This window comes from Rosa chinensis, unplaced genomic scaffold (assembly GCF_002994745.2).
Source record: "Rosa chinensis cultivar Old Blush unplaced genomic scaffold, RchiOBHm-V2 RchiOBHmChr0c28, whole genome shotgun sequence".
Taxonomy (NCBI): domain Eukaryota; kingdom Viridiplantae; phylum Streptophyta; class Magnoliopsida; order Rosales; family Rosaceae; genus Rosa; species Rosa chinensis.
Genome location: NW_020126839.1, coordinates 109,888 through 175,596, shown reverse-complemented (window position 1 = coordinate 175,596; position 65,709 = coordinate 109,888). Strand labels below are relative to the sequence as shown.

The 65,709-nt window shown below is 39.0% G+C and overlaps 5 protein-coding genes and 1 long non-coding RNA gene across 6 annotated transcripts in view; 5 read left to right on the top strand and 1 right to left on the bottom strand.

Moving 5' to 3' along the window:
- The first annotated feature begins 16,384 nt into the window (after positions 1 to 16,384).
- Positions 16,385 to 17,698, top strand: LOC112181338 (tRNA dimethylallyltransferase 9). The gene is given in 4 exon segments (XM_024319727.2): positions 16,385 to 16,509; positions 16,830 to 17,028; positions 17,224 to 17,446; positions 17,559 to 17,698. Coding segments are annotated over 4 exon segments (687 nt in total).
- A 1,014-nt stretch (positions 17,699 to 18,712) lies between these two features.
- On the top strand, positions 18,713 to 22,189 carry LOC112181341. Its single transcript, XR_002928799.2, has 3 exons — positions 18,713 to 18,894; positions 20,190 to 20,310; positions 21,770 to 22,189. It is a non-coding gene; the product is annotated as an uncharacterized LOC112181341 (long non-coding RNA).
- A 3,733-nt stretch (positions 22,190 to 25,922) lies between these two features.
- On the top strand, positions 25,923 to 33,492 carry LOC112181337 (synaptonemal complex protein 1). The gene is made up of 19 exons (XM_040512314.1): positions 25,923 to 26,133; positions 27,363 to 27,446; positions 27,548 to 27,658; positions 27,907 to 27,988; positions 28,091 to 28,153; positions 28,544 to 29,381; positions 29,463 to 29,711; positions 29,788 to 29,916; positions 30,022 to 30,069; positions 30,153 to 30,263; positions 30,809 to 30,916; positions 31,001 to 31,111; positions 31,182 to 31,268; positions 31,679 to 31,759; positions 31,848 to 31,958; positions 32,207 to 32,287; positions 32,411 to 32,473; positions 32,860 to 32,962; positions 33,277 to 33,492. Exons 6-18 carry the CDS (start codon positions 28,674 to 28,676, stop codon positions 32,959 to 32,961), a joined length of 1,989 nt encoding a protein of 662 aa, XP_040368248.1. The 5' UTR covers positions 25,923 to 26,133; positions 27,363 to 27,446; positions 27,548 to 27,658; positions 27,907 to 27,988; positions 28,091 to 28,153; positions 28,544 to 28,673; the 3' UTR covers position 32,962; positions 33,277 to 33,492.
- A 12,937-nt stretch (positions 33,493 to 46,429) lies between these two features.
- On the top strand, positions 46,430 to 48,412 carry LOC112181326 (protein PHOSPHATE-INDUCED 1). The gene is made up of 2 exons (XM_024319719.2): positions 46,430 to 47,546; positions 48,224 to 48,412. Exons 1-2 carry the CDS (start codon positions 46,773 to 46,775, stop codon positions 48,410 to 48,412), a joined length of 963 nt encoding a protein of 320 aa, XP_024175487.1. The 5' UTR covers positions 46,430 to 46,772.
- Positions 48,413 to 56,861: 8,449 nt separating this feature from the next.
- Positions 56,862 to 58,165, bottom strand: LOC112181336. The gene is made up of 3 exons (XM_024319725.1): positions 57,817 to 58,165; positions 57,519 to 57,717; positions 56,862 to 57,171 (listed from the first exon to the last, which is right to left on the bottom strand). Exons 1-3 carry the CDS (start codon positions 58,163 to 58,165, stop codon positions 56,862 to 56,864), a joined length of 858 nt encoding a protein of 285 aa, XP_024175493.1.
- Positions 58,166 to 65,633: 7,468 nt separating this feature from the next.
- LOC112181335 (tRNA dimethylallyltransferase 9) overlaps positions 65,634 to 65,709 on the top strand; it is an 810-nt gene continuing 734 nt past the window's right edge. The window contains exon 1 of the mRNA XM_024319724.2: positions 65,634 to 65,709. This exon is cut by the window's right edge and continues 203 nt beyond it. The gene's annotated coding sequence lies outside the window, so the exon portion shown is untranslated.

Genomic DNA, 65,709 nt, shown 5'->3' with positions numbered 1-65,709 from the left:
CTTGATTCCCTTCTCAATAAATATGTGAAAATCGAACCTTCATGGAGAAGAGAATGGTACAACAATTGACCCAATTAACAGTTAGACGCCAAAGGACTGAGCATCCTTTATTGGTAACAAAGTGATTTGCTAATTTGAATCACACTCAATCCGGAGGGAAGTCCACCCCTTCTCGATGCCATTGAAATTGTTTGAATAATGAGTTATTGTTGATCAAATAAACATAGTTTTACAAAGTTGTTCTCGTTGATGTACTTGGTGTCGTTTTTTTAATTATTCTCACTATATACCTATTATTGTTGTAACTTAGGAGCGGAGTCAACTATTCAGAGTGAGATTTTTAGTAAGTTATGTACGGGCTTCAAATTTATCAGTTTTGTAAAATTATGGAGCAAAATACCGTAGAATTCATCAATGAATGGAGTTGTGATACCACTATGCAATTAAGAGTAAATCTACCTGTGTAATAAATGAATTTATACAAGAAGTCAAGTTTGTGGATCTGCCACTGCAATACATGGAAGGTAAACTGCATAAGAGTCCTTGAGAAGTCTGGGATGAACAACAAAGAACAAGAATGCAAAGATTAAATAATCAGTTTAGTCTCACTACATCCAACAGCCCACATGAAACTTTGTGGATATTAGAATCAAACTTCTCCATTAATCTTATCCAATCTGTGTATCAGAGTCTAAAGTGGGATTTGCACGATATATAGTAATCTAGTAATCGAATGTTGCCTTCTATGTGTTGTAGAGAATTGTAATTGTCTATTCATTGATAATAGGAGCCCTTTAAATAGGGAGTTATAAGGTACACAAAAGGTAAGAATCCGAATACAATTGAATACCTAGAACCTCTTCCTATTACAAACTCTAAACCCTAGTTGTAGAGGTACACATTAGTCGACATCCTTCAACACTCCCCCTTGTGCCGCTTAAACTTGGTGATGATGCTTTGATCGTTGCCTCTTTAAAAACCTTGCTAGGTAAAAAAACCCTGTGGGACAAAAATAACCCTAGTCGAAGGACAAAAAGAGCACAACACGTCCTTCACTCTTCGAGACCGAACATGTAGACATCATGCCTCCCCTAATGTCAATATCCCCTCATGATTGCTACAATCATGGGATTCGATAACTTCTCAATTCGATGCTCTTCACATGTTTCTCAAAGGTGGATTTAGGTAACGACTGAGTAAATAAGTCCGCTACATTATCCTCAGATCGGATTTGGTTCACTTCATATTTAAAGTGCTTATTGTCATTTCGATGGAGGGGAGGAGGAGCACGGAAGGTGGTATTTTTCCTTGTGGGGTCCGATCCCACACTTCCATCATTTCTTTCTCTCTGTAGGGATAGAACAAGCCCATATCAATCTTATCTCTCAATATCGAAAGATTGACTTATACCATATAATGGCGTTGCTTTGGCGCGGGCTATATCTAGCCAACAAGTTCATAATAATTGAGGTGTCCGGTCTTGTATTGTGCTAAGTACAATAATGCGCCTATTGTACATAAGTAAGCACTTCTGCTATTAACAAGTCTTCGTCATCATCCCTGGATGAAACGGATCCTTTTAGGGCCAAGACTACAGACGATCATGGGAGTGCATTATTGACTTATGCCTAAGCATCTATTGACACGGTATACAAGTTCTGAATCTAGACAAACCGTGTTCTCCCAAGGTCCTTCCTCTCAAACTCGGATTTCAGGTGTTCAGCGATTTCCCTTAGCTCTCAAGGGTTTCATTATGTTTAACAACATAAACCGCGACAATTGCAAATCCGGAACTTGTCATGGAAACGCTTGGCATAGTTCAATAGTTCATCATATCGCTTCCCAATCAAGTAGTCATTTTAGTGAGCATTTCAACCTCATTGCAAATAAGCTCCGTGGTCTAGAGCCACTTGACTTGGGTAAATGAAGTCCATAAGAACCTTCATTATATTCCGTATCTAGATCCCATAAAGATACGCAGTGACCACATCAGTAAGCTGCATGTTCAGTTATTTGGAAACTACCAAACTGACAAGGTAGTGGAGTGCAATGACATCCATTACGAGAGAATATGTCTTCTCGTAGTCAATTCCAGAGCGTTGTGAGAAACCTTGGGCCATAAGGCGAGATTACCATCTCTTTTTCTCATCACGCTATCTAACGAAGACCTATTAATGTCAATAGGTTTTATGTAAGGAGGTGTTGGTATCTCAGACCCGAAATCCTTCCTCTTCGTTAGTGAATCCAATTCAACTTGGATCACATCTTTCCATTTAGGCCAATTTTCTCTATGTTGGCGTTCTTCAACGGAATAAGGTTTGATGTCATTGGTCTCAATAATTCCACGTCCTCATGTACACTAGTGTAGCTTGTAGAGATCTCTATATTTCAGGAATTGGTTCTAACATAAGGTGTCCCCAACGATGTCTCTTTGACATAACCACAATCCAGAATATTCTCATAAGACGGATTTTGAGTATCAATGATCAATGGATCAAGTTGTGCCGAACTCGCTCTCTTCCTTGGGCAAGAATCCATCGAACCTATGGGTCTCCTACGCTCTCTAGCCGAACCCATGGCCTATGACGCCATTATGCCACCTTGTGGTGTCACCATACCACCATCCATGGTGATGGTGACGTACCCATCTTCTCTGGGTGGCACCATGTCCTCCTATAGGACATCAATCCTTGCAGACATATTTGCAGCAGGTATATGTGATCTCGTCACTTTTAGGGGATCAAGATGAGACATAGTAGGGACAGACCACGACAATTCCTATCGTTCCTGTTGGACATTGACGTTCTAATCTCCCCCTAACGACGGGAAGACTGTCACATCAAGGTGACAATTCGCAAATCCAGCGAAATAGAGATCGCCTGTCAAGGTTTTTACGTAGCGGACTTATAGTTAGAGGCCTATGGCCAACACAAATATATATATATATATATATATTATATATATATATGCATTCATTGCAATGATCATGTTGATGCGCTGTGGCGGAGCAATTGGCATATAAACCGTGCACTCAAATATGCATAAGTACGAGATATTTAACTCAAACCCAGTCACTAGCTGTAATGCAAATAAAAGTTGAGTGGATGCTATGAGTCGTAGACGAATGAGCATAGCTGCATGCGATATTGCATAACCCAAACGGAAATACTGGTATGCATTACCAAAGTCCGGGCTACCATTGTAGTCTTTTAATGGTGGCTTTTCCGCCAGACCAATTGGGTGTGTACATGAGAATATGATACTTGATATCAATACCCAATGATATGCAATAGTCATCGAAAATTTTCGATGTAAACTCTCTAGCATTATCAAGTCAAATTGACTGAATGAGATGATCTAGGTAGTGAGCCTGTAGCCATATGTTATGTGCTAAGAGTGTAGTATAAGCAGCATTATGAGTGGATAATGGCACAACACGTGACCAGCGTGTTTGCGTATCAACCAACACCATAAAACATCTATACGGTCCGCAAGTTGGTTGATCAAATCCATAGAATTCCCTTTGATTCTTTGTGAGAATGGAATTATTTCCTCAATCTCCTTTGCATAGGATGGTCTTAATCCTAAATAACAGGCTTTACAGAACGAAACATGGGCCTTATAATCAACCAATGAAGGTTTTGGTTAAGCCACAATGTCACAATGGACTTGAGAAGTAGGGAGAGGAGTTGAATAAAGGTTTATGGTGTCAATGCCATGTATTTGCCGTAGGGGTAGGCGGCGTCTGCCATGTGTGGCCGGTCTTTGCACAATCATGGCGCCATGAGGCACATGTGTAGCTCCTTAAACCAATTTTGGTTCTTACTTTTCTTCGTTCTGAAAATGGATGTTCGTGTAAAGTCTTTAGTACACGGATTATCATGCCAAAGCCTATATGTGTCAGAATCCATAAGTCGTCTCTCATGACATGGTTGGATTCAATAACTCGAATAGTGGTTGCATACAACCCACTAGAGTGACACAGAAGTTTCTCTAATACTCGTTTATGTCCATAGTCATTAGAGGTGATGCAAAGGAACTTTGTCCATTCTCATAATGTGTTTCCACATGAAAACCATTGGCTCTTATATAATAAAGTTCGAATTAAGGTATGTCCAAGACATTAAGTAAAAGAATTGACACTTTATTAATAGCCAACGATTACATCAAAGTTTCCAAAATCTAATCCAAAATAAAATCAAACTAAGACACATTGTAGTCACTCTATCCGTTTGGTAACTCCAATCAAATATGACCAGGAAAGTAGAGAGAGATGTTGGTGGAGCGAGACTCTCTTAAGTACCAATAATCTCAATGACTTTCCTAGACATCACATTTTATTGGGTCCGCCACATAAGAAAGAGTTAATACAATTGTCATTTATTGACTAAGGCATATTGCCATTACAAAAGTTCTTGGAAAACTAAAAGGACTAATCTAATCAAAGTCTGCTGCATCCTTGTGCACTTCATCTTCACCTCTGAAGTCCTCTATGGTGAGATTGACATCTCCACCATCTTCTTCTTCTTCTGCATGGTACACTTCTTGCTCCTTCAGGTCCCTGTATGCCCTGTATCTTGCAGCTAGTTGTTCGCTTGCCTTGCATTGCTTGAACCAATGATCAATTGATCCACATCGATGACACACATCATTATGGTTGCCTCCCTTTAATTGAGGTGCACGTTGTGCATGTTGCGGGCGTTCCCTAGGAGGGTTGGTGCCACCACCACGACCCATGGTGCCACCATTACGGCTAGAGATACCACGACCCCCTCTCCCACGTGTGGCATTACCACAACGTGTATCCACACCAAACTTGCGGTTTCCTTCCTGGTTAGGGCGGTTATATGGGCCATACGTCCCTCATGTCACCCATTCTTAGGGTACTGCTCCTTGCGCCCTCCTTTGGGTGCATTATAATTCGCCTCATAAACGCTTTTAGTTCTAATGGGCCTTGAATTATAATTCCTCACGAGTATGTTATCATGTTTCTCAGCTACAGATATAACATTAATAAGCTGACGAAACCTCGTGATCCGTCCAGCATTGACTTAAGTATGGTATTGCTTTGATACCACAATGGCTAAAACGGGGAAGGTGGAGAGAGTTTTCTCAATTAGCTCTTGCTCTGTGACAGGTTGTCTATAAAACGTCAACATAGACTGTATGCGAAGAGCTTCTGAATTATATTCAGCAACAGACTTAAAATCAGCAAAGCGCAGATTGTTCCATTGAACCTTCAAGTCAGGGAGGAGGGAATCTTGGACATTGCCAAAGCGCTCTTCTAGCGCTACCCATAGCTCTTTTGCATTCTTGATCGACATATACTCCAATCTGAGTGCCTTGTCCATATGGTGTCGCATCAAGATAACTGCTTGAGCATGCTTTGTAGGTGTTCGCATGAACACAAGATCCGGGTTAGGTGCCTGGATTATGGGTAATATTCCCTTTGAAGTGAGATGGTTCTCAACATCGGTTACCCAACTGTGGTAATCCGAGCCTGTTGAGTCAAGCATGGGAAAGTCGAGTCTAGGTTCATTCGACATCCTGAAAATAAAAAGAGAAGATATATTAGTTTCGGAGTTAAACTTCCACGAAAACTAAAACAATAAGATTTCCGAGCTATGCTACCAAGAAATCAATTTTCAAGAATCTCTTTTGGATTAGACCAAACAATAATGTTTTAATATGGTCACAATTTGATGCTTGCGGACACTCTTAGTTCATACAAACGCTCTTAGTTCATTTAATTATAAACATTCTTAGTTCATACAAACACTCTTAGGTCGTTAAGCGTGAATCCCCACAATTCCGCTTTGTTAAACACTCAAAACCATTTGGCAACATATATTCCAATATTCTGCAGAAAATAAAAGGAATTTAAAAGACAAGAAAGCATGAACTTTAATCGTAAAAACTTACTTGGTAATTTGAAGTTTTGCTTCACGATTCTTTATACACGGGCGTGTTGATGTAGGCGTGTAGCTAAATTAGGATTGCCATAATCTGGTCGGAAATTGGCAGTTGGTGGGCTGCCTTTCTCCCTTCCTTTTTTTTTTTTTTTTTCTCTTTTCGTGGCCCAGGCCTGCTTCCCTTTTTTCTTCTTCTTTCCTTCTTCCTTTCTTTTCTGGGCCCACTCCTTCTCCCTCCTTCTACGCGTCTTCTTCTTCTTCCCTCTGTTTCTGGGTGTTTTTTCTTTCGCTGCAGGGGCTGCAACTAGCGGTGTGGCTAGGCAAGCTGGCTATGGCTGTGAGGCTGCTCGGCTGCAGGTCTGCGAGGCTGATGAGCTGCCTGGTTGCAAGGTTGTGAGGCAACTGTGCAAGGGCAGCATCTAAGGTTGGTTGCTGCGGGGAGCTGCTGTGAGGCTGCGGTGAGGGTTGTAGGGAGTGGGCTGCAGGGGCAGTAGGGCTGCTAGGCAGTAGATGTGCTGCAGGGGCACGGACTACAGGGCAGCAGGCGAGGACTTGTCGTAGGGGTTGTAGGTCATGCGACAGGAAGCTGCAGGCTTGAGCCAGGGAGGCTGCAAGCTGCAATGGTTTGGCTAGCTGCAAGGACAGTAGGGCTGGGCGTAGTGGAGGCTAGGGTTTTCGGTAGGAGGCTGCAAAGCTTGCGGCAGTTTTGGTTTTTAGGGTTTTTTTTTCTTTTAGGCTAAGGTTAGAACTCATGCTGATAACGTGTTGTGGAGAATTGTAATTGTCTATTCATTGATAATAGGAGCCCTTTAAATAGGGAGTTACAAGGTACACAAAAAGTAAGAATCCGAATACAATTGAATACCTAGAACCTCTTCCTATTACAAACTCTAAACCCTAGTTTGTAGAGGCACACATTATGTCGACATCCTTCAACACTATGAGATTTATTCTAGTTATCAAAGCTAGAATAATTAACAATGAAATATATTTAACTAAAGTCAACTGAAAGAATTGACTGAATAATGCATGATCAGAATATACATCAAGAAGCTACAGAGGAAGGAGAGTCCTGTCCCTCACGAGATCACTAAAATAAAATGATATCAAAGTCGAAACCCAAATAACATTCCCGAGGAGTAGCCTAACCTTTATATATTAGTATATGGAAGGAGTAGCCTAACCTTTATATATTAGTATATGTAAAGAAATTTAGCTAACGCTTGTTAAGTCTTTGAACCGCACCGAACCGAACCAAACTGAACCGTCAGTTTCGATTCGGATCTCCCTTTACATGTAACTCCCATCCCGACTGCGATAACAGATCTCTTCATTCTTCAACCTGCAACTTCCATCCAGTTTTGAAACTTCACCAGAACTCAACAAAGCCCAAGCCAAATCTGGGTAGTTTTAGTTTCGAAACGACAGATTGAAGATCAACTCACCCAGCCGTAGCCCACTCCGACAGCCGGCACCGACACAATCAATTCGTCGTTACACTTGGTTGAGGAAAAGTGAGCTGAATTGAAGTTGGGTTCGGTCTTAGCTCCCCTTCCAGCAAGTTGAGGGTTGTGTTGTGAGGATTTGAACGATGGTTGTGTTGTGGGGATTCGAAGGAGGAGCTAAGCTAGGATAGACTAATGGATTCAGATTTAATGTTTTCCTTTATTCATCAGGACTTGTTGATCAAGGTCGGTTCGGTAGCCTTATAAAAGCCTTGTTCAATTAGAATTTAGATGGCGCAGAGATTCTACCCCGAACGCTGCATCAGTAGCACAGCAGAAACCGTAGCCAACATCGAAGAACTCCTTACCCAAATCCTTGTGCGTGTGCCTACTAGACCTCTGGTCCGATTCAAATGTGTCTCCAAGCACTGGCTCTCTCTTATATCCGACCCCAGATTCTGTCACCGCCACACTCCCATCTCCGCCATCTTCTTTGACACATCCAAACACCCCTTTCGTTTCATCCCTCTTGATGATCTTGATCACATGCGTGGAACTAGTAGTACTGACGCAGTCGGATTGATAACTATGTTTACCAGCAATAAACCTAACAAAAGGGTTCTGGAGTCCACAAGAGATAAAAGAGAAAATTCTCTATTTTATTGATTAAAAGTTGAAAGATCCGTTTTGCAGCCGCATAAATAAGAGAAAAGTAACCCTAGGGCGACTAACAATGAAACCCTAAACCCCATGGGTAAAAACGAAAACAACCCAAAAAATAACTAGGAAAACCAAAACGGGAGAAATAGAAAAATGCAGTTTTGAGGCCCTAAACTACCCCGAAAGCCCTAAAAAGGCCACAGATCATAGCAAAGCTATGAGTCTTTTTTCTGGCCCAATTTCCTTTCCGGAAAGGGAAGGCACGTCCCAATCGGACACCGAGCTGTTTCCTGTCTACTAGTCACTTTTCGTTTTCCTCCTTTAGCACGATCCAACTGTTCTTCGAATTGGGCTGCCATCCGTTCTGCATCAGTCTCCTCCACCTCCGAAGAACTTGACCCCGAGTTCTCATCTGGATAAAGAACCTCATCTTCACGAAACTCATGCAGGTCAACCACATTAAAGGTGTTAGAGATACCCATGCAATCAGGAAGGGCAACAACAAAAGCATTGTCGTTGATCTTCCGCAGCACCTTAAAAGGACCATATTTCTAGGCTTCAGCTTGTTATAGGTACCAACAGGAAATCTCTCTTTCCTCAGAAACACCATCACGTCATCACCCTCTTGGAACACTTTTCCTCTGCGATGTTTATCAGCTGCAGCTTTATACTTAGAATTAGTTGCTTCCAGCTTGTCCTTAACTTTGTCTCGAACAGCCTGCATATCTCTAGCCATACCCTCAGCAGTAACACTAACACTAGGAAGCTTCACCAGATCAACCACATGTCGAGGAACAACAGTATAAACTAAGGAGAATGGTGACTTCCCTGTTGCACTATGCACTGCACTGTTATAAGCAAACTCCACCTGTGGCAAAGCATAATCCCACTGTTTAGGTTGATCTTCACAAACACTTCGGACCATGTTACCCAAAGTTCTGTTAGTAACCTCTGTCTGCCCATCAGTTTGAGGATGAGCTGTGCTGCTACGGTTCAAAACTGTTCCAAACATCCTCCACAAGGTAATCCAGAAATGGTTAAGGAACTTTGTGTCTCTGTCAGAAGTAATGGACTTGGGAACTCCATGCAAATGAACCACCTCCCTGAAGAACAGTTTGGCTATATGAGAAGCATCAGCAGTCTTCTTACATGCAATGAAATGCGCCATCTTGGAGAACCTGTCAACTACCATAAATACTGAATCCACACCCCGTTGGGTACGGGGTAATCCCAATACAAAATCCATAGCAAGATCCTACCAAATATCTTCAGGAACATGTAAAGGTAGATAAAGACCTGTGTTTTGGGACTGACCCTTAGAAACCTGGCAGGTGTAACACTTTCTCATGATAGTTCCTGCATCCTTCTTCAACTGTGGCCAGAAATACCTCTCCTCAAGGCTAGCAATAGTTTTGTCTCGGCCCAAGTGCCCACTCAATCCCCCTCCATGAAAATCTCTGATCAGTTTCTCCCTCAATGAAGAACTAGGGATACATAGCCGGTTGCCCTTGAATAAATATCCTTCATTCTCATAAAAATCTGCAACTGTATTATTGTTGCTGCATTTGGCCCAATTCTCCTTGAAATCAACATCTTCCTCATACAACTCCTTCAAGAGATCAAACCCCACAATCTCCTGAGCTAAAGTGACCAGCAAGGAAGCCCTCCTACTCAAAGCATCTGCAACCCGGTTAAGAGTACTAGATTTATGCTGAATCACAAAAGGGAATTTCTACAGAAAACTCACCCACCTTGCATTCATCTTATTCACAGTTTTCTGGCTATTAAGGTACTTCAAGGCCTGATGATCAGTGAACAGTACAAACTCCCTCTGAATCAGGTAGTGCTCCCATTGCCTCAATGCTCGGAACACTGCATAAAATTCTTAGTCATAAATACTCCACTTCTGACGAGCTTCACTCAGCTTTTCACTAAAGAATGCTACTGGTTTCTTTTCTTGTGACAACACAGCACCTACCCCCATGCCACTAGCATCACATTCAACCTGAAATACCTTGTCAAAATTAGGAAGAGCAAGAACTGGTGCAGTACAAAGTTTCTCCTTGATTAAAGCAAAACTCTTCTCTTGTTCCTCTCCCCATTGGAATTTGCCTTTCTTCAAACATTCAGTAATAGGGGCAGTAATGGTACTGAAATTCTTCACAAACCTCCTGTAGAAAGTAGCTAAACCAAGAAAGCTCCGCACCTCAGAAACTGTTTTTGGAGCTGGCCATTCTCTTATTGCTCTCACCTTCTCTTCATCAACCTAAATGCCTTCTTCTCCAACCACAAATCCTAAAAATAACAGTTTGTTGGTACAGAAAGTACACTTCTTCAGGTTAATGTACAGTATATTTTCCTTTAAAGATCCTAAAACCTGTCTCAAATGTACCAGATGTTCTTCTTTGGTCCTGCTATAGATCAATATATCATCAAAATACACCACGACAAAGGAACCAATAGAAGGACGAAGAACCTGGTTCATAAGCCTTAATTATAAAAGTGCTAGGTGCATTAGACAACCCGAATGGCATAACCATCCACTCGAACAAGCCATCCTTGCTCTTAAAAGCTGTCTTCCACTCATCTCCTGGCTTGATTGGAATCTGGTGGTAACCACTTTGAAGGTCTATCTTGGTAAACACTTTGGAACCTTCTAGTTCATCAAGCATGTCCTCCAAACGAGGAATGGGAAACCTGTACTTCACAGTTATCTTATTTATGGCCCTGCTATCAACACACATCCGCCATTGATTACCCTTCTTAGGCACAAGGAGGACTGGAATTGCACAAGGACTCATACTTTCACAAATGAACACTTTTTCAACAAGTCTTCAATCTGCTCCCTCAAAATCTCATTCTCCTTGGGACTCATTCAGTAATGTGGCAGATTTGGCAAACTAGCTCCAGGAACCAAATCAATCTGATGTTGAATGTCCCTCATAGGTGGTAGTTCGTTGGGCAACTCATCTGAAATCAACTCTTCAAACTCTCCCAACATATTCTGCACTTCCTTAGGGATTCCCACATCTTCCTTTTCTGCAGCCAACAACCCCTTTATCACCACTGGGTAGAAAACTTCAGATTCTTTAAAGGCCTCCTCCATCTGAAATTCACTACTAGACAAGGTCAGAAAACTCTCCCCTTTCTTTCCACCAGATTTCTCAAATTGACACACAGGAGCCATAGCAATTTTATGACTATTCCACATAAACATCATCACATTATCTCTGCCTTTATAAATCACATCCACATCATATTGCCAAGGTCGTCCAAATAAAATATGACAAGCATCCATATCAATAATATCACAGAGAACTTCATCTTTATAATGCTTACCAATGGATACCGGTACTTTGCAGGAATCAGTAACTCGAACTTGTGGACCTTTCTTGACCCAACCAAGGGAATAAGGTGCTTCATGAGGTTGCATAGGTAACTGCAAGTATTCCACCAGCTTCTTGGCTACAAATTTTTCACAGCTCCCATTATCCACAATCAAATTGCACACTTTGTTATTGATGGAACAAAATGACCTGAAAATATTGCGTCGCTGCCCATCTTCTTGAGGACATAATAAGACCTGCTGCAACACAATATTAACCTTTTCAGGAGACTCCTCCTCCACAAACTCAGCCCCATCATAATCGTCACCTCTTCCTCCTTCTTCTTCATATTCATCTTCATCATATTCACCTATAAGAGTAGTTTGTCTCCTCTCAGGACACACTTTAGATCTATGCCCAGGTTTGTTGCATCGATAACAGACGTCTGTTGTAGATCTAGCATAAGGATTATTAAGTCTCTGGTTCGGGGTCCTGTTTTGAGCACCACTAGAACTGTTAGAACTGCCAGCCCTTTTAAAAGGAGGATTGGAAGCCCTAAAAGCGTTTTCTGTTTTATGCAGTGTGGTTTTACCCCTGTCAGTTGAGGAGTTAACCAAATATGTGCTCCTTTGGTAGTTATATCTCTGGAAAGAAGAAGCTCGTGAGGGCTTCTCTAACAACTCTGCCTTCAATGCTAGGTTTGAAGCTTCTGCCACAGTCCACATAGTGACTAACCCAATTTTCTCCTGAATGAGAGGCTTCAGCCTACTGATATAGCGAGCCACCTTCTGGCCTTCAGTTTCTCCTAATTCATTACTCTCTAAGTAGGGTAAGAACTCAGCAGTGTACTTAGCCACTGTCCTAGTTCCCTGGACACATTCAATATATAACCTGTACAAAATCTGCTCATAATCATCTGGCAAGAATATCTCCATCATCAACTGCTTCATTCTTCACCATGTTCTAACATCCTGTTTCCTCTGCTTCCTTCGAGTGTTCTGCAATTTATCCCACCAAACTGCAGCAGTACTCTTCAATCTCCAGGCAACATGCTTAACCTGCTTATGTTTAGGCACTTCCATAATCTCAAAGAATCTGTCCACCTGAAGCTGCCAATCCAGATAATCTTCTACACCCAAGTTGCTTGAAAAGAAAGGAATCTCAGCCTTGACTTTGTAATCCTGGTCGGCTTGTCCTTGGTGTTCATGTTGCACAATTTCTTCTTCAGACTCAGACTCTGAAGGATTAACAACAACTTCACCACGTGGAGCCCTAACTCGCTAGCCTCCTTCCCTGCCTTTATTCCGATTGTTGTTGTTGTTCCTCTCACCCAACAATCCACGAATTTCTCCAATCTGATTATTCATGGAATTGATGGCAGCGGTAAACGCTGTCGTAAGAGCTTCAATATCTGATTTCGTAACTTCACCCATTGCTACTAAGGCAAACAAAAGAGACAGGGAAGACCTGCTCTGATACCACCTGACGCAGTCGGATTGATAACTAGGTTTACCAGCAATAAACTTAACAAAAGGGTTCTGGAGTCCACCAGAGATAAAAGAGAAATTCTCTATTTTATTGAAGCTGCTTGCGGCTGCATAAATAAGAGAAAAGTAACCCTAGGGCGACTAACAATGAAACCCTAAAGCCCATGGATAAAAATGAAAACAAAAAATAACTAGGAAAACCAAAACGGGAAAAATAGAAAAATACAGTTTTGAGGCCCTAAACGACCCCGAAAGCCCGAAAAAGGCCACAAGTCATAGCTATGATATGAGTCTTGTTTCTGGCGCAATTCCCTTTCCGGAAAGGTAAGGCACGTCCTAATCGGACACCGAGCTGTTTCGTGTCTACTAGTCACTTTTCGTTTTCCTCCTTTAGTACGATCCAACTGTTTTTCGAATTGGGCTGCCATCCATTCTGCATCAAGTACTAACCATGAAAACCAAAATGGCCTCTTCTTGTGTAGTCTTTTTCGTTCTGAAAATGTAAACCCCCACCCCCACACCACACCCCCCCCCCCCCCCCATATTTTATTCTCAATCCTACAACCAATCAGTTCCACACACTTATTCCTCCTCCAGCTACTCTTGTTACCACCGCTACCGGTGAACAAGTAGAACCCTATATCATCTCTATTGCTTAGGCCTTTGACCCCTCCAAATCACCTCATTACAAGGTGGTCTGTCTTTGGACCATTGATGGATCCAAAAAATGCACCATCTTTCACGTAGTGATATATTCATCCGAGACTCAAAGTTGGAGGTTTCTTGATTCTTTTATTGAGAGGGTATTTAGCATCCCTTATCATGAACGCATGCTAGACTGGAATGGAGTAATTAATTGGTTAGGCATGTATGGTGAGGTAGCATACTTTCACATAGATGAAGAACGGGACAATTTTATTGATAATCCTCCTCACCTTTACGAGAAGGACATTTGCAAGAGGAAATCTAGATACTTTCGGGAGTCTTGTGAGGGGCACCATTTGCATCTTATTGATCTTTTTGATCCCTGTCTTACTAAATTTGAAGTGTTGGAGATGGGAAGAGACTACTCTGGCTGGTTTGTCAAGTACCATGTTGATCTTGATCCCTTGTGCGCTTCTTTCCCGCTCTTTCACTACACCAAAAACGTTAACACACAACACTTTTTGCACAACGAAAAAAAAAAGTGTTGTGTGATGAAGAAAAGTGAATCACACAACACGTTTAGTAAACTTACGTTGTATAAGGTGGTTAAAATTCTGAAGTTTTTGTTTAGAAGGTCATTGCACAATGGTTACAAGAATAATCTGTTGTGTGAATGAAAAAAAAAAAAAACAGAGGCAGATTTCCCTCTTAGCCTAACTCAAATTTGGCTCCAAATTGGTACTCCAAAGGACAACAGAATAGTTATATCTGTTGTATGAGTGTAGCTTGCAAAACATCATGCAACAGTTTTTTACTTTGTGTTGTCCAAGTAATGAAGATATATACTGGGAAAATTTCAATGCATCCAAAATGTCATTCATTCCCCCAAAATGAACAAACTTTGATCGAAATATAGGGTACATATATGTACTCCTACAACGTAATTTCTTATTTGTGTTGTCTGAATGAGAGATACCTATCCCTAGCGCCAAAACTGGTACTATGATTGCACATAGGCGGGAACTATCCCTCCTTGCTCCCTCAGCTCAAATTTAAACTATGTATAATCAGACAACATAACTTCATATATGTGTTGTCTGATTCATGAATACAAATTTTTTTAAAAAAAAAAAACCAAACCCCGCGCAAGATAGCTATTATCTCCCACTAGCACAAAATAACAAAGGACCTTTTCTTCGAGCATCTCTCCTCAAAACATCATCTCCTCTCGCGTTTTACTGTCCCTTTTCCTAGATTGCTCCTCTCCCTATTGTCTCCGCAATCCCTTCCTCCATCTACATCATGATCTTCGCCTACACACATCACCGCCGAGATTAGGGTTCTATTATCTCGATTCAGCCATCACTCAATTCCATTTGTGAAGAAATAGGGTTCTGCGTATTAGGAACTGGGAAGAAGGAGGAGGTTCTTCAATCCGCTGAAGATTAGGGTTCTTCGATCTCTAGGTTTACAACGTCAATTTGGGGATTTGGGGGTTTCACAGCTACTCGATTTGGGGTTTTTACGGCTCTTCGTCCTCTCTTCGATTTGGGATTTCTGGGCTTGTGTTGGTCTTCGAATGAGAAAGGTAATGGAGCCTGGGCTTTCGTCTGGGTGGCAAGGCGACTAGGCTGGTTTTTTTTTTTTTTTTCCTTTTCGCGACATCTAAAACGGCCTAAACCATTCGATCCCCAAATCAATGAGACATTGAGTCCTAATCTGCCTAAACCATTCGATCCCCAAAACTCCTATTCGCTCTCCGGTCTCTCCCTACCAAGCCACCACGCCTCTGCATCACTCGTCCACGCCTTCATGGCAGCTCCCTCGAACCACCGCAGCTCTCCCCAAGCCACTACAGCTCCAGTGCTTTATCTCGGCTGCTTCAGACTCGCTTTGTAATGCGCACCGCCTTCAATCTCTAACTCTGTAAGTCCCTCTATTCCCTTGAATTGGAAGTTTGAATTGGTATTTTGAATATTTGATTAGTGGGTACTTGGGTAATGACCGTAATGAGTACTTCACTCTGTAATGGGTAATGGGTATTTCACTCTGTAAGTCCCTCTTCAGTTCTTCAGTTCTTCGTTCTTCACTTCTTCATATCGGCTAATGCTCTGCAGTTCTGCTTATAAAGATGTGATCTTTATATGAAGGTTGTTTTGATTCGTGCTTCAAAAGAGCAAACGATTTATGACTTGCAATAAGAAATGTCATTGTTTGCTGCAATTCCCTCCTCTCCCGGAATGACTGTTTGCTACAAGTTGATTTACCAGAGAGATGATAGCTTTTGCTTCATAATGTAGATTTGCCTATGCTGTGTTTTTAAAAAAAATGCATGAATGTAAAACATTAGAAAAGAAAAATTATAGTTGCAAGTAAACTTGCGATGGGAAAGAGGCAAAGAGCATATGGTATAATAATAAAAACTTAACACTGAGTATCCTAGAACAACTAAAGTATATGAAATAGTATATGAAGTCGTGGAATAAGAGAGGCTCATTTATTCAAGCACTTGATGAGCAGGCACAGACAAATCTCAAAAAATCTTGAACCTTCCACTTTAACTGTTCTGTATAATTTGACACTTCCACAATTGTTAGTTTTATGTGTGCTGTATTATTTGTGAGTTTTTGGTTGTCATATTCAAATTATCATGTAGTTTCTGTGATTAGTGCCTTGTCTTTCTATTATTCGGCTTCTTCAAAGATAGTGGAGGTGGACCTTTATTTTTACAATCTGCAGTTTTTGTTTCTGTGATTATGACATCTCAATTGAACTGAATCCTGGATAGGAGCAGCTTTTATCGATGCTGCTATTATTTTTGCTTTTATTTTTTAAGCCATTGAGATGATGTTGAGTTTTCTACTACTATGTTTGGAACTTTGGATATATCTGTTCTCCCAATTTAACACATGTATTATTCTTCAGACTACTCCGTTGGACAATTTTATGACGATGCAAGGCAAGCTACAAGGTGTATTCTTGATAATGGGCGTGTTCCCATAGTTACTAGTGGCACTGGATTGTACTTGCGATGGTAGGTGCTACTATTTTCTTGTGTAAATATTTTCTACAAAATTTTCTCTGTCTTATTATTAGTGTATATGTTAATTATGTTAAAGTTAGAATGTTAAGTCACAGAAATGCCACTTAGTTGTTGATAAAATAGCCTTCCTGGTAAACAAATATGTTTTGAAAAGACAACTCTATGTTTGTTGGTGATATTGGCACCATTTAACTCAGTCTCTTTAGGTTGAATTCAGATACACTCTGGAATTTAGAGGGATGCTGTTATTTATGTGTTTTTCTCTTCTTTTCGGTTGTATTCATAACAGTACTTGTTGTTATAAATATCAGGTTAATATATGGAAAACCAGATGTTCCCAAAGCCTCAAAAGAGATCGCATCTGAAGTGTCTTTTGAGTTGGCAGATTTAGAAAGAAATGGACACTGGGATGCAGCTGTGCAGTTGGTGATCAAAGCAGGTGACCCTAAGGCTCAATTTTTGGCTGCTAATGATTGGTACCGATTAAGACGCAGCCTGGAGATCATCAAGGTTGGTCTGTAATGTTTCTGCTTATATATGTGAATAATGGAATATCCCCCTAGCCCCACCCCAAACAAAAAAGATAGGGACTTAAACTATACATTCTTTAAACAGAGAGACACATGACAAACATAAGTGTTTTGTTGATAACTTAAATCATTGTTGTCTCTCTGGTTGAATATTTTTTTTTTCATGAAATGACAGTCTAGTAGATCACCTCCATCTGCCTTCGAAGTACCGTATGATTCTTTCCGCAAAGAATGTGATTCTAGTGTAGTAGACACTAATGACATTAGTTCCTCTGCTAATGTTGTGGAGGAAGTTAAATCAAAGGAATTGGACTATGACTTCATTTGATTTTTCCTCTCAAACCAAAGGGTTGATCTATACAGATCAATTGATTGGCGATGTGAAGATATGGTGTCAGGTAAGTCATACTGGGGTACATTACTATAGATTGATCATCCATCTTTGTGTTCTTGAATCAAATAAGAAAATTTCATTTGTTTTACATAAGCTCATCATTTAGTTTACTGCAGGAACTGATGGTATCTTGTCTGAGGCTAGATGGCTTCTTGATGCGGATCTTATTCCAAATTCCAATTCAGCAACCAGAGCAATTGGTTACAGAAACTTTATTATTATTCAAACAATCATTCTTGATTTTTTTTTTCATTAGAATCTTATGCACTTTGTTATATCATGTTATTATTGTTTGCAATGGATGGTAACACTCGGAATTATTTCAGGCTATGGAGTATTTGTTAGTGTGTAGGGAGCAAGGAGGTAGTTCTTCACCAAGAGAGTTCTACAACTTTTTGACTGAATTTCAAAAGGCATCTAGGTAATGCATTTTTTCTCTACAATTCTGTCTTGAAAGCTCATTTGAATAATATATATATATATATATATATGTGTGTGTGTGTATAAAATAAATAAATCTGTAAAAAAAGCCATAAGCCAACTTTTTGGACATGCTCAATAAATATTGCTAATACCTTTTATAAAAGAAACATCTGATAAAACCATTGGGTTAGGGGGAACAAAGAGACATTTTGCAAATATCTTTTAGGAGTTATCCATTTGAATTTACTTGGTGAAAGATCAAGTAATACAAGAAAGAAAAGTACATGAGTGCACTACTACAAATATGACTTTTAATGACAATATTTAGATGACATTTGCCCAAAAACGTCATTAAATACCCTTTACATGACGTTTTTATTAGCAAACGTCATGGATCAAAATTGCATCTTAAGTTTATGACGTTTTTCAAACGTCATTGAAAGTCATACTATTTGATGACGTTTTCTAATTGTCATTATTCTTATGATGTTTTTCAAAAGTCATGAAAAGTTCTTCCATGACGTTTGACAAGTGCAATGAACGACAATGGGCCATGGCGTTTGGAAATCGTCATAAAAAATATTTTCATGACGCTTGATAAGTGCCATGATTGAAATGGGTCATGGCGTTTGAAAAATGTCATGAGAATTTTTTTATGACGTTTGTAAAGTGTCATTGATTCTAAAACGGACCATGGCATTTCATAAATGTCATAAAAACATTTGGCCCAAAATTTAAAACCAGCGCCAAATTTTCATTATGCGCTTAGCCCATCCAGATCTTTTTATCTGGCGCCATATAACCTTTTTAAAAAAATATATTTTTTAAGTCTTTCTAGTCTTAGGAAGACACTTAGCCAGAAAAACAAAAAAGAAAAGAAAATTCATCTAAACCTCGAAAAGAACTCCTTCATCGTCTCTACTGCCTTCATCGTCTATATCTCCTTCTCTCACTGTGTGAAGGCTCTCTCCATCGTCTATCCCTATCTATTCTCTCAACGGCCTTCATCATCTCTCTCACTGTATTCAAGTAATCTCAATTTCACTTTTTGATTCTTTTCTTCTACTTGGGTTTTATGTGGATTTATGACCTCTGCTGCAAATCCTTTACCTGTTGTTTCTTTTGGTTTTTCGATTTGTAATTGTGATGATTTTGCAATTGAGGGACTGGGTTGGTAGTTTGTGCTTGAATTGGAGGGTTTTGTGGTGTTTGGATAAGTTCAATTTGTTTTGAAGTGATATTTTTGGGTTTATAATTGAGTGATTGGTGAGCAAATGATTGAGTTTGAGAATTTGAGTTCTTTGGAGCTATTGAAAACTATGTCTAATGGGTTTGTGGCTCGTTTTCGTTTCACTATCTTCCATTATTAGAAAATGATCCGAATTTCATTTCTGTAAGTGCTTTTAGTCATTGCAATACTACAACGATTCTCGGGCTCACTACGAAACTCAATTTCCTTCTATATCCTATAGAGGGCAAGTAGTGTAGGACTTACTGCGTCACAGGTTTAAATGAATTATGAGAATACTCGATCTCGGACCTTAAATAATTTCTGAACAAGTGTTTTTGTTAGTATTGAAGTGTCATTTTGTTGAATTTGTGACTCTTGTTTTGGAATAGAACATTGTCAATCGTTGTGGACGCTAAAGAGGTCTGAGACTACTTGGGTTTTATTTCATTATTTCTATTTACTTATGTTTATCCTATTGAATCATTTGTGTTTGCTTGGCATTTTGAGGATTCACAGCTGCAACTATATCTTGTCTTTAACTATATATATATATATATATATATATATATATATATATATATATATATATGGGGTTTGTCTTGTGCACATGTACACCTGCAACTTTATCTTATTGACATCTACAGCTGCAAATATATATATATATATATATATATATATATATGTATGGGGTTTGTCTTGTACATATGTACACCTGCAACTTTCTCTTATTGACATCTACAGCTGCAAATATTTATATACATATATGTATGATCGGTTCATTTCTTGATCAGATCATACGCGTCTTTTTTTTTTTTCTTTCTGGTATTGGTTGGAGATAACTCAGCTAAAAGTGCCGTAAGAATATTAGTGTGATAAATCTGTAGGGTAGTATGTGTAGCTGCAACTCCTACATCACTCAGGCTTTCTAGTACAGGTAGAAAGAACATTAGTTTCTTTCTTTGTGCTTGTTCTACTTTATGTCTTTAACTTGGGCTTGTTTTGTTCATTTTATTTACTGTAGTTTTTTTATTTGCAGCTGTACCTGCTTGTTAGTATAGTCCTTCCTAATTATGTTACAATTTTCCAATCACAGAATATAGGAAGTGGAAACTCTCTGGATTATCTCCCCTCTTGCTCTATTTCCTCTGCCTTCATTGGTTGATTAAGTACTGCATATCTACATTATTCTCTGTTGGCGAAAGTCTTCAAAAACTGTAAGTTTTCATTACTTTGTATTGGATGATGTATTTAATATCTATCTATTTACTGTCAAGATTGAGTTTGAGTTATGCATATTGGTTTGAGTTATGCATATTACTTTTCAGATCCTCCGCATTCCTTATGTAAATTGGTTTGAATTACTTTCTTTGGCTGTGAAGATTGACTTTTGTTTTAGCAATAAAATTTAGTTTTTGATGAGATGAATCATGAAATTTAAACTGACCATAACTCTTGCTATAGTTATTCTTTAGTTAATTAGTTTATAATTTGTTTGGATTTACAAATTTGTTTAGGTGTAATGCCTTTCTAGTTTAGCATGGATAAGAGCTGGATAAAATGGTCACCAAATAATTCTGAGTACAAAGCAAAAGTTAAGGAATTTATCTTGAACTCTAAGAAGTATGCAAGGAATCCTGACATGGTCATATGTCCTTGCGCTGTATGTGGAAACTGTAGCCCACAAACTGATGATGATTTGTTCTTACATTTGATCAAATATGGCTTTGATCCTAACTATAAAGTCTGGGTCTTACACGGTGAGCCTAGCACATCTGTACAAGTCAATGATTGTGCAATGTCACCTCACCTTGATGAGGATTATGAAATGCCAGAAGCTCATCAGATGTATAAAGATGCCTGCTTTCAGTTTCCTGATGGCGTTGCAAGTGCATCTTGTACAAATGCAAAAGATAAGTACAAAAAGAAGATTATGGAGGCTGAAATTCCTCTATACCCAGGTTGTACAAAATACACAAAGCTATCAGCCACCTTAAACTTGTACAAATTGAAAGTTGCATCTGGTCTTTCCAATTCTGGGTTTGATGACTTCCTGAAGGAATTCAAAAACAAAAATATGCTGCCAGATGAAAACAACTTCCCTGAGTCTTTATACATAGTAAAAAAAAAACCCTTAAAGTTGTTTGTGATTGTTTTGAAAGAGCCAAAATGGGCATGGTGGTGGTGGTGATGGTGGAAATATGCATGCTGATCCTATTAATACTCCATAAGTAAGAATTTGGTGCATTCCACTTTGTTACTTAGAATCTGGTTTACACTTATATATACTGTTCTCATTTTTTATATACAAATTAGAATGGACATGAACATGGTGAAGGAAGTATGAACCCTGGTACTGGAAATTCTAAGGTACATTTACATTTGGGCAGTTAAATATTTACTGGAATTTGTGTTGTTCTTTGGTGGGGTTTTGTGTTCTGTTGCTTTGGTGAAGTGTGATATGTTGCTTTGGTTGTTCTAAGATTGTTGTTGCTTTGCTTTGGTGAGGTTTTGTGTTATGTTGCTTTGGTATATTATGAGATTGTGTAAATTTCTCCTCATAGTATCCAGCCTTGAAACATGTTTATGAGATTGTGTAAAATTTCTGCATTTTGGAACATGTTTTGAAATTGTAGTTAACTTTGGATTGTGTATATCCCATTTTGGATTTTGTAGTCACGACATGATAGCACCCAACTTTCTATCAATGATAAGTGCAAGTTGCTAAACTGGGAAGGTACAAGTGAAGTAGTGGCTAGAGGACACATTTCTGATATTCATCCAGAATCAAAAGTGCATGGCTACAAACTTGGACCTAATTGTTATAGAATTGCTATTGAGGAAGTTGTCATGCCTGATGTTGTATTCTATCGAAGTCAGCCCGAATTTGTGACTATGGAAGATGCACCTGGAAGTACTGTTGCTTGGCCGATTAAGTACATTCTCTGTGACAATTGAAATAGTATTGGCAACTAGCTTTTTTTTGGACAAGGCATAAGCAGCTATATATAGCTATAAGTATTTTGTATTTTGAATTCAATAACAATGTGTGATATATTTGATGATGGATTTATATAATATTTGTTTCTGATTAAATATTAAATATATTGAATAATTTTTTTAAAAAATTTTATTTATTTTATGACACTTTGTCAATGTCATTGAACATATGAGCACAACATTCACTAAATGTCACGAAAACATAGCATGACATTCACAAAACGTCATGAAATCATTTCAATGGCAACTAAAAAACGTCATGGAAATTATTCCATGGCGACTACTAATCGCCATTAAAGCTATTTTTATGGCACTCTATAAACGTCATCTTTGATACTTTAGATGACAATTGAAAACCGTCATGGAAATAGTTTTTATGGCTATTCAAAAACGCCATGGAAATAGTTTTGATGACGTTTATGAAACGTCATGGAAATACTTTTCATGGCGTTTATCAAACGTCATGAAAAAACTTTCTATGACGTTTTGGAACTGTCATAGAAATACTTTCTATGACGTTTTCTGATTGTCATAGATTCATGCCACATAAGACGGCACCAGTAGAGACGACGTTCTGCATGACGTTTGAAAAACGCCATGAAAACCTTTTTATGACGTTTTTCAAACGTCATTGAATGTTTTTGTGTAGTAGTGGTGCCACCATCCTCAGCATTAGTACTTGTTGCTTTCAAATTTGTTCCAAAGGGTAGCATTCTCATATTGTTATCAATTAGATTACATTTGTTAGGCCAGGGATTTTGTTTTGTTCATTATCATATTTGATTCTAGGAACTTGTAGAGGACCAGAGGTTGATGTAGGAGAACACAATTAAGCATTGTGGGTTTGTCAGTAATGGTGTTCATAGTGACTATTCTGATACCTAGAATTCTAAATAGGTAATGAAGCCGAAAATAATTTCACTAGGACTTTTGGATGAGGCCTTTGGGCCGTTAGAAATCATAGTGGGAATTCAAAATAGGCAACGTGCTGGAGAGATCTAGGGTATATTTTGGTTTCTGAATCTGAAAATAATTTCACTAGCACTTTTCAATGAGGCCTTGGGCCGTTAGAAATCATAGTGTTTTGGCAGTTGTTATTATAATGTAGATGGAATTTTGTATGCTGTTATTGAGCCATTGTTATTACATTGACATATAATATCCTGCTTTTTAATTCTCCAGAGTCCGATGTCAAAATATATATTCATTGTGATATTGTACTCGATGCAGAATCTCTTGATGTACTTGAGAATTGGGTTTTGGAATTGTTTGGTAACATCATAAAAGGTCCCCATGTAAATCTGGAATTCAAGGCAGAAGGTCCAATTTGGAAAGCTGGAAAACTTTATAGGCTAGAGGCTGTTAAAGATGTTCAGTGGGAGAGGAGAGGCAGCAGCCAATACACCCAAGCGGATATTGATCAAGTGCGAAATAAGTGGGGGAAGTTTGTTGTCAACACATGAGCAAGAGTCATGAAGTAGCGCGCTTGTTGCTGGTACATTTTAGATAAGGAAAGCATATTTTTTGTGCTTCTCTGCTGGTACATTGTCATGCACCATGTGTGGCATGATTTGGAACAATATATATATATGTGTATCAATTTTTTGATGTCCCAAGTAGATGGGCATGCACTAGAATGCTTTTGTGTAAAATGTTGGCTTCAATGATTGGGAAATGCACCCCTTTTGCTTTTGAAGTTTAAAGTATTGGTTATATGAATCATTTGATGGTTTGCTATGTTTGTATTTGGTAAATGTACCAAATGAATGCACAATGTAATTTAGGAATGAGATGTTCAAATGATCACACAACAGATTAGATATAATGATCATTGCCCGTTGTCTGAATGGCCAAAAATGGGACAAAAACACATTGTAATCAATCATATCACACATCGGTTTTTAACGAATTAGTGTCTTCTGATTTATACTCAGACAACAGAATTAATTGAACTCTGTTGTCCTAAAGTTAATCACACAACAGATATAGTCCAAGAACTGAAGTTTGAAGATCAATCAGACAACAGACAAAATAAAAAAATGTTGTCTGATATGCTTAACATACAACAGCTTAAAACTGGCATTGTTGTCTGAAGACAACGCCTCAATTGCTGCGCAGCTGCGCTTCGCATCTGCCGAGCTATCACACAACAGTTATAACACAAACCTGTTGTCTGTATGTTTATCACACAACTGTGTTCCACCGTTGTCTGATTTTTCATCAGACAACGGCTCACTCTACAACGGTGGGACTCCAAATCCCACATCGGTTTTCTACCGTTGTCCGATGCGATTTTTGGTGTAGTGTTTGTTTATGGACAATTTGTTGTTCTCTCTCCATCGAGACGAAAATGAAGAAGAGGAAAGTTCGTCTCTGTTGCTGCATACTCCTGGTAAACTCATTTCTTATAATCTTGAGAGCAAGACTTTCAAATCTGTTGAGTTAACTCCCAAGGCCGGAGTTGATGATTCTCTCTTACGAGTTGACGCAGCTTATTATCCTAAAGCATCTAATAATCCATATATGGAGACTTTGGCCTGTGTGATATAATTTATATCCTCTTGCTGCTGCTGTGTGGTTTTTGTTTCTTGTTGTAAGATCTTTGTATTAGAAAAGTGCTATTTATTTGTGTGGATTACTGGATTTGACACTTTACTTCAAAAAAAATAAAATAAAAATTAGCTAAGATCCCTATTATGCCCACCTTATTATCAGTTTATCACTAGCTTCTACAGAAACACCATTACGCTTAATCTGCAATTTTTGTTGCTCCTATTAATGTATAGTGTTCCACCAATCATCCACATGAAACTGGGGTAGCTAGCTCTCATGGAATGGTGAGCAATTAAATATATCGATTGGACTAAAGTGATAGAATTTAATCACATGATTGGGATAATTGGATAAACATCAGGATGACAGAGAGAAGGAGAGTCATATCTCTCAGAAGGTTATCAACCAAAACCTCTCATGGCAGAAGCCTACACCAGCTCATCTGAATAACTTCACTCCATTGGAATTTGAAACCCTGGTCTGAGAGGCATGCACTGACTTTTAACTCAGTCCCTCTATTACCCGGCTATACATCTTCCCATATCTACCTTCCTCTGAATTATGTATCATATATAAATAAATACTCCCACATCCACAAACACATACTTAAATTTAACTAAACCCTAGCCAACAGCCAAATCAGATACTCTTCCACTGAACCCTAACCAACAGCCAAATCAATCACTCTAATCCTCATTATTTACCCACTTGAGTCACAATGTCAAAGTAAAATGTAGAACTAGGAGCTGATTTTTAGGCAACTCCAAGTAAAATTTTGAATACTATTTACTTGGCAAGCTCCAAAGTGGACTTGTATGGGGACAAGTAATTAACTTTCCATTTCATGTCCCAAATAGGTCCTGTTTGGTGTTGAGAATCTGGGGGCATGGAAACTCACTAGATTCAAGCGGTATTGCAATAAGAAATGGAAGTTAAATTCCAACACTTGCCCAAGTTGAAGGCTATACAAAAACACAAAATAAAAATTGATTTTTGGTGAACTCGGCCGTACACATTCGTGCAGACAAAGATAGCGCCCATAATAAGACAATAAATAGAGAGAAGAAGGAAGGCACACTCTCCTAACACACTCATAACCTTTCCAGTTTCTCTGACAAAACCCCCCAAAACCAAAGCACCCTTCATTTCATTCTCGTCTCTCCCATTTCTCCTCAAAACCCATTTCTCTCTTTTCTTTCTTTCTTCACCAAAATTCCCATTTCCAAGAAGTGAAAAGCCATTTGCTCTGTTCAAGCACCTGACATGGATCCTCCTCAAAATCCCGATGTGGGTTCTTCTTCTTCTCGAAGACCTGAAGTGGGTTCTTCTTCTTCATCTTCTTTGAGCTTACCGAGATTCAGTCTCAACGTGAGGATGGGCACCACACAATCAATTACACCAGTCTTCGGCTGCAGAATCGACCCCACAGCTCGTGTGCCCAAGAAGGACGATGAAGTTTCCCCCGAGCACGAGTTCAGTTTCAAATGGTCAGTCTTTCATTCTTTTCTTTCATTCTTTTTTATGTTAAAGAACGTGAATTTATCATCTTTATGGTGTTTCTTTATCTGGGTATTGATCATGTATTGCTGAGAAAAACAGAGGAAAATTGTTTGTAAGAAGTGAAATCGTTTCCATTTGATGTTAAAGAATGTAAATTTATGATCTTTTTGGTGTTTCTTTATCTGAGTATTGATCAATGCATGGTTGTATGTGTGTTTTTTCTTACATGAAGGTCTTATTTGGTTTATATAATCAAAGTAACAGAGGAAAATAGTTCTTCCTGCGGAGTCAAATTCAGCCCCAAATGTTGGTCTCATTTTAATTTTTCCTTCCTCCTTTTTTTTTTTTCAATATAGGAGAATGTGAATTTGTGATCTTTTTGAGTTTCTTCAGCTCCTAATGTGTGGCTTTCCGTATGCTTTCTTTAATTGAAGGTCTGTTTGGTTTACTAGAAAAAACAGAGGAAAAAGTACTTTTGTGTTTAGTAAATTTCCCTATGAATGAAATTTTTTCTTGATTGTCCCATTCTCTTCTGGTTAGTCTCCTTTTTAACAGTCTTTTCTTTTTTGTTCCCTGTCCTACATGAAAGAATGTATAGCTGAGAAATGTGGCTTCATCTGTCCCAGTGGGAGTGGATATTGACTCTTAAACAATACCAGCTCTGTTTCATTTATTTATTATAAGTGCCTAAATCATTTCTGTTTTGATATAATATTATAGTCCAATGTTTAATTTGATTAGTTTTCCAAGTATTTTAGTTTCTTCTGAAGTGAATTCGAAAAAGGTTGGCTTTAAAACCAATGCTTCTCTCTCTCTCTCTCTCTCTGTGACACACACACACACACACCTGCACAAAAGTTTTTGAATTTGTATTAACATGAATAACATCTGGATGCAGTGATACTAATCTATGACCGATAAAACTTACTATTTAAATTTTGAAGTTTGTATTCAACTACTGATATAAGAATAGTGAGATACACGAATTTATTTTATTTCTATTAAAATATGCATGATCGAATAGAGTGATCCTTTATTCAAGAATGCATTGTGCTAAGGTTTAGAAGGGCAATGCAAAATGGCATGGATTTATGCAGTGGGAGAGCGTATATTTTTCATAGATTTCCTCCTTGGGATCTTGGTTGAAGCATAAAATTTCATAATCTGATAATAGTCTGGAATTTCTACCAATATGATGACTTTCATTCTGTCTCAGGAATACTCTATTTCGTCAAGGAGAAACCCTGTTGTGAGAAGGAGAGGTCAGCGCTCTCTAAGAAGACCGAAGCATGATGAGAAGGTGGGACGATATTCTGAAAATCATTTTAATTTCTTTCATGTTTGATCCTTTTCACATGACAATATGACTCATTATGATATTTCATTCTATTTGGTGTGTAGGATTCACCTCTAGCGGGAGCAACACTAACACCAGTGTCAACACTGTTGAAGAAAGCTTCAGAGAATATGAATTCACCAAGTGTAATGAATATTTCAAAGCACCTTAAAAAGGTAGAAATTTCTCTCATGCATTTTAACTGATGGTATATTCATAAATAATGCAACTTTAGGTTTAGAGCAACTTCTGTAGGTCAAAACAGATTATTAATATGAATCTTTTTTCTAGTGGCAATAGTATTAATAAGGATTTAATGTTGCTTATTAAGATTCAATTAATTCTTGCCTTATCCCTTCAACAACCTGAGACTAACTTTTGCTTTATCCCATCAACTACCTGGGACTTTCTTCATGCATTGCAGGTCATTCGGGACGAATATGAAGTTGAAACTGGAAATGGGAAGAACTAATAAAAGGAAATCAAGAAGCACAGTCATGTTTGAGGTATGAACCTGGTGACTTCTGTGAAGCTATATGCTCAATCTCCATTTTCACATTTAGACATACATTTCTCAATACTGAATTTTATTTTCTGTATGACATCAGGATCCAAGAAAACATAAGAGGACAAGTACACCAAAAGTCAAAAGCCCCAGGAGTGTAGTCAAGGTAAGCTAAACCCATTACTTTATTTCAGTTTTGGAATATCTTGTGATTCATCTAGTTTCTCATGTCTCAGATTGCTTAGAAGCTTTGGTTGTACTAGTCTTGGACAAAATATATCTGAGTGGATAGAGTTAATATTGCTATAAGAATCCGCATGCATTTAGAATTACAAGTACAAATATCCTGCATTTTGTTTCCTCAGATAATGAAAATCAATACCATATAGCTGGAACGTATAGGATAAGTTGGTTTTTTGGAACACATATTGTTAAATCCAAAGATTACAGTATTGACTTATTGGAAAAGCTGGATGCATTGCTTGAGTTATATAATGCAGCACTCATTTGGATTCTGCAAATACTGAATTTGCAATATGTTGTTTTTGTAATCTAGGGATCTAAGGGAGAGGGTCAACCACATCCTTCAAACATTGGTGACCGGTTTTCAGAAGGGTCTCTGAATCCATATGCATATGCGCTGACTTTTCCTAAATTGTTTGTTCAAGTTCTCTTGGACTTTCATTATGACGGCAGTCATATGTCTTTTCCTTGCAGATGCTATGATTAAGAACTTTGAAGAAACTCTAGCAACTAATAGGTTGGCTACAGAGAGTCTGAACACTAAATTGGGTGAGGTGCATCTTGAGTTAAAGTTGAAAGAGGACGAAATCAGACGTTTGATAACTGGTCAGGAGAACTTGGAAACAGAAAAGTATGATCTTCATATGAGCAACAATGACCTTGTTAAGAGATTAGATATGTCAGTCCTTGAGATAAAGAATCTTGAAGGTTTTGTTCATGTGTTGGCTGCACATTTGGCTGAATTGGACAGAGTTAGTTTGAACTTTCTAGAAAAGTTTGATAAGCTAAACTCTGTCTACGAGGCTTGCTTCCGGTTGGTCAATCAGGAGAGAGACCTTTCTGCCAAGCTTGCTAATAGACAGTATGATCAACTGCACGTCAGGTTCTTGAACTTGACATCAGAAAAAGATGCTATACAATTGGTAAATCAGGAGTTGAACAATAAGGTCATGGAACTTCAGAAAGTTCAGGAGTCTATTATGGCACAACTTTCAGAGGAATGCCGTATAGCCAGGGAGAGGATACAGAAGTTGGAGTTTGAAGCTGAAGCTCTGGTCTCAAAGAAGATTGAAACAGAGAAGTTGGTGTCTGAATTAGAACTGCAAATTGATTCTCTGTCAGAAAGTTCAAGATCATCTGAGAATAAAAGGGTTTGCAAATACCAACACATACATTTTATATTACGAGATGTGTTTTTGTCATATTAAACTTGTTTTTGTACTATCTTGCAGCAAATTCTGTTGCTGAAAATCTCAGCACTAGAAACTGAGAATAAAGATAATACAGAGAAACTACAAGCAGAGATACAGAAGAAAGCGGAACAAATAGATGGTTTACTGAAGCAAGGTGAAACACATGAGCAGCATGTAGATTTGATGGATAAACAAGTCAGCCAGCTTCATAGCACACTAGAGGAAAAGGAGCAACTTATTGTGCAATATAAGGAACGAGAGAAGAATCTGGAAGAACAGATCACAGAGGTTTGTAATTCAATATAAATGTGAGATGTTCGTAAAACCATATTTTACGTACTTACAGTTCTGTACTTTGTTCCAGAATCTTGCATCGCTGACTGCTGCTGAAATTAAACTTGTGGAAGATAAGAAGCACTATGACCTCATGCTTGAGAGTAAACAACTAGAACTGTCAAGGCATTTGAAAGACATATCTCAGAGGAATGACCAGGTCTGACCTCTTATGATCTAGGCATCTGGACACATTACAGTTGTTTAACTACTTTTGGATTGGCATTATGACAAATTTACTTGGGCAATTAATGACATCCGGAAGAAGTATGAGGTGGAGAAGCTGGAGATAGTTAACATGGAAAAGCAAAAGGTTTTCTCATTTTTACCTTCTCCTGGAATATGTTAGAGATAAATCATTTTCTTGAATTGATCTTCGTTTAATTGAAACTGCAGGCAGAAAAACTTGTTCGAGAAAGGGCGATAGAATGTGAGAAAAAACTTGAAGAATGCAGAGAAGAATCTAGGCAGCACTTAATGCATGTTCAGGAGGAACATACTGCGCTGGTATGTGTGGGAAAGTGGTGCATGCTATTAAATATAAAATTGATAATCACTTTTTGCACAAATTACATTAGTTTAATATAACAACACGACGGAATTTTTTTTTTTTTTCTACATATTCTCTGACATTATCAGACATTTACATTCAGTAGGGGAGAAATTATTTTTCATATGTTAAATACCTCTCAACATATATTGCATTGAACGGAGTTTTCATTCCTCAGCATTCACCATTAGTCTATAGTATTTGTAAATTATTAAGCTGACAAAACATAAAAAAGCAGAAAAAATTGTTTGGTACTCAAGTCTGTTTGCACCTGTAATAATTCTACTAAATAGCCTACCTGCAATTTGTTACTGGCTGTGCAACTTTTTTCAAAGAATTAATCCTAGTTTAACCCTTGGCGTGTTCTACGTAGCTCAGTTTTGATCGGGGAAGTTTCTCCTTTTCTGAGGCATTTCTGTTACATGCTTCTGATTATATTCTCAACTACACTAACTAGAGTGCCACATTTGGGGTAGAACATTATTGACTTTCACATTTACAGGTCAGTAGTCTTCAGCAGGAGCATGATAAAAAGGAACGAAGTATAAAAGCTAAACACAGTGAAGAGCTAAAGCAGATCCAACTTCAAGCTGAAAACGAGTTGAGAGAGGTTTGTAACTTCGTGTAGCTCTAAGCTCGAACTAAGTTGGGTCTTATACGCCTAAGTAACTAAATCAGATTACTTTTGTCATAGAAAATTTCATCAATGAGGAATGAACATGAAGCCCAACTGAAAGCTTTGAGGCTTCAGCATGAAGATGAGATTAAGAAGCTTCAGGAGGACTTGGATCTTCAAAAGTCCAAAGTACTTATCTTCCTATGTTCTTTCTGAATTTATTTTTTTGTACATCTTTTACATATTCTTATTATCACAGGAGGAGAAGCAGAGGGCATTACTGCAATTGCAGTGGAAAGTTATGAGTGATAAGCCAGAAGAGGAGCAAGAAGTGAATTCAAAGAAGGTTGATTTTATAACCAATGCATCTCTCTCTCTCTCTCTCTCACAGACACACACACACACCTACACACCTACACAAAATTGTTTGAATTTGCATTAACATCTGGATGCAGTGATACTAATCTATGCCAGATATACTTGCTATTTAAATTTTGAAGTTTGTAATCATATAAGAACAGTGATACACAAATTTATTTTATTTTTATTAAAATATGCATGATTGAATAGATTGATCCTTTAATCAAGAAAGTATTTCACTAAGATAGAAGACAACACAAAAAGGCATGGATTTATGCAGTGGGAGGGCGTATATTTAAAAGATTTCTTTTTTGTGATCGTGGTTGAAGTATAAAATTTCATAATCTGATAATAGTCTGGAATTTCTATCAATATGATGAGTTCATTCTGTCTCAGGAATACTCAATTTCGTCAAGGAGAAACCCTGTTGTGAGAAGGAGAGGTCAGCGTTCTCTGAGAAGACCAGAGCATGAGAAAGTGGGACGATATTCTGAAAATCATTTTATTTCCTTTTCACATGACAATATGACTCTCATTATGATATTTCATTCTATTTGGTTTGTAGGATTCACCTCTAGTGGGAGCAAAACAAACACCTGTGTCAACACTGTTGAAGAAAGCTTCAGAGAATATCAATTCACCAACTGTAATGAATATTTCAAAGCACCACAAAAAGGTAGAAATTTCTCTCGTACAGTTTTACTGATGGTATATTCATAAATAATGCAACTTTAGCTTTAGAGCAACTTCTGTAGTTGAAAATGGATCATAAATATGAATCTTCTTGCTAGTGGCAATAGTATTAACAACGGTTTAATGTTGCTTGTTAAGATCTGATTAATTCTTGCCTTATCCTATCAACATCCTGAGATTAATTTTTCCCTTATCCCATCAACTACCTGAGACTTACTTCATGCATTTCAGGTAATTCGTGACGAATATGAAGTTGAAACTGGTAATGGAAGAACTATTAAACGGAAATTAAGAAGCACAGTCATGTTTGAGGTATGAACCTGGTGGCTTCTGTGAAGCTATATGCTCGATCTCCATTTTCACCTTCAGAATTATGTATCTTTATGTGTACATACATTTCCTAATAACTGAATTTTATTTTCTGTGTAACATCAGGATCCAAGAAAACATAAGAGGACAAGTACACCAAAAGTCAAAAGCCCCAGGAGTGTGGTCAAGGTAAGCTAAACCCATTACTTTATTTCACTTTTGTAATATATCTTGTGATTCATCTACTTTCTCATGTCTAAGATTGCTTGGAAGCTTCAGTTTTCTTGGATAAAATATATCTGAGTGGATACAGTTAATGTTGCTATAAGAATCCGCATGCATTTAGAATTACAAGTAAAAAGATCCTGCTTTTGGTTTCCTCAGATAATGAAAATCAATACCATGTAGCTGGAACATATAGGATAAGTTGGTTTTTTGGAACACATATTGTTAAATCCAAAGATTACTGTATTGAATTATTGGAAAAGCTGGATGCATTGCTTGAGTTATATAATGCAGCACTCATTTTGATTCTGCAAATACTGAATTTGCAATATGTTGTTTTTGTTATGTAGGGATCTAAGGGAGAGGGTCAACCACGTCCTTCAAACATCGTTGACCTGTTTTCTAAAGGGTCTCTGAATCCATATGCTGATGATCCATATGCATTTGATTAAGGTATTTCAATTTCAACCAATGATAGTCTACATGATTTTACTTTATTTGTTAAACTCAAACTAAATCTGCATTAAGATCTCCCTTCTTGTTTTCAATTTTTATATATCTGAATCCCTTTAGAAGCAAGATATGATCTTGAATTGGTCAACTAGGTCTTTCTTTCTCAGTTTAGACTCCATTTAGGTTTGATATAATCTTTCATGTTTCTGAAATGCTTTGAAAACCTTTAAGAAAATTTAGAGTACATGTATACACTACACACTAAACTATACCGAATCGAAGCCTTAATGCAGCTTTTCCTACTTTTGTTTCAGGTCAGGAAAGAAACCGCTATGGTACCTCTTAAATGCCTCACACACTAGCGGGCATGTGATCTGATCGTGTACAGGATTTGGTCTTGCGTATAAGTGGACAAAGAACTAGGGCAATTTTTACTGATTTGGATCATCAGTTCTGAACTCTTTGTCAATATGGGATTTTGTAATTAGTTAACATCACACTCTTTGTACATATGGGGATCTGCTCATTGCTGAAAGTGGTACGCACTGTAAGATCAAATATGGACATAACACATATCATCATAAAGTAATTGATGATTAGCTTAATATCAATCCTAGTTAACATGGATACAAACAGTAAATCAATACTTGTAACTTAATGAAGCAGTGTATCTATTCATTAAGGTAAGTAATCCTATTCTTAGTCTGCAAGAAAGATTATAATGAAGTGTTACATTAAGAATCTAACTAGGAAACCTAAACCGATATGGATAGCTTTAATGGGAAGCTTCTTGAGGGTTAAGTCTCCTATATATACAGATGAATTGGTCCCTGATTACTACCGACGTTTTGCATATTGTTCTGTCCATTGAGAAGCAAGTTGGTAAGTAACAGAAGACCATATTCAGTGATCGTGTTTGCAGCATAAGATGGAATCCATGCCAGTGATTGCTGAAGGTAAGTCTTAATCCCTTTTATGATTGTGTGCATATATTGTGAGCATGTATATGGTTTCTAACAATTGGTATCAGAGCATAGGCTCACATATATCAAAATCGTTTTAGGGTTTTGCAAAACAAATACAAAAAAAAAAAAAAAAAAGTTTTTGTTTTACGGGTCAAGTAACTGACCAAGTCACTGACCATGTAACTGGTCATGTAACTTATCAAAGTAAGTTACTTAAGTCGATTGCTGCATCTGGTTAATTATCAAATTCACGCTTCCGCTGTGATTTTTAGCAGCAAATTGGGGAAAAAGCAAAAACAGGTTTTTCTATGGAAATTGATTTCGATTCATAGCATGATAATTGAATTTTGATTGTGCTCAAGAACACTAGTTGCATTCCCGGCGTGCGTTAGGTTAGAGTAGATGGTGACCGGATGAAATTTACAATTTCTTGATTGTTCTGTAGTTTCTTGGAATCGAAACAATTTTGATTGTGCTTGAATATGCATGATGAATTGATTGATGATATGGTATTGTATCTGTGATTGTGTAAAATTGCATGAAGAACAAAAATCTCCCAGAATTTGTTTACACAATTAAAATTGACAGATACGAGAGCTTTATTTTCTTACAAGGATGAATCTGGGTAGAATATAAAGTTAAAAGCTCATGGGTTTTGTGGTTTTCTGTTGGCATAAGTGATTATGATGCACAAAGCATTCGTCATTGATGTTGGCAGAAAACAATGATCAGGTCACTGACCATGTAACTGGTCAGGTCACTGACCAAGTAACTGGTCAGGTCACTGACCATGTAACTGGTCAGGTCACTGACCAAGTAACTGGTCAGGTCACTGACCATGTAACTGGTCAGGTCACTGACCATGTAACTGGTCAGGTCACTGACCATGTAACTGGTCAGGTAACTAATCAAGTATTTGATCGAGTAACAAAACTGAAATTGTGTTTTGTGTTTTAAAACTATGCTTCAGTTTTATCTTCCAAAGAAGTGGTCAAGTATGGTTTTAGAATACAAAACAGCAATATGCGTGCTTGATGAAAATAAATACGGATACTTAGAAATTTTTCTTCTGTCTAAAGATGTGGATAAATTTCTTTGGATAACTTGTTTTCATTGAACATGGTATATTGATAAAGAACTCCAGGATGTTATGCTTCTGCTCAAAAGTGTTGCTTAACATTATTTTTGGTTATGGACTGATATGAATGCAAGTATGGATTGTTTAGGTTTTCTGTATGTTCTTGTTTTGGTTGCTTAAAGCTAAATAAAACACAGAAAACTTAAAGTTATTTTCTTTACAAATTGAGAACTCACACGAATTTTTGTTTTGCTCCTTAGGTAACTCTTACATGAACTTGAACAGTGTCTTGATGCTAACTGGAACCAACTATAGAGCTTGGCTAGATTCTGTAGAGAACTATATGGGAATGCATGAGAACATAGACTATTGCTTCACTGAGGACAAACCTGAAGAGTTAACTGAAAAGAGCACCAAGAAGGAAACTGATCTTTACAAGAAGTGGCATAGATCCAATAGAATGGCTAAGAACCTCATTCGTACCTCTATGTCCAAGACTGTCAGAGGAAGTATAGAAGAACATGAGCTAGCATCAGATTTTTTGGAACTCATAGGTGCTAAGTTTAAAGAAAGTGAAAAGGCAGAAGCTGCTAGGCTAACCAAGGAGTTTCATGATTTGAAGTACATGGGTTCAGGGGGAGTTAGAGAGCATATTATGAAGATGATCAATATAAATGGCAGACTCAGGGAGCTCTTGATGGGGGTTAGGGATGAGCAGGTAGTGCATTATGCACTACATTCCTTGCCTAACAGTTTTAGTCATCTTAGGACCAGTTACAACTCTCAAAAGGGAAACTGGACTCTAGATGAACTTATATCCATCTGTGTGGATGAAGAATCTAGGATCAAGGAAGAAAAGGAACCTGCTACAACCATTAACCTCATTGAGAAGCCTAAAAGGAAAAAGCCCCAAAATAAGCTCAAGCCTATTAAAGCCATAACTAAGAGTTCAACAGCTGCAGTGGCCAAGGAAAATAGGTCATTTAGGTTCAAGTGCTACTTTTGCAAAAGAGTAGGACACATGAAAAAGGACTGCACTGGCTATAAAAATTGGTTAGCCAAAAAGGGTAAGATTTTTTCTAATACAGTTTTTTCTTTAGAAATTAATCTTATAAATGTTGAACCACAGTCTTGGTGGATAGATTCAGGCTCACCTATTCATATTACTAATTCCTTGCAGGGATTCATAAGGAGGAGAATCCCAAAAAGTGATGAAGTGAACCTGTGTGTAGGCAATGGCATGAGAGTGGCAGTCAAGGCTATTGGAACCTTAAAGCTCGATTTAGGATTAGGAAAATTGTTAGTTTTGGACAATGTTTTTTATGTACCTTCCATGAGAAGGAATTTGGTTTCGGTTTCTCTTTTAGTAAAATCTAGTTGTAGACTTGTTATGGATAGTAATGGAATTCTTATTTCTAAAAATTCTGTTCAAATTGGTTCTGGTGTTATTATGAATGATTATTTACAGTTAAATTGTTCAATGGCTCAACAAGAAATTTTACTTGTTGAAAATAACACAAACAGTACTAACACTTTAACAGGTGTTAAAAGAACCAAACTAAATGAAAAGTCTGCATTTTTATGGCATAGAAGACTCGGCCATGTTTCAAAAGAGAGACTGAAAATTTTGGTGAAAAACAACATCCTAAATGAACTTGATTTTTCTGATCTAACAGACTGTGTTGAATGCTTTAAGGGAAAAATAACTAATACTAGAAAGAAGACTGCATATAGAAGCCAAAATTTATTAGAACTCATACACACTGATATATGTGGACCATTTAGGCATCAAACTATCTGTGGGAATGTGTATTTTATCACATTCATTGCTGACTATAAATTATATTTTGCTCATCATTCACCTAGAATTTTTGAAACACATCAAGTAAAGTTTCTAAGTGAAAAAGTTCACAATACAAACCATGAGGATTTAACCTCAGATTTTGAGGAAATTGTGTCAGATGAGAATATAAGTGTAGCATTGCCTATAGAACAAGATGTAACTGATCATGTCACTGGTCACGTAACTGACCATGTCACTGACCAAGTAACTATACCTGGTCGAGTAACTGGCCAAGTAACTGACCATGTCACTGACCATGTCACTGACCAAGTCACTGACCATGTCACTGACCAAGTCACTGACCATGTCACTGACCAAGTCACTGACCATGTCACTGACCAAGTCACTGACCATGTCACTGAACAAGTCACTGACCATGTAACTGACCAAGTAACTGTGCCTGGTCAAGTCACTGCTCATGTCACTGACCAAGTAACTGTGCCTGGTCAAGTCACTGCCCATGTCACTGACCATGTAACTGACCAAGTAACTGTCCCTGGTCAAGTAACTGACCACGTAACTGGTCAAGTAACTGAACCTCACCATCCTCCAGTGGCTCAGCCTAGAAGATCACAGAGAGCAAGAAAACCAACTTATGGGGGGAAGAGAGTGACTACATTGTTTATCTGCAAGAAGCAGAAATTGAAATGGACTGTGCAGAGGACAATGATCCAACTACATTTAATCAGGCCATTGAAAGTAGTGAATCTCATCAATGGCAGCAAGCAATGGAAGCAGAAATTAATTCCATAAGTCAAAATGCAGTTTGGGAATTAGTTGAACCTGACCCCAACCAGAAGCCTATAGGTTGTAAATGGGTTTTTCAAAACCAAAAGAGATGCAAATGGCAACGTAGAGAGACATAAAGCAAGATTAGTTGCCAAAGGTTTTACACAGAAGGAGGGCATTGATTTTACTGAGACTTTTTCTCCAGTTTCTACAAAAGACTCGTTTAGGATAATCATGGCTTTGGTGGCTCATTTTGATATGGAGCTGCACCAGATGGATGTTAAAACAGCTTTCTTGAATGGTGAACTAGATGAAGTGATTTATATGAGGCAGCCAGAAGGGTTTGTACAAGCTGGAAGTGAAAACTTAGTGTGTAAGTTAAGAAAATCAATTTATGGCCTAAAACAAGCTTCTAGACAGTGGTACAAGAAATTTGATTCTGTGATTTCTACTTTTGGATTTACAGAAAATCTTGTTGATGAGTGTGTTTATTTGAAGACAGTTGGGAACAATTTTATTTTCTGGTACTCTATGTGGATGATATACTTTTGGCTAGCAGTAACATTAAATTGCTTAAAGATACCAAGAGTTTTTTGTCAAGGAATTTTGACATGAAAGACTTAGGAGAAGCATCCTATGTACTAGGTATTGAGATTAAAAGAGATAGGGCACAGAGACTACTTGGTTTGTCTCAACAGAATTATATTACCAAAGTTTTAAAGAGATTTGGTATGGAGAAGTGTGCAGCTGGAGAAGTCCCCATGTCCAAAGGAGATAAACTAACCAAGAAGCAAAGTCCCAATAGTGATGTTGAAAAGGAAAATATGGAGTCAAAGCCTTATGCCAGACTTGTAGGAAGTCTCATGTATGCACAAGTCTGCACTAGGCCAGACTTGTCTTTTGCAGTAGGGATTTTGTCAAGATTCCAATCCAATCCAGGCCATGAACATTGGGTAGCTGGGAAGAAAGTGTTGAGATACCTGCAGAGAACTAAAAGTCACATGCTAGTTTATAGGCAAGTGGAGGATCTGAAACTCATTGGATTCTCAGACTCGGATTTTGCAGGGAATTATCCAGACTCCAAGAAGTCCACTTGTGGATATGTGTTCTTGCTTGCAGGAGGTGCTATTGCTTGGAAAACCATGAAACAAACACTTGTTTCAACTTCTACTATGCAAGCTGAATTTATTGCAGTATATGAAACTGTGTGTGAAGGACTTTGGATTAGGAATTTTCTCATGCAGACCAAAGTATTGAGTCACATTGTGGCTGGAACACTTGTGATTTATTGTGACAATGAGGCTGCAGTTTTCTTTAGCAAGAATAGTAAAAGGTCAAATAATTCTAAACACATTGATCTAAAGTATTACAGTGTTAGAGAAAGAGTAAAGCATGGTGAAATAGCTGTTTTGAGTATTGACACAAATTCACAGCTAGCAGATCCTTTCACCAAGGCCTTGTCAGTAGCAGCATTCCAGAAGCATACAACAAGCATTGGAGTTTTAGCTAATCTAGATGCTTAGGTTCAGTAGAGAGTTAGAGCAGTTGGAGCAATTTAAAATTCTAAGGTTTTTTGAGTTCTTGTATTTTAGTTGTGATCTTTTATTGTTTGTTTATCACAACTTATTTGTAATGACAGTTTTGATTATCAATAAAATTTGAGGTATTTCCAGTTATGATTTTGCTGCAGCTTTATTGTTTTGTTTTGGAAATTATCATCTTGTTTTGAATATCATACTTGCTATCAGATGGCTTAAATCATGTATAGCATGATGTTGAGGTTCAAGCAATAATTTTAAGCCATCAGTGTTCAGTAAATTTGCTTGAGTTTTTGGTTTTAGAAACATAAAGTAGGACCTAATATATGTTTACTTGTTGATACACATTAACATATATTGTATCACTTCTGGTTTGACATATGTGGATTGCAGGAGCTTGTGTTTGTGGTTTTGAAACTCTGCATTTTTGTTAAAATGTATACTGTTTCTTGCTCTGCATAAGTAACTGTGATCTGACCATGTTGGAATGGATTTTCGATTTGAGTTTGTTATCTGGCGCGCACTTCAGTAAGTTAAGTAGGTTTTGATGTTCTCTGGTGCAAATCATCGAGCATGATATGTGTGAGTCCAAGGGGGAGATTGTAAGATCAAATATGGACATAACACATATCATCATAAAGTAATTGATGATTAGCTTAATATCAATCCTAGTTAACATGGATACAAACAGTAAATCAATACTTGTAACTTAATGAAGCAGTGTATCTATTCATTAAGGTAAGTAATCCTATTCTTAGTCTGCAAGAAAGATTATAATGAAGTGTTACATTAAGAATCTAACTAGGAAACCTAAACCGATATGGATAGCTTTAATGGGAAGCTTCTTGAGGGTTAAGTCTCCTATATATACAGATGAATTGGTCCCTGATTACTACCGACGTTTTGCATATTGTTCTGTCCATTGAGAAGCAAGTTGGTAAGTAACAGAAGACCATATTCAGTGATCGTGTTTGCAGCATAAGATGGAATCCATGCCAGTGATTGCTGAAGGTAAGTCTTAATCCCTTTTATGATTGTGTGCATATATTGTGAGCATGTATATGGTTTCTAACACGCACTTGATCTATGTGATCACTGCAAATAGATAGTGAAAAAAAGGTCAAAACTTTAAATGAAAATTTGATTGCTACTTTGCAGATATGCTTCTCTTTTTTTTTTTCTTTGTTCCAAGGGATATGAAATGAAGAGGAGGGAGATATAAGAAGACATCAGAGTTTATATAGTTGCAAGATATGGGGTTTGAATTGGCCAAAAGATATTTCTTTCAAATGTATAGACTCAAATTTGAGTATGATTCTGTTTTCATGTTTCTGTAAAATTTTGAAAATATTAGAAAGCTGCAGTACATGTACACAGTAAACTAGAAATTTGATTTTATTGATAGATGAAGAATTGATTTACAGTATAAGTAGAGTATCCACCAATCAATTAATTGGCTTCAGAATCAAAATATCTACATTTAGGAATAAAAACGAAACTACAAGATGTCAGAATACTGAAACTGATCATCACTATCCCGCCATGGCACAGCTCCCAGCTGATCTTCATGAGTCAAGAGTCCATTAAATTCATCTGACCATAAGAAGTCGTTATCGAGTGGAATATTATAGTCATGTTGGCCATAAATCATCAGATCGCCATCACCGATGAGCTGCTGCTGCTCATGAGAATGAGAGGGCTGATCATCTTGTTGTTGTACTTGGTCCTCCTCTTGACACCTATTGTCAGGTTCCAATTGCTGTTGCGGCGCAAGTGAATAATCTGAATCTTGTTGTTGTTGTTGCTCACTGGCTATTGATTGATCAACAGAAGCCATAAGCTGAGCATCATCAAACAAGATAGTGGGAGAGAACATTAGATTCTCATCCATACAATCATCATCACTAAAGAGGATCTGCTGCAGCTCGTCATAATCGTAATTGTTCTCCGGAACCACCTGAACCGCTTGATCATCTTCATGATGATAGGGAGAGAGAATTAGCTGTGAAGTAGTAGTAGCAAAGGAAGCACTGCCTTCTTGTTGCTCCTCAGGATCCAAGAAACTAGCTTGATCTCTTCTCGGTTCAACTTTTCGGTTTTTCAAACACTTTTTGCTTCTCACATTCTGATCCTCATTAGTCTCATCAGAACTATTCTTCCTCTTTTTTCTTCCTCCTCCTTTATCATTGACTTTGAGTCGGCACAAAGCCAGATCTGGTGCTTGGTTGATGGTGTACTCCTCCATCAACCAAGCACCGTGATGCTCAAACGTTTTGTCCTTGTTCCTTTCATACCGAAACTTTCTGACTTTCCCAAACGCCTCTTCACTTCCACTGATATACACAGGCCTACCGGCTTCCGTCTCGCTCCACGTTCCTCCATCAGAGCCAACCGTGCGAGAGTTGCGAGATTTGTTGGGGCTCACTTTCTTGGCCCAGGAGAAGAAGTAGAGAAAATCTTGGTGGGGAAACTTGAATTGCTGATATACCCTCCATATCTCCCAAGGTGGTAAGCCTGTCTCGCCGTATATACAAATTTCAGGGAAGGTCTGAATATGATTGCCTGGGTTTGAGGCCATGGAAATCTTGTTGTATAGAAAGAAACCCACCAACTCAGCTTCAGTAGGGTGAAACGTCTTCACCACACCCACATCAAGTTGATCCAGAGTCATGAATTGATCTACGAGAGCCATTACTAATTGATCAAAGCAAATGAATTTGATCAAAGAGAATAAGATGAAAAACAGAACCAGGAAATTACGAGGGAGAAACTCTCTGATTCGTAGAGGGAGAGCTTGATCGTTGAGTCCGGAAATGAGAGGATTTGTGACGTTTATATAGGCGATTGCAGCAGGAGAAATTATTAGGTGGGGGCTTCCCCACCGCGTTGATATAAGATACACCAATCAGACATCAGAAATTTTTTTCTTTGTTCCGAAACTACCCTCCTTTTTAAAATTGAAATACCCAAAAGACTCCATTGCTAGGGTATGATTAGTCGGGCCTATATCCAGCTGGTACGGGTCACACACGCAACGCAAGCCTCTCTCTTTCCTTTCCTTTTTGTTCTTGGTTAACTGAAGGCTCCCTTAACAGATAAGGAAAAGCCAAATTTGAAATTTCCTTCCACTTCTATTTTTCTTTTTTCTTTTTCTTTTTTTCTATTTCCTGATTGAAACGGTGTCGGTTTATGTCTTTTGTTTTTTAAATTTTGGTTCTTCCTGACCGAAACGACACCGTTTTACTGTTTCCAGTTATCTTCCCTCCTTCACAGTTTCACTCCAACCTGCAAACTGGAATTCCTCCCCACTGTACGACGCCGTTTTGCTGCAGTTATCTTCTCTTTTACATACTGAAATCCATTCCAGTTATTAAAGCTGAAACAGAGCCGAACACAAAACAGTGATAACAGAGCAGAGTAATCCTTCCCAGCATAGCATATGGGTAGTAACGAAACAACCGGGTCGGGCCAGCAGGCCGGGCCGAGCGGAGGAGAAGCGGGTCCCAGCAGTAGCAGCAACCCGAGCGCAGCACGCCGTTTCCCACTGGCGGCTCAGCCGGAGGTCATGAGAGCCGCCGAAAAGGACGACCAGTACGCCTCCTTCGTCTACGACGCCTTCCGCCACCTCTTTGGTACGTCAATTCTCCATTACAGATTTCAACAAAACGAGCTAATACTAATTCCCAGTCCATTTTTTTCAGCCTAAACCCAAAGACGCTGGTCGCGAGAAATAGCAGAACAGAGTTCCAGAACCGATTTCAGCCTTCGCACTCCCAAAACCCAGCAAATTCAAACCTAACCCAGAAAAATGATAAAAATCTGTTAGAACCCATTAGTTTTCTCAAGAATTTGGCTTTAAAGGCGATTCTTTTCTCACTTGGAATTCGAGTTGGAGACTTGGAGCAACCGAGCAAGAGATTTGGATTATGGGAGTTCGGTTGGCGGCAAAAGATTTGAAGGTATGATATGAATTTGATTTTCGCACTTGAATGAGTGATTCAAGGCTTTTCAAAGGCTTTGTGAATATGTGATTGTTGATTGTTACAACTGAGTACTTCTGTTGCTTAATTCAATCAAATTGGCCATAGACGAATGTTTTTGCTTTTTTGCTTTTCATTATTTTACAGATTGCAGCAAAAGAAATTGATTCAGAAGTTCTATATCATTGACTCCTTGCCCAGATTTTGTTTGATAGTCTTCAAATTTGCTGCCCAGATTTCATTTGAGAGTCTTCATATTTGAATGAGTGATTGGATTATGAAATTTTGAATCCTATTATCAAACTTTGAATAGGATTATGAAACTTTAAATATGCTGCCCAGATTTTGTTTGATTGGAATCATAGAATTATAAAACTTTGATGAAATGACTCAACTAGTTAAGCACTTTGAATAGAATTATATACAATGTGTCACTAACCAACAACCCTCAAATAAAAACTTGTCTAGCTGTTAGAATCAAACTTGTCCTTTCTTATCCTAATCTACAGTGGATTTGCAAGATATAGTAATAATCGAATAAGGGAAAGAGCTAGAACTATATGAAATATAATAAGGCAAAAAGCCAAGTCCAGTATTGATAGAATTGACCAAACATGGATGATCAGAATAAGCTGAACATGAAGATACAGAGGAAGGAGAGTCTTGTCTCTCAAGGTCACCAAAAGAAAACGATATCAAAGTCAAGACCCAAGTAACATTCCGAAGGAGAAGCCTAGCCTTGATATGAATTGGTATACATGTGAAGAAATTCTATCTAAGATGACAACATCAGTAGCTTCCACAGAAACACAATCTCACTTAATTTGCCTCTTTCTCGTTGTTATTAATGCAGAGCGTTCCACCAATCCAGCACATGAAACTTGACTAGGTATTACAATATTTGTTCATCATGATCACAAGTGGAATGCGCATACTCTAGAGTAATCAGTTTTGTTGTGTTCTCTAAGCTAGGAGAAGATCATACAATGAAGAGAGTCTTGTCTCCCAAAATGGCTATCTAAATAGAACGATCAAAGTCAAAAACTTTCATCGCAGAATCCTACACACCAGCTCATCTGAATAACTTGAACCATTGGAAATTGAAATACCCTGTGAGGCATGCACTGACTTTTAAATCAGCTGCGCCTCTTCCAACATCTACCTTCATCCGTATTCTGTTATATTTATAAATGACTACTCCTACATCCACAAGCACTCTTCCGAACCGCATTCGATCCAATAGTTCACATCTACTAAATTGATTAGATTCAAGTTGAAGGAAGTACGAAGCAGATGGATTAATTACAAGTGTCCTTCATAAGACAATCGATCTTCTTTCTTGGTTAAAAGTTGAAAGTTAGCATCCATAATTTTACTTCAATCTAATGAGTTGCATATTCAATCCAATCTAATGCACCAAAAAAAGAGGCTATAAGGCACACAAAATAATAAATGGCATTTGGTTTCAACAATGAATTTAATGGATTGTAAGAGACAAAATTAAATATGGGGACATACTAATTGTCCGGGAAAAAATTGTAGAAGACCTCACCAAGTCAAACGTTTACAATGAGAAAAGAAAATGCTATGCGAAATGACACAAATCAGTACAGACTACATTCTCTATTTTTCATCTTTTTTTTTTAAAAGGGTTTGGAACTCAGCTAAGTTAGGAGGCTCATCCACACACCTGACTTATTATTTTAAAATTAGAATTGTGCAAAGAGGGGGACATAACACATACCTTGACCTCTAGCACTAGTACAGAAATTCTCGTACAGTACATCCTGGATTATCACATGAGCCTCCTCTAACCAAATATCATCTAGATTATTAAGACTAGCAAGATGAGCTAATCTATGGGCTACACTATTTGCTTCACAAAAAATCTGCCTAATCTGAATAGAGTGGAAAGATGTCAAATATGACTTAGAATCATTGATAATACGCCCTATGTCAGATTGATCTTCCACATTTTATTGTAACGCAGGCACCACGAGTGAGCAATCACTCTCAAGGTCGAAGGCATCCCAATATTAGCGAATTGCCAAAAGAAATCCAGCCCTACAAGCCACTGTCTCCATATGCATGCCAAACACCCTTCCAGTACAACCTATTAACGCCACATGACCCATTAGATCCAGACGCCCTAGAATCACATTCAGCTGCCCTTCTAGCTACATGATACCCATTACAGACAGTATAATAGCCCTTCATATCGTAGTGCCATACAAGTCTGTCTTCCGACGCACGCAAACTAAGAAAAGAAGTACCATTTAATGTGAAAAATACTCATAGCTTCTGATTAGTATTTTGATCATGGTTTTGCTTCATGAAAATAGCGATTATAAAAAGTACCTTCAAAGTTACGCAAAAAGGGCTAGTGCCAAACTTTCCCTTTCATCCCATTGATCACGGTCGTATTCGTCCTAATTGACTTGGCTGGATAAACCCTGTCATCCTAGTCTTAGGCTGTAGGTGGGGTTGAAAAGCCAGAGCTCTCTCACTTTAAAATGCAATTTAAAATGCAACGCGTTGTCCAACTGGCCGTTAGCTCTCTCACTTTACTCCCATCAAATCCAACCTTTCTTGTAGGGCTGGGATTTTAGACCCGAAAAACCGAGAAACCGGTCCGAACCGACCGATTCGGATCGGTTCGGGTCGGTTTTTCTTTTAATTTAAGTTTTTTTTTTCGGTTCGGTTCTCTTTTGATAGTAACCGGTTCGGTTTCGGTTCCTACAATTAGCTTTTGTCTTTACCCGAACCGAGGTGTTTTTCTCTTTGTTCAGTGTCATAATTCCCTATACTGCTATACTTTTATGCCCATGTGCCATGATTTCTTTAACCTACCTATCTACCCCATCCACATCACTTTCTTTTTCTATGCCGCAGAAACCCACTCCTTTCTATAATTAAACATTTTAAACTAATATATCCTCCCACTTTCTTCTCCCACTCATCCTCCCACTTCCATATATCATTAGTATATTGTTTTTTTTTTTTTGACGAGATAGTAGATTGATTGGACTATGAAGTCCTAGTTCTGGCGCGTCACATGCTTTGCGGCCTATAGCTGTTCTTCTTTCTTCCTTCTTTTTTAAAAGCTGCAAACCCATCCCCAGTTCATCTTAGACTGGGTGCTATGAAATCTCATTCCCGATCTCTACCATTTCTAGTCCCAGCTTCTCAGTTCAGATATTCTCCAATTTCTCAAGCGTAGCCGGAAGCCCTATGCCTTATCCCCACAATTTCTCAGTTTATCGTAACTGTTCTTCCTTCTTCCTTCTATTTGAAAAGTTGCAAAACCCAGAAAACTCAGTTCATCTGTGGGTCTGTGCTTCGAACCCCACTCCGAACCGAAAAACCGAGGAACCGACCTGAGCATGGTCAGTTCGGTTCTACCTCGGTTCTTGATCTCAAAAACAACAAATCCGAACCGATAAGCAATAGTCGGTTCCGGTTCCGGGTTTAGTACTGGGAGCTGCAGAACCGACCAGAGGCCAGCCCTACTTTCTTGGGCTCCTTCCATGCACTTTCTTTCCTCCAAGTCGATCTTCAGCACTATATATATGCCTCTCCAAATACCATTCCAATCCACCAAACCTTGAGCTCCATACCTCTTTTGTAAAATCACTAAACTCTCAATTCCCAAACTGATAGCTTTGCTATACAAAACCATGGCTGCTTTTGCTTCCTCTTATCTTTTTCTACAACTAGTCCTGCTCATCTCCTTGTTCTATTTTGGCTCAGCAGCTAGGAGCCTTGCTGAGACCTTTGACCAAACCCAGCAGCCTATACTATTCCAATACCACAATGGCCCTCTTCTCACTGGTAAAATCTCCATCAATTTGATCTGGTACGGAAAATTCAAGCCTTTGCAGCGCTCAATTGTTTCTGATTTCATCACCTCCCTTTCCACTTCTTCTCAGTCTACAAACCAACCATCAGTTGCTACATGGTGGAAATCCATAGAAAAATACTACCACCACTCCAATGCCAAGAAAACCTCATCTCTTTACCTCTCATTGGGTAACCAAATCCTCGATGAGAGCTACTCTATGGGCAAGTCCCTATCTGTTGGAAAACACATCAAACAGTTGGCAGCCAAGGGTGACCAGAGTAATGCCATCAATGTTGTTTTAACCTCATCAGATGTTCTTATTGATGGATTTTGCTCTAGCAGATGTGGTACACACGGGTCTTCAAAGAGCTCTTTCATCAGTGGCAAGAGCTCCAAGTTTGCATACATCTGGGTCGGAAACTCAGAGACCCAATGCCCTGGTCAATGTGCTTGGCCATTCCATCAGCCAATTTACGGACCACAATCTCCACCTTTGGTTGCACCGAACAATGATGTGGGTTTGGACGGTATGATCATCAATCTGGCTAGCCTTTTGGCGGGGACTGTGACCAACCCTTTTGGAAATGGATTCTACCAGGGTCCCAAAGAGGTGTTGGAACTTGTGGGACTTTAGTCCCACATGGAAGAAGTGTTAAAGGCTAATGGCCTTTATAGGAAGCTTCCCATGTAAAGAAGTAATTGGATGACATGTATAGAAGTGGGCTTTGTGGGCTTTTCTAGTGGGTTTCCCATTGGATTATGCAAATATATATAAGTCAAAGATGGGCTCGGTTTGACTAAATCTGATTTTATTTTTTGCTTAACTGTTCAATTTTCGGATAAAATCTAACAGTTGCAATAGATGGAATCAAACAACGTCAAACAACTGCCGACGCAACTGTTCATCTTGGCTTTTATATAAGGACGACATTCGGTCGTCATTATCTATCGATCGATCTTCTTCTTCCTTTCCCCAAAAAGTTATTCTGAGAAACATAAAGTAGAATTCGTCAGGGTCAAGTTCTTGTGCAAGAACTTGTACCAGATAGTTGTATCCTCTAGATAGACGTCTGAAACTACAGCACAAGTAGGGGCGAATTTCTGTCTTAGGTCACTACATTGCAGGCCTCTATCTGATCAAGTTAGTGATTCAATTTCGAATTAAAGTTATTTGATTTCAATTGATTATTATTATTATATATTCAATTTGTGATTTAGATTATATATATATATATATATATATATACACGGTTACTGTTCGTATATACTGATTGGTTCTAACAAGAGGCTCCACTAGAGGCTGCTTCGGCTTGTCTTGGTGTCTATGGGAAAGGAGCTTATCCTGGTTATGCAGGAGACCTCTTGGATGATGCTACAACTGGTGCTAGCTACAATGCCAATGGTTTGAATGGGAAGAAGTATTTGCTGCCTGCTTTGTTTGACCCTTCAACCTCAGCTTGTTCCACTCTAGTTTGAAACTACTTGTCAGTTGAGACCACGTTAGAGTATAGAATGTAAAGGATACAGACATTATGATAATATATATATATATATATATATATATATATATTTTTTTTTATTGTTTTAAACGAAAAATAACAAAGTTTCAAATGCTTTTATCTGCGATTTCTTCACTGAACTAACCACTCACCTTTATGTTATGTAGTTAAAAAAAATAAAAAAAATATTATAAACCATAGTTACAACAATAATAGGTCAAAATTGGAATAGATTTTAATGATTCACAAACCATAGTGTCATGGTGACAACATTATGGACCATACGTACATGCACACCAAGGAGGGGACAAACTTTTACCAAAAACTGATAAAAAAATTTGATTCAAAAGAGTTAAAAGCAAAGAAAAAATCTTTATCGTTTGATGAGTTTTTTTTTATAATAATTAAATAGAGGATTATGCGATATTAGTTCCTTTGCGATAACCGATTTAGGGTGACTAGCACCCACTCACAATCCTGAAAACCAAGAACTCACCGCCCATGCAGCAACCACATATATGGAACACACCCAAAATTTCAGCAACCATGCAGCATAAATCATTATAACCCAATCCCACATCTATGAATGATCACCACCAAACCATTTGTGCATCAAGCATACCAAAATTAGCCAATGTGAAAATTCGGTGAGCCCTGCTGATTATGAACAAAAGTAGGCGAAGCACAAGGAGAGCAAGAGTCCCACCAATAATGTCCCCCATGATCCATCCCAAAGTTAGCTAAGCAATCAACCACTTGATTCCCTTCTCAATAAATATGTGAAAATCGAACCTTCATGGAGAAGAGAATGGTACAACAATTGACCCAATCAACAGTTAGATGCCAAAGGACTGAGCATCCTTTATTGGTAACAAAGTGATTTGCTAATTTGAATCACACTCAATCCGGAGGGAAGTCCACCCCTTCTCGTTGCCATTGAAATTGTTTGAATAATGAGTTATTGTTGATCAAATAAACATAGTTTTACAAAGTTGTTCTCGGTGATGTACTTGGTGTCGTTTTTTTAATTATTCTCACTATATACCTATTATTGTTGTAACTTAGGAGCGGAGTCAACTATTCAGAGTGAGATTTTTAGTAAGTTATGTACGGGCTTCAAATTTATCAGTTTTGTAAAATTATGCAGCAAAATACCGTAGAATTCATCAATGAATGGAGTTGTGATACCACTATGCAATTAAGAGTAAATCTACCTGTGTAATAAATGAATTTATACAAGAAGTCAAGTTTGTGGATCTGCCACTGCAATACATGGAAGGTAAACTGCATAAGAGTCCTTGAGAAGTCTGGGATGAACAACAAAGAACAAGAATGCAAAGATTAAATAATCAGTTTAGTCTCACTACATCCAACAGCCCACATGAAACTTTGTTGGATATTAGAATCAAACTTCTCCATTAATCTTATCCAATCTGTGTATCAGAGTCTAAAGTGGGATTTGCACGATATATAGTAATCTAGTAATCGAATGTTGCCTTCTATGTGTTGTAGAGAATTGTAATTGTCTATTCATTGATAATAGGAGCCCTTTAAATAGGGAGTTATAAGGTACATAAAAGGTAAGAATCCGAATACAATTGAATACCTAGAACCTCTTCCTATTACAAACTCTAAACCCTAGTTTGTAGAGGTACACATTATGTCGACATCCTTCAACACTCCCCCTTGTGCCACTTAAACTTGGTGATGATGCTTTGATCGTTGCCTCTTTAAAAACCTTGCCAGGTAACAAAAACCCTGTGGGACAAAAATAACCCTAGTCGAAGGACAAAAAGAGCACAACACGTCCTTCACTCTTCGAGACCGAACATGTAGACATCATGCCTCCCCCTAATGTCAATATCCCCTCATGATTGCTACAATCATGGGAGTTCGGATAACTTTCTCAATTCGATGCTCTTCACATGTTTCTCAAAGGTGGATTTAGGTAACGACTGAGTAAATAAGTCCGCTACATTATCCTCAGATCGGATTTGGTTCACTTCATATTTAGAAGTGCTTATTGTCATTTCGATGGAGGGGAGGAGGAGCACGGAAGGTGGTATTTTGCCTTGTGGGGTCCGATCCCACACTTCCATCATTTCTTTTCTCTCTGTAGGGATAGAACAAGCCCATATCAATCGTATCTCTCAATATCGAAAGATTGACTTTATACCAATATAATGGCGTTGCTTTGACGCGGGGCTATATCTAGCCAACAAGTTCATAATAATTGAGGTGTCCGGTCTTGTATTGTGCTAAGTACAATAATGCGCCTATTGTACATAAGTAAGCACTTCTGCTATTAACAAGTCTTCGTCATCATCCCTGGGATGAAACGGATCCCTGTTAGGGCCAAGACTACAGACGACCATGGGAGTGCATTATTGACTTTATGCCTAAGCATCTATTGACACGGTATACAAGTTCTGAATCTAAACAAAACCGTGTTCTCCCAAGGTCCTTCCTCTCAAACTCAGATTTCAGGTGTTTAGCCATTTCCCTTAGCTCTCAAGGGTTTCAATTATGTTTATCAACATAAACCGCGACAATTGCAAATCCGGAACTTATCATGGAAACGCTTGGGCATAGTTCATCATATCGCTTCCCAATCAAGTAGTCATTTTAGTGAGCATTTCAACCTCATTGCAAATAAGCTCCGTGGTCTAGAGCCACTTGACTTGGGTAAATGAAGTCCATAAGAACCTTTATTATATTCCGTATCTAGATCCCCATAGAGATACGCAGTGACCACATCCGTAAGCTGCATGTTCAGTTATTTGGAAACTACCAAACTGACAAGGTAGTGGAGTGCAATGACATCCATTACGAGAGAATATGTCTTCTCGTAGTCAATTCCAGAGCGTTGTGAGAAACCTTGGGCCATAAGGTGAGATTACCATCTCTTTTTCTCATCACGCTATCTAACGAAGACCTATTAATGTCAATAGGTTTTATGTAAGGAGGTGTTGGTATCTCAGGCCCGAAATCCTTCCTCTTCGTTAGTGAATCCAATTCAACTTGGATCACATCTTTCCATTTAGGTCAATTTTCTCTATGTTGGCGTTCTTCAACGGAATAAGGTTCGATGTCATTGGTCTCAATAATTCCACGTCCTCATGTACACTAGTGTAGCTTGTAGAGATCTCTATATTTTCAGGAATTGGTTCTAACATTAAGGCGTCCCCCAACGATGTCTCTTTGACATAACCACAATCCAGAATATTCTCATGAGACGGATTTTGAGTATCAATGATCAATGGATCAAGTTGTGCCGAACTCGCTCTCTTCCTTGGGCGAGAATCCATCGAACCTATGGGTCTCCTATGCTCTCTAGCCAAACCCGTGGCCTATGACGCCATTATGCCACCTTGTGGTGTCACCATACCACCATCCATGGTGATGGTGCCGTACCCATCTTCTCTGGGTGGCACCATGTACTCCTATAGGGACATCAATCCTTGCAGACATATTTGCAGCAGGTATATGTGATCTCGTCACTTTTAGGGGGATCAAGATGAGACATAGTGGGGACAGACCACGACAATTCCTATCGTTCCTGTTGAACATTGACGTTCTAATCTCCCCCTAACGACGGGAAGACTGTCTCATCAAGGTGACAATTCGCAAATCCAGCGAAATAGAGATCGCCTGTCAAGGTTTTTACGTAGCGGACTTATAGTTAGAGGCATATGGCCAACACAAATATATATATATATATATATATATATTATATATTATATATATATATATATATATGCATTCATTGCAATGACTCATGTTGATGCGCTGTGGCGGAGCAATTGGCATATAAACCGTGCACTCAAATATGCATAAGTACGAGATATTTAGACTCAAACCCAGTCACTAGCTGTAATGCAAATAAAAGTTGAGTGGATGCTATGAGTCGTAGACGAATGAGCATAGCTGCATGCGATATTGCATAACCCAAACGGAAATACTGGTACGCATTACCAAAGTCCGGGCTACCATTGTAGTCTTTTAATGATGGCTTTTTCGCCAGACCAATTGGGTGTGTACATGAGAATATGATACTTGATATCAATACCGAATGATATGCAATAGTCATCGAAAATTTTCGATGTAAACTCTCTAGCATTATCAAGTCAAATTGACTGAATGGGATGATCTAGGTAGTGAGCCTGTAGCCATATGTTATGTGCTAAGAGTGTAGTATAAGCAGTATTATGAGTGGATAATGGCACAACACGTGACCAGCGTGTTTGCGTATCTACCAACACCATAAAACATCTATACGGTCCGCAAGTTGGTTGATCAAATCCATAGAATTCCCTTTGATTCTTTGTGAGAATGGAATTATTTCCTCAATCTCCTTTGCATAGGATGGTCTCAATCCTAAATAACAGGCTTTACAGAACGAAACATGGCCCTTATAATCAACCAATGAAGGTTTTGGTTAAGCCACAATGTCACAATGGACTTGAGAAGTAGGGAGAGGAGTTGAATAAAGGTTTATGGTGTCAATGCCATGTATTTGCCGCAGGGGATAGGCGGCGTCTGCCATGTGTGGCCGGTCTTTGCACAATCATGGCGCCATGAGGCACATGTGTAGCTCCTTAAACCAATTTTGGTTCTTACTTTTCTTCGTTCTGAAAATGGATGTTCGTGTAAAGTCTTTAGTACACGGATTATCATGCCAAAGCCTATATGTGTCAGAATCCCATAAGTCGTCTCTCATGATATGGTTGGATTCAATAACTCGAATAGTGGTTGCATACAACCCACTAGAGCGATACATAAGTTTCTCTAATACTCGTTTATGTCTATAGTCATTAGAGGTGATGCAAAGGAACTCTGTCCATTCTCATAATGTGTTTCCACATGAAAACCATTGGCTCTTATATAATAAAGTTCGAATTAAGGTATGTCCAAGACATTAAGTAAAAGAATTGACACTTTATTAATAGCCAACGATTACATCAAAGTTTCCAAAATCTAATCCAAAATAAAATCAAACTAAGACACATTGTAGTCACTCTATCCGTTTGGTAACTCCAATCAAATATGACCAGGAAAGTAGAGAGAGATGTTGGTGGAGCGAGACTCTCTTAAGTACCAATAATCTCAATGACTTTCCTAGACATCACATTTTATTGGGTCCGCCACATAAGAAAGAGTTAATACAATTGTCATTTATTGACTAAGGCATATTGCCATTACAAAAGTTCTTGGAAAACTAAAAGGACTAATCTAATCAAAGTCTGCTGCATCCTTGTGCACTTCATCTTCAGCTTTGAAGTCCTCTATGGTGAGATTGACATCTCCACCATCTTCTTCTTCTTCTTCTGCATGGTACACTTCTTGCTCCTTCAGGTTCCTGTATGCCCTGTATCTTGCAGCTAGTTGTTCGCTTGCCTTGCATTGCTTGAACCAATGCTCAATTGATCCACATCGATGACACACATCATTATGGTTGCCTCCCTTTAATTGAGGTGCACGTTGTGCATGTTGCGGGCGTTCCCTAGGAGGATTGGTGCCACCACCATGACCCATGGTGCCACCATTACGGCTAGAGATACCACGACCCCCTCTCCCACGAGTGGCATTACCACCATGTGTATCCACACCAAACTTGCGGTTTCCTTCCTGGTTAGGGCGGTTATATGGGCCATACGTCCCTCATGTCACCCATTCTTAGGGTACTGCTCCTTGCGCCCTCCTTTGGGTGCATTATAATTCGCCTCATAAACGCTTTTAGTTCTAATGGGCCTTGAATTATAATTCCTCACGAGTATGTTATCATGTTTCTCAGCTACAGATATAACATTAATAAGCTGACGAAACCTCGTGATCCGTCTAGCATTGACTTAAGTATGGTATTACTTTGATACCATAATGGCTAAAATGGGGAAGGTGGAGAGAGTTTTCTCAATTAGCTCTTGCTCTGTGAGAGGTTGTCTATAAAACGTCAACATAGACTGTATGCGAAGAGCTTCTGAATTATATTCAGCAACAGACTTAAAATCAGCAAAGCGGAGATTGTTCCATTGAACCTTCAAGTCAGGGAGGAGGGAATCTTGGACATTGCCAAAGCGCTCTTCTAGCGCTACCCATAGCTCTCTTGCATTCTTGATTGACATATACTCCAATCTGAGTGCCTTGTCTATATGGTGTCGCATCAAGATAACTGCTTGAGCATGCTTTGTAGGTGTTCGCATGAACACAAGATCCGAGTTAGGTGCCTGGATTATGGGTAATATTCCCTTTGAAGTGAGATGGTTCTCAACATCGGTTACCCAACTGTGGTAATCCGAGCCTGTTGAGTCAAGCATGGGAAAGTCGAGTCTAGGTTTATTCGACATCCTGAAAATAAAAAGAGAAGATATATTAGTTTCGGAGTTAAACTTCCACGAAAACTAAAACAATAAGATTTCCGAGCTATGCTACCAAGAAATCAATTTCCAAGAATCTCTTTTGGATTAGACCAAACAATAATGTTTTAATATGGTCACAATTTGATGCTTGCGGACGCTCTTAGTCCAAGCATTATGAACACTATTAGTTCATACAAACGCTCTTAGTTCATTTAATTATAAACATTCTTAGTTCATACGAACACTCTTAGGTCGTTAAGCGTGAATCCCCACAATTCCGCTTTGTTAAACACTCAAAACCATTTGGCAACATATATTCCAATATTCTGCAGAAAATAAAAGGAATTTAAAAGACAAGAAAGCATGAACTTTAATCGTAAAAACTTACTTGGTAATTTGAAGCTTTGCTTCACGATTCTTTATACACGGGCTTGTAGCTAAATTAGGATTGCCATAATCTGGTCGGAAATTGGCAGTTGGTGGGCTGCCTTTCTCCCTTCCTTTTTTTTTTTTTTTTTTTTCTCTTTTAGTGGCCCAGGCCTGCTTCCTTTTTTTTTTTTTTTTCTTCTTTCCTTCTTCCTTTCTTTTCTGGGCCCACTCCTTCTCCCTCCTTCTACGTGTCTTCTTCTTCTTCCCTCTGTTTTCTGGGTGTTTTCTTTCACTGCGGGGGCTGCAGCTAGCGGTGTGGCTAGGCAAGCTGGCTATGGCTGTGAGGCTGCAGGTCTGCGAGGCTGATGGGTTGCGTGGTTGCAAGGCTGTAAGGCTACTATGTAAGGGCAGCAACTAAGGTTGGCTGCTGCGGGGAGCTGCTGTGAGGCTGCGGTGAGGGTTGTAGCGAGTGGGCTGCAGGGGCAGTAGATGTGTGCTGCAGGGGCACAGACTACAGGGCAGCAGGCGAGGACTTGTCGTAGGGGTTGCAGGTCATGCGATAGGAAGCTGCAGGCTTGAGCCAGGGAGGCTGCAGGCTGCAGTGGTTTGGCTGGCTGCAAGGGCAGCAGGGCTGGGTGTAGTGGAGGCTAGGGTTTTCGGTAGGAGGCTGCAAAGCTTGCGGCAGTTTTGGTTTTTAGGGTTTTTTTTCTTTTAGGCTAAGGTTAGAACTCGTGCTGATAACGTGTTGTGGAAAATTGTAATTGTCTATTCATTGATAATAGGAGCCCTTTAAATAGGGAGTTACAAGGTACACAAAAGGTAAGAATCCGAATACAATTGAATACCTAGAACCTCTTCCTATTACAAACTCTAAACCCTAGTTTGTAGAGGCACACATTATGTCGACATCCTTCAACACTATGAGATTTATTCTAGTTATCAAAGCTAGAATAATTAACAATGAAATATATTTAACTAAAGTCAACTGAAAGAATTGACTGAATAATGCATGATCAGAATATACATCAAGAAGCTACAGTGGAAGGAGAGTCCTGTCCCTCACGAGATTACTAAAATAAAATGATATCAAAGTCGAAACCCAAATAACATTCCCGAGGAGTAGCCTAACCTTTATATATTAGTATATGTAAGGAGTAGCCTAACCTTTATATATTAGTATATGTAAAGAAATTTAGCTAACGCTTGTTAAGTCTTTGAACAGCACCGAACCGAACCGAACTGAACCGTCAGTTTCGATTCGGATCTCCCTTTACATGTAACTCCCATCCCGACTGCGATAACAGATCTCTTCATTCTTCGACCTGCAACTTCCATCCAGTTTTGAAACTTCACCAGAACTCAGCAAAGCCTAAGCCAAATCTGGGTAGTTTTAGTTTCGAAACGACAGATTGAAGATCAACTCACCCAGCCGTAGCCCACTCCGACAGCCGGCACCGACACAATCAATTCGTCGTTACACTTGGTTGAGGAAAAGTGAGCTGAATTGAAGTTGGGTTCGGTCTTAGCTCCCCTTCCAGCAAGTTGAGGGTTGTGTTGTGAGGATTTGAACGATGGTTGTGTTGTGGGGATTCGAAGGAGGAGCTAAGCTAGGACAGACTAATGGATTCAGATTTAATGTTTTCCTTTATTCATCAGGACTTGTTGATCAAGGTCGGTTCGGTAGCCTTATAAAAGCCTTGTTCAATTAGAATTTAGATGGCGCAGAGATTCTACCCCGAACGCTGCATCAGTAGCACAGCAGAAACCGTAGCCAACACCGAAGAACTCCTTACCCAAATCCTTGTGCGTGTGCCTACTAGGCCTCTGGTCCGATTCAAATGTGTCTCCAAGCACTGGCTCTCTCTTATATCCGACCCCAGATTCTGTCACTGCCACACTCCTATCTCCGCCGTCTTCTTTGACACATCCAAACACCCATTTCGTTTCATCCCTCTTGATGATCTTGATCACATGCGTGGAACTAGTAGTACTGACGCAGTCGGATTGATAACTAGGTTTACCAGCAATAAACCTAACAAAAGGGTTCTGGAGTCCACCAGAGATAAAAGAGAAAATTCTCTATTTTATTGATTAAAAGTTGAAAGATCCGTTTTGCAGCCGCAAGAGAAAAGTAACCCTAGGGCGACTAACAATGAAACCCTAAGCCCCATGGGTAAAAACGAAAACAACCCAAAAAATAACTAGGAAAACCAAAACGGGAGAAATAGAAAAATGCAGTTTTGAGGCCCTAAACTACCCCGAAAGCCTGAAAAAGGCCACAGATCATAGCAAAGCTACGAGTCTTTTTTCTGGCCCAATTTCCTTTCCGGAAAGGGAAGGCACGTCCCAATCGGACACCGAACTGTTTCCTGTCTACTAGTCACTTTTCGTTTTCCTCCTTTAGCACGATCCAACTGTTCTTCGAATTGGGCTGCCATCCATTCTGCATTAGTCTCCTCCACCTTCGAAGAACTTGACCCCGAGTTCTCATCTGGATAAAGAACCTCATCTTCATGAAACTCATGCAGGTCAACCACATTAAAGGTGTTAGAGATACCTATGGAATCATGAAGGGCAACAACATAAGCATTGTCGTTGATCTTCCGCAGCACCTTAAAAGGACCATATTTTCTAGGCTTCAGCTTGTTATAGGTACCAACAGGAAATCTCTCTTTCCTCAGAAACACCATCACGTCATCACCCTTTTGGAACACTTTTCCTCTGCGATGTTTATCAGCTGCAGCATTATACTTAGCATTAGTTGCTTCCAGCTTGTCCTTAACTTTGTCTCGAACAGCCTGCATGTCTCTAGCCATACCCTCAGCAGTAACACTAACACTAGGAAGCTTCACTAGATCAACCACATGTCGAGGAACAACAGTATAAACTAAGGAGAATGGTGACTTCCCTGTTGCACTATGCACTGCACTGTTATAAGCAAACTCCACCTGTGGCAAAGCATAATCCCACTGTTTAGGACGATCTTCACAAACACTTCGGACCATGTTACCCAAAGTTTTGTTAGTAACCTCTGTCTGCCCATCAGTTTGAGGATGAGCTGTGCTGCTACGGTTCAAAACTGTTCCAAACATCCTCCACAAGTAATCCAGAAATGGTTAAGGAACTTTGTGTCTCTGTCAGAAGTAATGGACTTGGGAACTCCATGCAAATGAACCACCTCCCTGAAGAACAGTTTGGCTATATGAGAAGCATCAGCAGTCTTCTTACATGCAATGAAATGCGCCATCTTGGAGAACCTGTCAACTACCATAAATACTGAATCCACACCCCGTTGGGTACGGGGTAATCCCAATACAAAATCCATAGCAAGATCCTGCCAAATATCTTCAGGAACATGTAAAGGTAGATAAAGACCTGTGTTTTGGGACTGACCCTTAGAAACCTGGCAGGTGTAACACTTTCTCACGATAGTTTCTGCATCCTTCTTCAACTGTGGCCAGAAATACCTCTCCTCAAGGCTAGCAATAGTTTTGTCTCGGCCCAAGTGCCCACTCGATCCGCCTCCATGAAAATCTCTGATCAGTTTCTCCCTCAATGAAGAACTAGGGATACATAGCCGGTTGCCCTTGAATAAATATCCTTCATTCTCATAAAAATCTGCAACTGTATTATTGTTGCTGCATTTGGCCCAATTCTCCTTGAAATCAACATCTTCCTCATACAACTCCTTTAAGAGATCAAACCCCACAATCTCCTAAGCTAAAGTGACCAGCAAGGAAGCCCTCCTACTCAAAGCATCTGCAACCCGGTTAAGAGTACTAGATTTATGCTGAATCACAAAAGGGAATTTCTACAGAAAACTCACCCACCTTGCATTCATCTTATTCACAGTTTTCTGGCTATTAAGGTACTTCAAGGCCTGATGATTAGTGAACAGTACAAACTCCCTCTGAATCAGGTAGTGCTCCCATTGCCTCAATGCCCGGAACACTGCATAAAATTCTTGGTCATAAATACTCCACTTCTGACGAGCTTCACTCAGCTTTTCACTAAAGAATGCTACTGGTTTCTTTTCTTGTGACAACACAGCACCTACCCCCATGCCACTAGCATCACATTCAACCTAAAATACCTTGTCAAAATTAGGAAGAGCAAGAACTGGTGCAGTACAAAGTTTCTCCTTGATTAAGGCAAAACTCTTCTCTTGTTCCTCTCCCCATTAGAATTTGCCTTTCTTCAAACATTCAGTAATAGGGGCAGTAATGGTACTGAAATTCTTCACAAACCTCTTGTAGAAGGTAGCTAAACCATGAAAGCTCCGCACCTCAGAAACTGTTTTTGGAGCTGGCCATTCTCTTATTGCTCTCACCTTCTCTTCATCAACCTAAATGCCTTCTTCTCCAACCACAAATCCTAAAAATAACAGTTTGTTGGTACAGAAAGTACACTTCTTCAGGTTAATGTACAGTATATTTTCTTGTAAAGATCCTAAAACCTGCCTCAAATGTACCAGTTGTTCTTCTTTGGTCCTGCTATAGATCAATATATCATCAAAATACACCACGACAAAGGAACCAATAGAAGGACGAAGAACCTGGTTCATAAGCCTTATAAAAGTCCTAGGTGCATTAGACAACCCGAATGGCATAACCATCCACTCGAACAAGCCATCCTTGCTCTTAAAAGCTGTCTTCCACTCATCTCCTGGCTTGATTGGAATCTGGTGGTAACCACTTTGAAGGTCTATCTTGGTAAACACTTTGGAACCTTCTAGTTCATCAAGCATGTCCTCCAAACGAGGAATGGGAAACATGTACTTCACAGTTATCTTATTTATGGCCCTGCTATCAACACACATCCGCCATTGATTGCCCTTCTTAGGCACAAGGAGGACTGGAACTGCACAAGGACTCATACTTTCACGAATGAACCCTTTTTCAACAAGTCTTCAATCTGCTCCCTCAAAATCTCATTCTCCTTGGGACTCATTCAGTAATGTGGCAGATTTGGTAAACTAGCTCCAGGAACCAAATCAATCTGATGTTGAATGTCCCTCATAGGTGGTAGTTCGTTGGGCAACTCATCTGAAATCAACTCTTCAAACTCTCCCAACATATTCTGCACTTCCTTAGGGATCACCACATCTTCCTTTTCTGCAGCCAACAACCCCTTTATCACCACTGGGCAGAAAACTTCAGATTCTTTAAAGGCCTCCTCCATCTGAAATTCACTACTAGACAAGGTCAGAAAACTCTCCCCTTTCTTTCCAGCAGATTTCTCAAATTGACACACAAGAGCCAGAGCAATTTTATGACTATTCCACATAAACATCATCACATTATCTTTGCCTTTATAAATCACATCCACATCATATTGCTAAGGTCGTCCAAATAAAATATGACAAGCATCCATATCAATAATATCACACAGAACTTCATCTTTATAATGTTTACCAATGGATACCGGTACTTTGCAGGAATCAGTAACTCGAACTTGTGGACCTTTCTTGACCCAACCAAGGGAATAAGGTGCTTCATGAGGCTGCATAGGTAACTGCAAGTATTCCACCAGCTTCTTGGCTACAAATTTTTCACAGCTCCCATTATCCACAATCAAATTGCACACTTTGTTATTGATGGAACAAAATGACCTGAAAATATTGCATCGCTGCCCATCTTCTTGAGGACATAATAAGACCTGCTGCAACACAATATTAACCTTTTCAGGAGACTCCTCCTCCGCAAACTCAGCCCCATCATAATCGTCACCTCTTCCTCCTTCTTCTTCATCTTCATCTTCATCATATTCACCTATAAGAGTAGTTTGTCTCCTCTCAGGCACACATTAGATCTATGCCCAGGTTTGTTGCATCAATAACAGACGTCTGTTGTAGATCTAGCATAAGGATTATTAAGTCTCTGGTTCGGGGTCCTGTTTTGAGCACCACTAGAACTGTTAGAACTGCCAGCCCCTTTAAAAGGAGGATTGGAAGCCCTAAAAGCGTTTTCTGTTTTCTGCAGTGTGGTTTTACCCCTGTCAGTTGAGGAGTTAACCAAATATGTGCTCCTTTGGTAGTTATATCTCTCGAAAGAAGAAGCTCGTGAGGGCTTCTCTAACAACTCTGCCTTCAATGCTAGGTTTGAAGCTTCTGCCACAGTCCACATAGTGACTAACCCAATTTTCTCCTAAATGAAAGGCTTCAGCCTACTGATATAGCGAGCCACCTTCTGGCCTTCAGATTCTCCTAATTCATTACTCTCTAAGTAGGGTAAGAACTCAGCAGTGTACTTAGCCACTGTCCTAGTTCCCTGGACACATTCAATACATAACCTGTACAAAATCTGCTCATAATCATCTGGCAAGAATATCTCCATCATCAACTGCTTCATTCTTCACCATGTTCTAACATCCTGTTTCCTCTGCTGCCTTCGAGTGTTCTGCAATTTATCCCACCAAACTACAGCAGTACTCTTCAATCTCCAGGCAACATGCTTAACCTGCTTATGTTCAGGCACTTCCATAATCTCAAAGAATCTGTCCACCTGAAGCTGCCAATCCAGATAATCTTCTACACCCAAGTTGCTTGAAAAGAAAGGAATCTCAGCCTTGACTTTGTAATCCTGGTCGGCTTGTCCTTGGTGTTCATGTTGCACAATTTCTTCTTCAGACTCAGACTCTGAAGGATTAACAACAACTTCACCACGTGGAGCCCTAACTCACTGGCCTCCTTCCCCGCCTTTATTTCGATTGTTGTTGTTGTTCCTCTCACCCACCAATCCACGAATTTCTCCAATCTGATTATTCATGGAATTGATGGCAGCGGTAAACGCTGTCGTAAGAGCTTCAATATCTGATTTCGTAACTTCACCCATTGCTACTAAGACAAATAAAAGAGACAGGGAAGACCTGCTCTGATACCACCTGACGCAGTCGGATTGATAACTAGGTTTACCAGCAATAAACCTAACAAAAGAGTTCTGGAGTCCACCAGAGATAAAAGAGAAATTCTCTATTTTATTGAAGCTGCTTGCGGCTGCATAAATAAGAGAAAAGTAACCATAGGGCGACTAACAATGAAACCCTAAAGCCCATGGATAAAAATGAAAACAAAAAAATAACTAGGAAAACCAAAACGGGAAAAATAGAAAAATACAGTTTTGAGGCCCTAAACGACCCCGAAAGCCCCAAAAAGGCCACAAGCCATAGCTAAGCTATGAGTCTTGTTTCTGGCGCAATTCCCTTTCCGGAAAGGTAAGGCATGTCCTAATCGGACACCGAGCTATTTCGTGTCTACTAGTCACTTTTCGTTTTCCTCCTTTAGTATGATCCAACTGTTTTTCGAATTGGGCTGCCATCCATTCTGCATCAAGTACTAACCATGAAAACCAAAACCCATCTGGCTCTACTTCACCTATTTGTAATCCTCTCGAGTATGATTACGATACCAAAACTGGCCAGACCTTTCCCGTTGACCCTTTTCCTCTTTGTTGTAACAAAAGCCCATCTCGGTCTGGTTCAACCTTGTTCAATCCTCTTAACTTTGCTCAAAACCAATATGATGATGCCATCAGAATTATCCAGTCCTGCAATGGCCTCTTCTTGTGTAGTCTTTTTCGTTCTGAAAATGTAAACCCCCACCCCCACACCCCACCCCATATTTTATTCTCAATGCTACAACCAATCAGTTCCACACACTTATTCCTCCTCCAACTACTCTTGTTACCACCGCTACCGGTGAACAAGTAGAACCCTATATCATCTCTATTGCTTAGGCCTTTGACCCCTCCAAATCACCTCATTACAAGGTGGTCTCTCTTTGGACCATTGATGGATCCAAAAAATGCACCATCTTTCACGTAGTGATATATTCATCCGAGACTCAAAGTTGGAGGTTTCTTGATTCTTTTATTGAGAGGGTATTTAGCATCCCTTATCATGAATGCATGCTAGACTGGAATGGAGTAATTAATTGGTTAGGCATGTATGGTGAGGTAGCATACTTTCACATAGATGAAGAACGGGACGATTTTATTGATAATCCTCCTCACCTTTACGAGAAGGACATTTGCAAGAGGAAATCTAGATACTTTCGGGAGTCTTGTGAGGGGCACCATTTGCATCTTATTGATCTTTTTGATCCCTGTCTTACTAAATTTGAAGTGTTGGAGATGGGAAGAGACTACTCTGGCTGGTTTGTCAAGTACCATGTTGATCTTGATCCCTTGTGCGCTTCTTTCCCGCTCTTTCACTACACCAAAAACGTTAACACACAACACTTTTTGCACAACGAAAAAAAAAAGTGTTGTGTGATGAAGAAAAGTGAATCACACAACACGTTTAGTAAACTTACGTTGTATAAGGTGGTTAAAATTATGAAGTTTTTGTTTAGAAGGTCATTGCACAATGGTTACAAGAATAATCTGTTGTGTGAATGAAAAAAAAAAAAACAGAGGCAGATTTCCCTCTTAGCCTAACTCAAATTTGGCTCCAAATTGGTACTCCAAAGGACAATAGAATAGTTATATCTGTTGTATGAGTGTAGCTTGCAAAACATCATACAACAGTTTTTTACTTTGTGTTGTCCAAGTAATGAAGATATATACTGGGAAATTTCAATGCATCCAAAATGTCATTCATTCCCCCAAAATGAACAAACTTTGATCGAAATATAGGGTACATATATGTACTCCTACAACGTAATTTCTTATTTGTGTTGTTTGAATGAGAGATACATATTTCTAGCGCCAAAACTGGTACTATGATTGCACATAGGCGGGAACTATCCCTCCTTGCTCCCTCAGCTCAAATTTAAACTATGTATAATCAGACAACATAACTTCATATATGTGTTGTCTGATTCATGAATACAAATTTTTTTTTAAAAAAAACCAAACCCCCGCGCAAGATAGCTATTATCTCCCACTAGCACAAAATAACAAAGGACCTTTTCTTCGAGCATCTCTCCTCAAAACATCATCTCCTCTCGCGTTTTACTGTCCCTTTTCCTAGATTGCTCCTCTTCCTATTGTCTCCGCAATCCCTTCCTCCATCTACATCATGATCTTCGCCTACACACATCACCGCCGAGATTAGGGTTCTATTATCTCGATTCAGCCATCACTCAATTCCATTTGTGAAGAAATAGGGTTCTGCGTATTAGGAACTGGGAAGAAGGAGGAGGTTCTTCAATCCGCTGAAGATTAGGGTTCTTCGATCTCTAGGTTTACAACGTCAATTTGGGGATTTGGGGGTTTCACAGCTACTCGATTTGGGGTTTTTACGGCTCTTCGTCCTCTCTTCGATTTGGGATTTCTGGGCTTGTGTTGGTCTTCGAATGAGAAAGGTAATGGAGCCTGGGCTTTCGTCTGGGTGGCAAGGCGACTAGGCTGGTTTTTTTTTTTTTTTTCCTTTTCGCGACATCTAAAACGGCCTAAACCATTCGATCCCCAAATCAATGAGACATTGAGTCCTAATCTGCCTAAACCATTTGATCCCCAAAACTCCTATTCGCTCTCCGGTCTCTGCCTACCAAGCCACCACGCCTCTGCATCACTCGTCCACGCCTTCATGGCAGCTCCCTTGAACCACCGCAGCTCTCCCCAAGCCACTGCAGCTCCAGTGTTTATCTCGGCGGCTTCAGACTAGATTTGTAATGCGCACCGCCTTCAATCTCTAACTCTGTAAGTCCCTCTATTCCCTTGAATTGGAAGTTTGAATTGGTATTTTGAATATTTGATTAGTGGGTAGTTGGGTAATGACCGTAATGGGTATTTCACTCTGTAATGGGTAATGGGTATTTCACTCTGTAAGTCCCTCTTCAGTTCTTCAGTTCTTTGTTCTTCACTTCTTCATATCGGCTAATGCTCTGCAGTTCTGCTTATAAAGATGTGATCTTTATATGAAGGTTGTTTTGATTCGTGCTTCAAAAGAGCAAACGATTTATGACTTGCAATAAGAAATGTCATTGTTTGCTGCAATTCCCTCCTCTCCCGGAATGACTGTTTGCTGCAAGTTGATTTACCAGAGAGATGATAGCTTTTGCTTCATAATGTAGATTTGCCTATGCTGTGTTTTTTAAAAAAATGCATGAATGTAAAACATTAGAAAAGAAAAATTATAGTTGCAAGTAAACTTGCGATGGGAAAGAGGCAAAGAGCATATGGTATAATTAATAAAAACTTAACACTGAGTATCCTAAAACAACTAAAGTATATGAAATAGTATATGAAGTCGTGGAATAAGAGAGGCTCATTTATTCAAGCACTTGATGAGCAGGCACAGACAAATCTCAAAAAATCTTGAACCTTCCACTTTAACTGTTCTGTATAATTTGACACTTCCACAATTGTTAGTTTTATGTGTGCCGTATTATTTGTGAGTTTTTGGTTGTCATATTCAAATTATCATGTAGTTTCTATGATTAGTGCCTTGTCTTTCTATTATTCGGCTTCTTCAAAGATAGTGGAGGTGGACCTTTATTTTTTACAATCTGCAGTTTTTGTTTCTGTGATTATGACATCTCAATTGAACTGAATCCTGGATAGGAGCAGCTTTTATCGATGCTGCTATTATTTTTGCTTTTATTTTT

Bases quoted from the DNA above. Each gene is read 5' to 3' on its own strand.
- LOC112181337 (XM_040512314.1), top strand. From the start codon at position 28,674: ATGACGGCAGTCATATGTCTTTTCCTTGCAGATGCTATGATTAAGAAC. The intron at 29,382-29,462 runs GTTTGCAAATAC...ACTATCTTGCAG, and splicing joins GATCATCTGAGAATAAAAGG to CAAATTCTGTTGCTGAAAAT. The intron at 29,712-29,787 runs GTTTGTAATTCA...ACTTTGTTCCAG, and splicing joins TGGAAGAACAGATCACAGAG to AATCTTGCATCGCTGACTGC.
- LOC112181326 (XM_024319719.2), top strand. From the start codon at position 46,773: ATGGCTGCTTTTGCTTCCTCTTATCTTTTTCTACAACTAGTCCTGCTC. The intron at 47,547-48,223 runs GTGTTGGAACTT...TTCTAACAAGAG, and splicing joins TCTACCAGGGTCCCAAAGAG to GCTCCACTAGAGGCTGCTTC.
- LOC112181336 (XM_024319725.1), bottom strand. From the start codon at position 58,165: ATGGTCCGAAGTGTTTGTGAAGATCGTCCTAAACAGTGGGATTATGCT. The intron at 57,718-57,816 runs GTACCTATAACA...ATGATTCCATAG, and splicing joins GAAAGAGAGATTTCCTGTTG to GTATCTCTAACACCTTTAAT. The intron at 57,172-57,518 runs GTGTCCGATTGG...TGGTAAACCTAG, and splicing joins AGTAGACAGGAAACAGTTCG to TTATCAATCCGACTGCGTCA.